Genomic DNA, 72,089 nt, shown 5'->3' with positions numbered 1-72,089 from the left:
TGCAGACCTCACATGCAATGGGCTGATGGACTGCAGGGGGGAAACACGAATTAAACTAGCCCGATGCTGGATTGGACTGTGCAGACATGGAAAGGAAATTCTGCACACTGGCTCTGATTTTAGCCATACTAAAGGCAATATGGGACTTACTCCTTGGAGAACTGAGGGAAATGAAACCTTGGAAACTCAAGGGTTTGAGTCCACAGAAATAAAAATCACTCGTTCTCTTGTATGAGTCTCAGAAATGTCTTTTTCTCAAAATATCACAAGAATACCACTCCCACGAGCAACAGCTGGGGATGAGGACCTCTTCCCTCCATTAACAAAACCTTGTATTCCATTATTAATCTAAAAATCTTCCTATGTTTCCTCTTAAAAACATCCTTGACTTTATTTTAGATGTGAAACCAACTGTTCGTGAAATGTTGCAGAATTAGGAGCCATGGTTATGGTATACTGAGATGAGTTTCAGAAAAAGATGCAGGTTGGGGTCCCAGCTCTGCCACTTACATATTACCTGCTGTCTCTGTGCCTTGTTATCTTTATCTAACCTATGCAACGGGGCTCCTCTCTGAAAGCTCATGGTCAACTAGGGCAGGGCACTGTTAGTAGCTGTACTGTTTCCTGGCACTCTAAGTCTGTCTTTTCCTGTTTGACTTCTAGGGCCTCTTAGTATTAAATGAGGTAAAACATAAAACCCTTAAAAGATGCTTGGCACAGGTAAGTGCACAATAAAAATTCATGATTATCAAGTTCCTCCTGCACCTCCTCCCACCTCCACTGCCCTAGTGTTTCTCCGTAAGTCACCCAGATATTGGAGCTTCCCATCCTGTTCGGGAATAATGCTCACTGGTCTTATGTCACAGTTGCTCAGATCCACCACATCTTAGTAACTATCACAAGGAAACCCATCTGTTTAGCTGATTCTCACCATAGCAGTGATGATTGATACTATTTTAAACGATTACTCCTTCCAAGAGTATTTACACTTTAGCATAGCATGAATCTTTAACCAAGAAATGAAGCTTTTCCTGGTAGAATATTAGGTAATATGTTAGGCAGGTCATCACAATGTGAATTGAATGGAGCTCAATCTTGATATATTTGAGATGACTGACATTTTCCATCACAAACAGGAAACTGAAGTGGAATGTTCCTTATTGGCCAATAATCATAATTATTCATATTCACATTTACTGTTTGTTTATACCATAGCCCTTTCCGAAAAAGACTTGAGTCAGTTTATAATAAAGTGTGTATGTATAAAGATTTTAATAAAATCAAAATACATACCACACCTAAAGCAAGAGAAACAAAGAAAAAAATGAACACATGGGACTACATCAAACTAAAAAGCTTCTGCACAGCAAAAGAAACAAACATCAAAATGGAAAGGGAACCCACTATATGGGAGAGCATAATTGCCAATGATACATCAGACAAGGAATTAATTTCCACATACAACTCAACAAAAGGAAGACAAAGAACCCACTTAAAAGATGGGCAGAGGACCGAAATGGACACCTCTCCAAACAGGACATACAAATGGCCAAGAGGCATATGAAGAAATGCTCAACATCACTAATCATCAGAGAGATGCAAATTAAAACAACTATGAGGTGTCACTTTACTACACCTGCCAGAATGGCTGCCATCAACAAATCATCAAACAAGAAGTGTTGGCGAGGGTATGGAGAAAAGGGGAATGCAGACTGGTGCAGCCATTATGGAAAACACTATGGTGTTACCTCAAAAAGTTAAAAATTGAACTGCCATTTGACCCAGTGATCCCACTTCTAGGTCTATACCCTAAGAAGTCTGAAACACCAATTAGAAAGAATATATGTACCCTTATATTCATAGCAGCACTATTTACAATAGCTAAGATCTGGAAACAACCCAAGTGTCCATCAGTAGATGAGTGGATAAAAAAGCTGTGGTACATGTACACAGTGGAATACTATGCAGTTGTAACAAATAAAGATCTCTTATCATTTGAGATGACATGGAGAGTATTATGCTAAGTAGAGAAAGACATATATCACATGATCTCACTTATTTGTGGAATATAATGAACTAAACAAACTGATGAACAAAATAGACCTAGAGACACAGAGGTAGGGTACAGACTGACAAACCCCAGAGGAGAGGGTGTTATGGAGGAAGACATAAACCACAAAACTTATATGCATGTATGCATAACCAGTGGACATAGGCAACAAAGCTGGGGAAGGGGTGGGGGGAATGGGGAGGAGTATGTCAATGGGGGAAAAAGGAGAAACATCTGTAACAAAAACAAATTAATAAAAATTATATATATATATATATACACATTATATATATATATATACACATTATATATATATATATATATATATATACACACACACACACACACACACACACACTGCCAGATACATACCTTTAAAATAACTCACCAAAATAGTTTTGTAGGTATTTGTGGTTATCAATATACTATAGCTGTGATTTAATTACCCATACTTATTTAAATAAATCAATGTTGCATGTTTATGCTTGTAACACTTAAAAAATATATATCAAAATACAAAATCAGATTGGAAAAAAGTACCCAGAAAATGTTTTTTTGTTTGTTTGTTTTTTATCCTCACCTGAGGACATTCCTGCATTTATGTTGAGATAGAGCAGGAGGGAGAGAGGCAGGAAGAGAGAGAGACGCATTGATGAGAGAGATGCATCGAGTGGCTGCCACCCACACAACCCCAACCGGGGCTGGGAACAAACAGCAACCGAGGTACATGCCCTTAGCGTGAACCAACTGGGACTCTCTGGTCTGCTGAGCCAAACCGGCCAGGGCAGTACCCAGAAAATGTTTAAACTGAATAGCTAAAGTTGAAATATGTACATAAATGCTAGAAATTTGACTTGAGCTTCCTGTTTGCCTGGACCAAAAAGAAAAAAGAAAAAAAAATTCAGTTCTGTAGTGGGAACTGTGGCTGTTCACCAATGTCTATTCTTTTCTAAAATTGTTTCACATTTTTCTTACAGATAACCCAGCAATGTGATGAACTTCTAGCCAATACGATACATAAGTGCAGCTCACAATACCCTTCAGTGTAAGGCCCAGGTGATGGAGTGCAGATGTGATAGTAGGAGGTGGGGTATAAACCCAGAAAGACTGTGTTCAGGACGGCAGAATCTCTGAACTAGCCCTGGACTGCTGACCTTTGGGCCATTATTTTGCTGAAACTACTACAATTTTGAATCTTTGTTTCATCAGCTTAGATCATAACCCTACCAATACAGAAGTTGGTATCTAGAAGTAGAATCTGTAGTGAAAATAGAAACCCTAAAATAGGTGATAATGCCTTAATGGTCAGGCACCAGGCATTGAAACAAAGAGGTAATCTGTAACGCTGTTGACCTTTGTCATGTCATGGCAAACATTTGGTAAAAATGATCACTGGTGATAGATGGCTGGTAACTGGCAACCTCAGCAAAGCCCTACAAAGGAGGCTTAGGTGATAACCAGCTTGCAAAGAGGGAGTCTCTCTGCTGCCTGCAGCCTGCAGTCTAAATCAAAGTAAAGCCTTTTAAATTCCTAAGTTTGAAAAATACAACTGCTTTTGTATAACCAGATGCACTGAGAGATGAACTGTAACATCAAGCCTTTCTCAGAGCCTAATACTGAGTTTCCCTCGTAGACAATGGGCCTGCACCCAAGATCAAATCTGTTGTTTCAGATGGCATCTAGGGAGTGTCTAGCAATAGAGAAGAGGTACGTTCATTATGAAGACCAGGAAATGAAAGAACAGAATCTTCTGGCTTAAGAATTATGGAGAGATGAGATCTCTGGCACTGGTTACTAGCATCTGGAATTGACAAAAACCAAGTAGACTATACATCTATTAGGTTTTACGGGAACTGAATTGCCAAAGAAACCCCATGCCTGGCCTGCAGAAGCCTGTGGCTCTCTGAAACTTAAGTAATCCCCAGTCTCCTAAACCTTCACCAGCAAGCAGCCAGCTATGTGCACTTGATATGTGGCCATCAAGGATAAAGGACAAGAAAACTCCAAAGAGCCAAGGAGGACACTCCACAGGGGAACTGCTCCCCGCATCCCAGTCTAATCCAGGGGCCCCTGCACAGGTAGCGCACAGTTTGCAATTGCTGTCGGTGGTGTTTGACAGTTGCTACAGGCTGGTGGCTGCTATATGTTCCTAATTGTTCGCTTTTCTGAAAGGCAATTGTTATTGTGGTTATCTACAGTAAAATCATCATACAGCTTTGTTTATTGTGGTGTTTTGGGCAGAAGGTAAGGCGGAAGATAACTTGTCAGTTAATTTCTAGGTCATCAGATCACAGGAATTAGATCTAAATCCAATGGAGAGGACTGTGCATTATGTAGATTCTGGACTTCAAGGCTAATGAAGAATGTTTCTATGTGTGGAAAACAGGGTACACATGAATATTTGGGTGGCCAGAGGGGCGAGTTCTAGCAGAAATTCTACTTGTCCTCTGATATCTATGTCCCCTTCTCCTTTAATGGTCAAGCTCTTCTTACCTTCCCTCAAAGACAGGCATGGCCATGAGACTAATTTCTGGACAACGGTGAGCACAAGCATGCCACTCTGAGTTCCTTTGTCCCTTGTCCCTGGGAGCAACCACTTTGAACACAAAGGCAGAAACTGTGTTTGGTAGTGACAGAGCCTCCTACCAGCTCTAAACCACCTATCTATAGAGCATTACACAAAATAATAATAAACTCCCCTCCTGTTTAAGGCACTGTATTTTGGGATATTTTTGTCATATCAGCTAGGCTAACACACTTTACTTATTACAAAGGAGAAAGTCCAGTTGTGTAAAAAAAGCCTTCTTTGTTTATACTAACTCTCAACCCCAAAAGAAAATATTCAAGTGTAGCCTTACATTGAGTGACTTGTGGGCAATATCCCTGACAACACTTTATAACAAATCAGAAGCAGTTTGTACGTGGTTATGCCACCTGCCCCCCACCACCTTTGTAAAGTGTTCAAACCGAAAGCATAACTTTAAAGAGCATCTCAGTGAAAGCAGCTCTTTAAGAGCTCCCATTAGAGTGCTTCAGACATGGAGTCTCGAGGGAGGGAAGGGGGAAAGAGGGAACAAGCTTGATTGAAGGATAGGTCTTAAAACCTTCTGGAGTAGCAGAATTATAGAGTGCTTTCCCAGCCTAAGTCATCCGAAAGCTCTCCAGCAAACTGTAGCGGTGATGATAAGGCTACGGAGGTTGTATATAGCATGTTGCTTTGGAGCTATGTGGAGTAGATGGGGGGTGGGGGTGGGGGTGGGGGTGGGGGGTTGACATTCACTCAAGAAACCAGAGAAGCATGATCGGTGTTCTCTAGTGCCCTACACGTCATCCTGTCTTCTCTTGAAGGAGATAAAAGGCCTTCTGGCATGTCAGAAGTTGGGGTTTTTCTCAGGATGGGCTCAAGCTCCCTTCCACTGCAGACTTCTTCTCACACAGAGACATTGCACCAGTCTGTGTGCCCACAAGCAACATCAGAAGTGGCCCTAAACTTCTTTCATCTTTTCAGAATAAAATCTCAACACCCGGGGCCACGGCACAGAAAACGAAACAGCTCCCCTTCGAAGCACTGGTGTCTGGCACTTGGCTAGCCAAAGGGACTTTCAAAAGCCAATCCTTTCTTCATTTCGCTGTCATGCAAAAGCTAGGCCCTCTCCTAGAACTCCGAGTATATTTTATAGTAAAATAACATAAAACACATTTGACTCCAGCTTCTTGATTGTTCTATTGAATGTATTGGTTTCTCAGCTGAATTGTTTTAACCTCAAGTAACGAAAATAAACTCGAGGCTTTGGGTAGACCTCTGCTCACAGGCACGCATAAATCTCTAGCTTCATACTATGGCAGGACATAGCTGATTCAGGCCTCGAGTATTCTCAAAACAAATTTTACTAGGACATCTGCTTTTCCCATAGAACATCTTCTGCAATATTTCTGTGGATTTTTCAACCCCATCGTCAAATATTGACTTTCTGGGTAACTGACCATGTCGGCTTGCTATATGGGGTTATTTGGTTTCTTATCATTTAAATATACAGATTATCAGATTGTCTGCCAATGATCCTGCCTTTGGATTCAGCATAATACTGAGCCACATTTTTGGTTGTGTATTTAATATCTGATCATTAGCTTCTTTGGACCACCAGAAGCTTGGGGGGGGGGGTGTGGGGGGGGGGGAGGCTGGATTCAAGGGCACATCTTAAAACCTTCCGGAGTAGCAGAATATACAGACTGTTTCCCAACCTGTCATCTAAAACCGCTCCAGTAAACCCTAGCAATGATGATGTGGGGCTAGAGGGTGCACATTTTATGTACTTTGGAGTCTATAGAGTAGATGAGGTGGTTGACATCCTATCAGGAAAGCAGAGAAACCTGGTGATCATAAGACCTCTGCCAAGGAGGCTCTTTGTCTCCTATTTGTTGCATTGAGCACAAGTACATCTAAACAGTTATCAGGTCATGTTAACTGGAAAAGCTGGACACACAATTGTACACAAAGTGAGAGAGAGAGATTTGGAGGGTATGAGTAGGATAATTTTTATATTCCTCTTAGAGCATATTTGTATTTTTGAAAGAAATACATATTACTTACATATTCAGAAAAACACTTTCAGAAATAAACCCCTTCTAATTCCCCAGAATGTTACAACGGAAGGACTGGACTGACATTACCTAAACCCACTGACCTGGCCAGTTTCAGCACCTTTAAAAGTGTGATAATCAGACCTTGTGTGCTTCTTGGTGTGAAGCAACAAGCCACACACAGCGTCACCCATGCAACATTCTTGCCACGCCCCCCCCCAAAAAAACATTTATTCTGAAAAACATCAAGCCTCAAGTTCTAATTGTAAATTTACAGAAATTACAGAGTTTAGAAAAACAAGTTAAAAGATACTAACAGCAAGCAATCCACCAAATCCGGAATATGAGGGTATTTCATATGATAAAGGACACATTTTTGTTTGTTTGTTTGTTTGTTTTTGCAATAGAAAAAATGGCATAAAAAAGGAGAATATTAAAAGTTCTCATCAAAGAAAAAAAATTTTGTAACTTTTTATCCTGACAGAGGGTAACTAGACTGTGGTAATCATTTTACAGTGTATATAAATATTGAATCACTATATTATGAATATTATACATCCAAAAGTAATACCTTATATGTCAATTATACCTCAATTAAAAGAATGATGTTTGAGCTTGAAAGAAACCTATGAGAGTTAACTATCGTATGCAATGTGTTGATCTTGTTTAGAACATAAATCAAACAAACCAACTGTAAAAGCCATTTCTGAAGAAACTGAGATCTGAATATCGCATGAAAACTGGATCTATATTAAGAAATGCATATAAAATGTGAACTGAGAAATAAATGAGTGCTGAGGAAAATAACTGTCAACCTAGAACTGTGTACCTGATTGAACTGTCTTTTGAGAAGAAGGGTGAAATACATAAAGTTATTTTCAGTCAAACAAACTCTCTGTCCCCAAATGCATTATAACATTAAGGAGAAAAGAGCATGAGAGGATGAAATACAGTTTTCTTTCATATCAGTTGAGGCTGTGATATCATCTGAGTTTCTGTCTTGCTATAATTCTTGCAGGGGAATTAAAATCTAATTTTTGTAGCAGCTGTCACCAACATTTGACATAAAGCACAAAAAACACGGTTTTTGCGATAATGACTCATGTCTAAACTACCATAGGGAAATAGCATAGATAAATATGATAATAAAATAATAAATAAAAGCTGAAAACAGACTCATGCTAGTTCCTTCAAATTAAAGAAAAACTTAAAAATATAACTTTAGTTCATATATCAATATGCCTGAATTCCAAGTGTTCCTTAATTAAGATTTTGAGCTAAGAGGTGCAAGCCTACATTTGGTAGGAGAATGCTAACTTGGAGCTCAGCCTTCTTTAATCTGTCCTTGTGGAGAGGCAGGAACCTCTGAGAAGCAGCTAGAAAGTTAGCCACACAATGGCAAAAATATTTTCATGGTTCACTGATGTGTCCCAAGCATCCAGAGCAGAAGCTGGCACATAGTAAGGGCTCAATATTTTTGGGTTGAATTTTAAAATTATACCATAAATAGGACATAGAAAAAGAGAGACCACAAAAGCCAGCCTAGGTCTTCCAGCCCTTACTTAGCAAAGAAGACATCGGAGGAGGAACGAGAGAGGGTTCCTCTGTGCATGTGCGCAGGCCTATTCTGGATAGCCCTTCGGATAAGAAACACAGGGATATAATTTAAACAATAAGGGCTTTTGTATTAATTGACTTGTTAGGTAGAGACTCTAGGCTGTCATAACAGTATCTTATTCTCCCTTCTGGAGATGAGGTCAAAGACTACAGGAGAAAGTTCTCAACTCACTCCACTGTCAGGATTTCTTGTAGGAAGCGGAGGTGAGTGGAGTGGTTAAGATTCCTGGTTTGTTGGAGATATGGAAATCTGGAGCATCCCAGTTAGATAATGAATATACTGTATTTTAAGTGAACAACCCAAATATGAACACCTATCTCTGCCTCACAAAAATCTATGTCCTAACCAGCATTGTCCCCATGGTGATAAAGGAAGGGCAGTTTTACATATGTGTTTTGATTAACATCATATGCACATTCAACCTGCATCTGCAGACTCTTAGCCCACATCTGTACTACATCCAAGTCCATTATTTATATTGAGATCTGCAGATTTCATAGGGAAATCCACAGATAGGTAGATCTCTCCTTAAATATTACCATCATATTCAATAAATTCAACTTGGAAAGCTTGGCATGAATACTGCCAGGGGCTTAGGAGAAGATCTAATTCTTGGCACAACTCAGCACCCCAACAGTTCCATTATTGGCTTATCCTGACACTTCAGCGATTTTAAGGTTCTCCCAATTTGTGAAGCATTTCAAAGATGTTGGAAAAAAACCAGTATGAACTTGTTAAACATAAACACTTTCTTCTCTATTAATGTGAAGGCTTTTGTACAAACATCATGACAATGGCTGTAAATGCCACTAATTTTCATATGCATTTAATAGCACAGTTTGTACTAATTTAAAGGGGGAAGACCCTTTATAGCTTGGTACAATCCAACTACTCATTCTACCTTGATTCGAGCTATGCCAAAAGGATTTTTCATTTTAATGGGTGTGGGATGAAAGATGAAGGAAGTACAGTGCTTGGAATGTTTTTGTCGTTAAGTTTCCATGAATGTCTTGATTGTACCATCATGTTAATAGTCTGCATGGAATTAGAAGAAAATTTTATTTCATAACACTTGTCACCAAAGACGAGCACATCTCACCACCCATCCATAACATGTATAAACATATGAAATCAAATCCAGGTGTATAGTTAAATCTGAGATCCTAAGGTGGAACAGGTTAGACTGGTAGAAGAAATTGCATAGGGCTTTGCTATTCCTATTTTGCAAAGATAAATAAGTGTCTGCCATTTGACATTCCATGTAATTTTTACATGTAAATTTGCAAGTATGGTCAAGCAACTTTTAACAAATAAGAAAAAAGTTGGGTGAGGGAAAATATATCCCATCAGATATTAAGACATATTATAAGACTATGGTAGTTAAATATGTATAACTATTTAGAGACAAAAAGATAAATCGGTTGAATGGAGAGCTTAGAAGGATATAAAAAATGTAGTTTGAAAAAAAGAGAGAAAATAAATGAGCCAGTTACATAAATTATGGCCTCCAAATAAGTGGATTATCAAAAATCTAAAATCACTCATTAATGTAGCTGTACCCAGCAATTTAAAAAATAATAATTTTTTTTATTGACTTTAGAGAGAGAGGAAAGGAGAGGGAAAGAAAAATAGAAACATCAGTGAGAGAGAACATTGACTGGCCGCCTCCTGCATGCCCCACACTGGGGATCGGGCCCTCAACCTGGGCATGTGCCCTTACTAGGAATCGAACTGGAGACCTCTTGGTGCATAGGCCGATGCTCAACCACTGAGCCACACCAACTGGGCTGTCCCCAATAATTTTTTACTGCACTCTCATGTGTTATTCAAGGATGACCTTTCTGAAAATGGGTTTATTAGAAGCAGTATCCGGAGCACTGATAATAATAGCAGAAGACTAGGGGCCAATGTAGATTCTTTTGATTATTTGACTTACACTTGGAGACTTGGAGCCTTTCAAGTATCCCAGGGCAATAAAAGCCATATTATATCTCACTCAAGCTGTGACACGTGGAAAACAAAGGGGTATTATAAATAATTACTCTGCGAGAACACAATAATACTGGACCATCTTTGGAAATTCAGGACATACAGTTATCCTACCCATGGTCATATGATGCAGGGACTTAATATTAATTCTAAAATCCTTGGGAATACTATAATTTCCAAAGTTGCCCATAGGGATACAGACCCAGCTTAGGGTGAATCTGGATATTCTGTTCTGGCTCAGAGAGTGTAAATCTATTTATTTGTTCCAGAATCACATCATTCTTTTCCTTTCCTCCATGCCACACTATCTTTAAGTTCTACCACTTTTGGATTCTGACATACAGGAAGCAGGAAATAGAGTGCATTTCTCAGGTAGACAAATGAACTCTTGATCCCCTTGTAGCCTTCCCAAAATGATGGGAAAGCCAACATTTTCCAGAATAAAACTTTTTCACCATGACTTGAACTAACCTGGTCAACAAGACAGTTATAAATTAAATTTCTACATATGGCTCCATCATTTTCAAGCCAATAAATTTCAAAGCTGCTAAGATGTTTGGAAGCATAATGAAGAAGGGAAGGGAGACCTGGCTCAGTGGCTGGGTGGGTTGGAGCATCATTGCCCTGTACACCGAGAAAGGTTGCGAGTTTGATTCCCCATCAGGGTACAAACCTAGGTGTCAAGTTTGATCTGAGGTCATGGGTGCATATGGGAGGCAACAAATCAATGTTTCTGGATCGTATTGATGTTTCTCTGTCTCTGTCTCTATCTCTCTCCCTCACTCTCTCTTCCTGTCTCTCTAAAATCAATAAATATAACCCAAGTGAGGATTTTAAAAGGGGGGAGGCAGCAGGTGGGGAATTAACATCCCCTGAACACCTAGCACATGTCAGGCACTGTGATTAAAGCATTATGTTTATTACATGTCCATCAGCCCAGACACTTTATGCAAGAGGTGTTTTATACTTAGTTTTTTTTTTTTTATCCTCACCCGAGGACATTTTTCCTTTTTTTTTTTTTTTTTTTTGTACAGATAGAGTGGGAGGGAGAGAGAGGAAGAGAGAGGGAAACATCGATGTGAAAGAGACACATCGAGTGGCTGCCACCCGCACAACCAACCAGGGCCGGGGACAAACTGCAACCAAGGTACGTGCCCTTAGCAGGAACCGAACCCGCGTCTCTCTGGACCGCAGGCGGACGCTCCAACCGCTGAGCCAAATTGGCCAGGACTATACTTAGTTTTAATATGAAAATATTAAGCTTCAAAGATGGTAGGTAGTTTGCCTGACATCCCACAGCTAGTAAGAGGTAGTTACAGAGACATTTGTTACTCTGTGCTTTCTCACTTCCACCTGAGTTTCTTCACTTCATGATTGGATTCATCCAACTCAATAGTCCAAGTCATAATGATGGAAACTTAGTTTAAGACACAACCTTTGAGGGAGCATCCAGTGGAGAGGAACGTGCCAAATCTCCCAGCACTGGGAAGGCAGAAACACCATCACACGGTCATTTACAAGCAAGATGCTACTTAAAGAAAGACTCATAGAATATAGCTTTATTTCCCAGATGACTACTGGACCTAAATGGGAGTTTTTCACAATGCCAACAACTTTTCTCTACCATGGCTTCAGCATATGTTCCAAGTTCTCAGACATCACCATTTTTTCTGTTCACTCTTGGAATCTGTCACCCCGGGGGTGAGTCCTGTGCTTAAAAAGCTGACGCTCCCCAGTGTCAGATGTGTTGTTTACATGTGACCACATTGGTCGCTTTGATTCTCAGTTTCCTGTACATCTGGCTGAAGAATGGCCGGATGAAACGTTGGGGGACACAGTTGTGCACCATGCCCTAACACGCAGTGGTTGCAACATGCTGAATTATATACCAGACGTTTACATCGCGGTCTAAAGATCATTTCACATTCTGGATCAACTCACCTTTGTTGTGTTTGGGGTGCTCCTGAGTCAGGCTGTACTTTTTTTTGTTCTTGTGCTTTTTTTCTGGTAGTTCATCTGCTTGCTTCTGACAGTTCATTTCTACTTTTGGTTTCTCTCTCTCTCTCTCAATTGGGTAGCTACATCTTTTGAAAAGTATACTGAACTTCAAACAAGTACTTATGGTTCAAAGCTCTAGAAAAAAATGCACATAGTTCATCTAGGTTTACAGCACAAACCTTCCCCCAACAAATTAGAAAGCAACTTGGGAAAAACTGGCTTGAAAGGTATAGGTTTGACTTTTGGGTACAGGTATACCTATATTTAAATTACAGGATTATTCACTGTGCTCAGAAATGACAATAAACTGGATCCTTGACAAACAAGGATAATGGAATCATAGAATTGCATCACTGTTCATTAGAGAAAACAATGACCCTTATGATGCTGTGAGTGTACAGAAGTACATTATCATTTATTCCAAGTGCAAGCACAAATATGGAACAGAAGAACTAATGAGTTGAGATGTCATCTGAATTTCCATGGATTACATTTATAGCTTAGAATTGTAGCTTTATTAAATGGTGCCAAAACATTCTTACTTGGATAATCCTATTTGTTTTAATTTATTTTAATGAGGTAGTCTGAGATGGTTACTTGTAGTGGAAATCTTGGGAGCAGGTGACAGGATGATTTAAAATGCCTATCGAATTGAAAGGTGGTTAAAACCTGAATGAAATGCTGAGATGCACGGTGGTTATCCGGCACTATATACAGATGCACGGTGGTTATCCAGCACTATATACCTGACTTTAAAAACAGTGAGACTAGAGTGCCAACTTTAAGAACCTAGGACTTTATTACCTTTTAAAACTTTCCTGCATGAATGAGTGGATAATAAGGACTCATTTATGGCATTTTTGTGTGTGTGAGGCCTGTTTCTACATGTTTGTATTTCCCAATGATGCTTACTTTATGGAAAAGAGAATGCTGGGCACAACACATCGTTTTTCCCATACAGTGATCACATGTCTATGATTCATTCAACCCTTCAGTATGTACACACAGCAGTGATGCGAGTGGCTAATGGGGATGGATAGACGCCAAGCCTTTAGGTGTCCCAGCTTATAAAAGGGGTTTCTAACATTGAGCACTTTAGTTATGTCACTTAAACCCATTCACCTTTTCCCCTTGCCTAATGCTATTAAATCTTTCAGATCTCTTCTTGCCATAACGTTCTATGCCTAGAGTAAAAAGAACCCCTCTGACATTTTAGTTCTCCGTAGACTTAGAATGAGCAAATGGAGCCTCTGTGCGTCGTCCTTATCAATTAAAAACGAATAGGCTTTCCTAATTCCATCCCTTGCAAAGTCTAACTCAGGTAGTAAGTAAGCCTCTCATATCTTTCTTGAGCCCAGGATAAGAACTCACAATTAACCCTGGTTTTTTAGACACAAGCATAAATAGCAACACGATATCTCCCCCCTCCCCCCAAAGAGTGATATTCTCAGATTGGCTCCAGGAATACCTTGTAAGATCTAGGTAAATGTGCAAGTGAGAAAACAGTGAAATAAAGGAAAGGACTCCTAGTTCAACAATTCACAGCCAGTGAATTGGCTGAGAAATTGCACCAATGGAGAGAATTTAACATGAAGGATGCAAAGAATTACTAGGTGCTAATTACTGAACACGCACAAAGGGAACACTAAATGATCATGGAAATAGAATACAGTTGCCACCTGTAGGGCCGGGGAACAGAAGGAAGAGATGAGAATTATTGAAAACAGAAGCTTAGAGAAAGGGACTCAGTGAGTCTGACACTCAGATGTCTGAGGAGGAAGCGCTGGCCCCAGGCCCTGGAGCTCGGCCCTCTGGAGGCCACACTCAGACCCCTGAGGGGAGGCAGCGGCTCCTAGTGCTGGTGTGCGGAAGACCAGTGAGGGGCCTGGGAGGTTGACCCAGACTTCGGAGGAGGGATGCTACCCACTGACAGTGTCTCTGAGGGGGCTCCATGAGACCGGTCCTGCAAGCTTTGGAAAGATGCAAACTAGAATCACGGCTGCTACTGGAACACACCGCCACTGTTTGGGTGGGGAAGTGTGGCTGGGAGATACGGAAAGGAATAGCCAGCAAAACTGGACTCAGGCAGCAGGAAGGAAAATGAACCTTCTCCTCCTCTGGGCTTGCAGTCTCCCTCTACCAGCCCCTCTGCAGAGCCTAACAGGAAACTAGTCGCAACCGAAGTCAATGTGTTTTGCAGACACCCAGCACCCACAGCAGAGTGGAGAAGGATGGGAGGAATGCAGAGACAATAGCTCATAATGCCACTCGGTAGCATTATACATTCAAAACTCCTGACCAGAGCGAGAGCATGACCAATTCTCAGTGGAATCCTTATGGGTGGCCTTACTCTTGACCTAGCACTTCCTTCCCATTCACCTCATTTTAGCTCCTCTGGCAAAGAACATTTATTGGTAATACTTGTGTTAAGACTTTTCTTTTTAATTTTAATGAGTTATTACATCAGAACCAGAGTGGAATACCTAGAGAAGGTCTTTTATAGATATTATCTAGATGACTTTTACTCCAGAGAGTTGTTTCTCACTTAGCACTACCAGAAAAAAAGGTTTTAAAGTTTATTTTTACTTCGGGAAGAAAAGCAAACTCTACTTGGAAATGATTTTCTGTGGCGGTCTTATTTCTGAGCAGAGGCAGCACAAAAACTGCATTCATCATGCCCTTGACTGTGTAACACCTGGTCAGGTAGCTCCTGTCACTGTTCCTGACTGGGGGACAGAACCTGCAATGCACATGGTCACCCTTTGCAAAATATCTAGGCTTCTCTATTGGCCCTCTTGTCAATTCCGAGTTGATTCAGATAACAGAATGAGAGAGCCCACTTGTTTGTCTTATTTTTTAAGTTTTACTTTTTAAACTATGGAACCCAACCCATTACTCACATAGATTTTTAAAAGTGGATAGAGGTCTACAGGTGTCTTCTAACAGGAAAGCAGACACCAGCTGGATTTTGCTGGTAATGTGAACTTCGGCTGCTATAAAGAATGATCAATAAGCCCTGGCCGGTTTGGCTCAGTGGTTAGAGCATCGACCTGTGGTCCAGAGAGACCTGGGTTCGGTTCCCGCTAAGGGCACGTACCTCGGTTGCAGTTTGTGCCCGGCCCTGGTTGGGTCGTGTGGGTGGCAACCGCTCGAGGTGTGCCCTTTACATCGATGTTTCTCTTTCTCTCTCTTCCTCGCTCTCCCTCCCACTCTATCTGAACAAAAAAACGAAAAAATGTCCTCGGGTGAGGATTAAAAAAAAAGAATAATCAATAAGCTGCCACTTGGTTAACAGAGTGCCTAGCAGATAGATCCCTGGAGGCTGGAAATGGGAGGGCCCCTCACAGGACAGCATAGAGAAGGCAGCAGAGTGCTGTATTCCAATGTTTCTCCTTGAGAGATTTGTTTGCTGTTGACCACAGAGAGATGTGCAAGGGTTCCTAGAATTAATAATCTACCTGTGTGCTTACTGGCATTTCCACACTAGAAGGAGGCCCTTTTGTGAAGGACAGGTATTCATTTCTGGCCTGTGTACCGGGGAGCTCCTCAAAGGAAAGAATTACTTATGTCTCAATCTATATCCTGAATCTGAGTTTGAACAAAGTGGAAAGTGACAATAGGTATTGCAAGCAGTGCTTCATTCATTAAACTAATTGGAAAAGATCACTGGACAAGATTTACTTGCATAAAAAAGATAACTAGGCATGGAAAATTTTCATCTGAAAATATCTGCAAATTAGATAAACAACATCAACCAGTGTTAGAGTGACAAAAACAATGAACCAAACTGGGCTAACATGACAATATGAGCACTATTGTATTTAATTTGAGATGGAGGAGTGTTAGAGATTGTTCATTTCAGATCCCACAAAACTCAGTTTTATTCATAGTAGTGTTGATCTAAAGTGCACATTTACTCTTGCATGGACACTGGATTCTCCTTAAAATTTGAAGAGTTCAGATGACCAGTCATCCCCAAGAATAAATCTGGGACAAAGATGCAGGTTCTAACATTGAAACAGAGGCCCTCTGTATTCCTACTGTCCCGTAAAAATGCCCTGGGGAAATCACAAAACACCCCGTGTCTTAGGTCACTCTTCAGGAATGGCGCTAGGTCACATTCAAAGACACCAGAGGATTTTCACATGGCCCCAAGACAGACAGAGAGGGGCTTGGTAAAGTCTCTCTTTTAGGGGTGCAGGGGGTGATTCGAATTTTGTCAACAACTGGACAGAGCTAGCCAGACCAATACAGTCCCAACAACAGAAGGTCCTAGGGGCCTATCTTAGACCCAGTGTGTTGATAAATGAAGAGACCTTTAATTACCCTTCCCACCAACAGTAACCACACCAAAAGCAAGCCAAACCCAGGCTTCTCATAATTGGTTCTTGTTTCGGCATAAGAGTGAGAAGAACCATTTGCTGAGGCCAACGGTTACTATCGCTCTCCTCCGTCGAAAGCCACTGTCCTCGAAGAGCTTACTAAAGGTCTCAACGAAGGAACAAAAAAACACGGGTAAGACTGGTTCCCTCTCAAGTTATGACTCAGCTTTGGTCACCACACTTCCACTTGGGCCTGTTAACATTTGGTGGCCAGAATGTCACTCTTCTTCGTCGGCTGCTCTAGCAAACAACAGCCTAGCTGCCTTTCAGTCATACAGAAAGCCACAAGAACATTTTCTTTTGACTGTCTCCTCTCCACATCAGACCCACAAGTCAAGCTAGTGCTGCGATCTATCTTCTCACCATCTACTAGAAAGTGGCCTGCCTCGACTTGCTTACCCTGCTAAAAGGAGAAGCAAGAAATAAACAGCTTAACGTGAATTATAATTAGAGAGTGCTGGTTATTGAGCTGCCCATAGCGTAAAAGAAATGCATGAAAGCTTTCTGCTCCATCTTTGCTTTAGTTGGAGCCATAATCCACTTGAGAGCAGTGCCTTCCCCCTCAGCACCCCGGGAAGCGACATGACACCAAGAAAAGGCGGGATCTGCGTGACCACTTAAGGAATCCTAGACTTGGGGGGAGGGTCAGAGGGAAAAAAAAGCTATTGCTTTCTTTTCTCTATCTTTCTTGGAGATCAGAAAACAATAGTAGGTTCCTTACAAATGACTTCCTCTGTGTTCGTGTATACATTAAGAATTCATGATGTTACTTGGCTTTGAAATTTTATTATTATTATTGTAGTTAGCGTTGTTTATGATTATATAAACATAAAAATAATAGTTAGGATTTATTGGGCCAAGTACTATGATAAACATAGTAAATATTTTATCTCTTTTAAACCTCACAACTAATAGATGAATTAGACTCTAATAGTATCCCCAATTAGAAACGAGGAGCCTGAGGCATAAAGAGGTGAACTTACTGGAAGCCATGCTGCTACAGAACGGCACACCCGGGGTTCAGCCCTCAGTGTGGTGTCCCCAGAGCCCATTCTCTTACCCACTTCAGGTCAGCCCACCCCTGTTTAAAATACTGAACTCTTTATATACTCAGCAAACCCAAATGTTTAGCTGCAAGAGATAAACAAAAATAATTTTTATAAATGGCACTGTTTGGTTTCTCAGATGATGCACCTCAGGGATCTTAAATTGAATCCCTGACCCTCTGCGGCACTAGCTTCTTTGCCCCTGGGGAAGGGCCCCCCTCATTTCTTCCCCCCATGTTTTCATGCTCCTCATCAGCACCCATCCTCACCCAGGCTGTCTGAATTCTACTCAGCCTTAAGGATGTAACTCAACTTCCACGTCTCCCAAAAGACTTCTCCAACTACTAGAGCTCCTACCTCTAAATTACTATAAAATTTAATATTTCTACTTACTTGGCATTTAATTTATGTTTTACTTCTATTTGAAAATAATCCATCTTCAGGCTGGATTTTTTTATGTCCTATTTTTTATTGATTACTTGCAATCCTTGAAGGCAAGGACAGTGCATTAAGATATATATATCTTAATATATATATCATTAAAATACATATATTTTAATCTACACACACACACCAAGCTCAGACACTCAATGAATGACCACTGAGAGCCGACTGGGAAAGCCCACTGCAACCTGAAATGTGAAACAGGCTGAGCTGGTGGAGGAGGAAGCTAGCTCGTCTTCTTAGAGTTGTCGTAAGTATATAGAAGACATTTCTCTCACATGGTCCACTCAAACTCCTGAATTTCGAACTAAAAGTATGTAGTATCAGACCCTGAAAAACAACACCAACTTTTACTTGCCCGGTTTCACTTACCTTCACACCTGTGGTTTTGAAGGTGTCAAATTTCCTCTGAAGTCTTTCTGCGAAAGCTTTATCTCTCCTCGTTTTTCCACCCTGCCAGTCATCCCTGTCAACAGTGACAATCTCCTTGTCAAACAGAAGTCACTGCCGCTATCAGTTTTCATTAGCATTTGAGTCGGGATAATCCCTGCTTCCCACACAACTGTTTCCTTCTAGGAACTGCTGGCTCTTTTTGCTTTAGGGCTCCCGAAACTTCTCAGACTGAAGCCCCTGGCTCAGAGACTCCTCAGGGTTTTCTGTAGCGTTTCTTCAGCTAAAAACATTTAGTAAAACTTTGTTCTCCATAGTTTGTGTTATGAAAAAGTTTGGTATGCTGTTAAAATTATTTTTTGTTTTTATTTTATTTTTTTTAATCCTCACCTGAGGACATTTTCCATTTTTTGTTCAGACAGAGTGGGAGGGAGAGAGAGGAAGAAACCTCGACGTGAAAGGGACACATCGAGTGGCTGCTACTCGCACGACCAACCAGGGCCGGGGACAAACTGCAACCGAGGTACGTGCCTTTAGCGGGAACTGAACCCGGGCCTCTCTGGACCACAGGTGGATGCTCTAACAGCTGAGCTAAACTGGACAGGGCTATTTTTTGTTTTCAATACGAGCTGCTTCTTTATCCTTCCATTTCCTATCTACAGCCCATCCTTGAGCTAAGTGAGAAAACTTTACCAACCTCAGAATTCTCTCATCTGTTTTCATGCATATTGTTAAATTCCTCCAGGTTAAGAGAAAAGCCATAGGTAGTAAATGTAACTATGCAAAAGAGTCCTCCTTCATCCAGCTTCGTGGGACTGCTCATTTCGGGGTCAAGTAAACCAGTGGGCAAACTTGTCTTACCTCAGTCCTCCATGACCATTTCTCCATTTTCAATCCACCAATGTTTTAGAGAGGTTGAGTTTTAGGAAGAGGGTAGCTCTTCATCTTCCCATGCAGGTGAGCTGTGCCCTAAACTTCTAGTCTTATTGTCTCCCCAACATCCACTCACTCTTAACATCACTGCTCACCATTCCCTTTCTGTTCCCATTTTCTACCCACTACTGAGAATGAGAGGTAACCATACAATTATACCCAAAAGAAGAGAAAGCCCAGGGTAAGCAGGGAGAGGAATGATACCCCACAGGTGACTTAAGACAATCCAATGAAGCTCTAAAAGCAGGTCCCTCTCCCACTGACCAAAATTAATGCAACCAAGTGACTAGAATAGCCAGATGTGTAGACCAATATATTTTCATTGACCAAGTACCTGTGGTATCCATATTAAAATAGAAAGATACCCATTCATCTTAAATCAAACTGTTAGATGTATTGCCTTTCTTCATCTTCTGATTTCCCTGATGCTAATGGCAAAACAGATGTTTTATCTTCCTTTCTAAAGCACGGAACAATTACTCCTAAGAATCAGAAGATACGTGTGCAAGTCACACTTCAACAAGGTACCAGCCATGCAGCCTTGGGCCGGCAAATTATTTAGCCTCCCCAAATGTCAGTTTCCTATACCTAAAAGACAGATTTTATCCCACTACCCGACAGGGAACTTGTGAGCATGGACTAAATTAATGTATAAAAATAGTTTATAAACTATAAATCTCTACATCTATATAAATTCCACATAACATTATTTAATTTTGATTTTTCTATTAATAATTCTTGATTTTCCAACATTTCTTAATTCACTCTTTTAATTTGCCAGTGATTTTAATATGCCAATGGAAAATTTTCTTTTTTTGTGTGTGGTTTGAACTCCATTTCTAATCCTCTGTAAAATAAAGTCATGTTATACATGAAACCCTATTATCATATTCAAAAGCAAAAATAATGGAAAAACAATGATGCCTTGATGAGAAGGGGAAGAGGAGCTTTAAATTTAAAAGCAAAGCCAAAGGGGGCAGTACATGTGACTAAAGTCATTATTCTCATTTCATGACATCTGAAAAATGTATAACTTTTACAGTGCATTTTTCTCACCTTTACCTGTGTATCAGTTTAGTAGAGTAGCCATTCCTGAAATAGCAAGAATAGCATAGTACCCTCTCAATCTTATCATTAATTATCTTTCATAAATTTTTTACATAATTAGGACTAATAGAACTCACCTAGTGCTGAAATAGATGATTTGCATTGTCTATACAGAGCATTTAATTTTGATAAAAGAAAAACAACAACAACAAAAATAACTCCAGACAACATGACCAAAGGTTTAACTTCTTGAACTCTTCAAATGATGACTGTGGCATCATGTAGATACAGTGCCATTTAGAACTCACCCAGGATATAATCATAAATCAACTCTACCATTAATAGTTGTTAACAATAATGACTCACTGGTCCCTAGCTGATGATAAACTTTTTACAGGGATGGAAACATTGTTAACTAGACCTTTAGGAATTCACAAAAAGAAAACCTTGGAATAGGCAATAGGTTCAGAGAGTGAGATGACTTGTAATACAATTATAATTTAGGGTAAAAGCTGAGGATTTGAAAATGCCAAGCAAGCCCTGGCTCAGCAGTTGGAGCATCGGCCTGCGGACCAGAGAGTCTCGGGTTCGGTTCCCGCTAGGGGCACATAACAAAAGAAAAAAAAAAATAAAGAAAGAAAATGCCAAGCAAAAGCTTTTCTAATAAATTGAATTGCCACTTAAAAGTATCAGGCTTTGTCCAACCGGTGTGGCTCAATGGTTGAACATCAACCCATGCACCAAGAGGTCACTTGTTCGATTCCCAGTCAGGACACAAGCCCAGGTTGTGGCCCCAATCCCCAGTAGGGGGCATGCAGGAGGGAGCCAATCAATGTTCTAACTCATCGATGTTTCTCTATCTCTCCCTCTAAAATCAATAAAAATAAATAAATATATAAATTAAAGTATCAGGCTTTTTTTTTTTTTTTTTTTTATCCTCACCTGAGGACATTTTTCGATATTTTGTTCAGATAGAGTGAGAGGGAGAGAGAGAGAGAGAAACATCGACGTGAAAGTGACACATCGAGTGGTTGCCACCCACACGACCCAACCAGGGCTGGGGACAAACTGCAACCGAGGTACGTGCCCTTAGCGGGAACCGAACCCGGGTCTCTCCAGACCACAGGCCGACGCTCTAACTGCTGAGCCAAACCGGCCAGGGCTTAAAGTATCAGGCTTTAATTAGGACTACAAAGCTGTCGGAATAGATGAAAATGTTAATGACAATGTGTTGTCTAATAAGCCAGCGACCCATGTGAGATGCACAGAAATATCAATTCATTTTCTTTTCTTATTCATTTTCTTATGATCAGACCACACCAAATATTAACTACAGGAAATTGTTCTGTCATGAGTAAAGTGGGGAATTTTCATAAAACATAAGTCACCAGGTGAAAACCATGTTTTCTTTTGTGAGACAAGGAAGAAACTACTCTCTAAAGTACCATAAGAAATGAAAACTGCAAAAGGAAGGAAGCAATGATTTAGAGCCTGAATTTATACGCTGGTTGTGCAAACCAGGTTTCATCTCGCTTGGCTTTCAGGCATCTTGACCAAAGAAAAGAGAGGTCAATGATTCAAAGTGCTTTTAAAAAGTAAAAATAAATAGGTGGAGTGCACCTCTTTCATTGAATGTAATCCTGAAGGCATCTGAATCATAGTTTATATATTTTAATTAGTCTGAATTAGAAAACATCCTTCATGGCCAATTATTTCTGACTCAGTTGTTTACTTACTTACTGTGTGGAGTCTTGGTTGAGCCAAGATAGATATTCTGAAAAGGTCTGCTTCATAAATAAATAAGTGTTAGGGGCATAGCATGGTGAAGTGTGGTTTCTTAGACAGCCTAATAATCTGCAGATAAGGAGTTCAATACATATTACCTAAATGGTCACTTAATATCTAGGTAGCTAACTTTTTCTCCTGTGAGGATTACTCATAAGGTGTTAATTCTGACATCACCTTTGAGAGGAAGGTAAGTATTATTAGTCATTAAGACTAAAGTTGGCTTCACCAATTCACTCTTCAAATACACAATACTGAAAGAGGGAAAAGACAAAGGGTCAACAACATTAGCAAGTAAATCCTTTTAGACTTCCTGGTTCTCCTTTGTTGAGAGACGAGAAGGAAGAAAGAAATTTGAATAGGAAGAATCCGGAAAATACATAGGTCTACTTAAGAAAAGGCAGGCCCTTAGCGGGAACCTAATGAGAATGAACAGATTTGTTTCAGTGGGAACTAGAATCTATAAGTTCTAATGGTATTCTAAATCTTTGATTCTGGTTTGTAATTTATGTAAGTCCCTGAAGGGAAATAGTTTTAGAAGAACTCGAGATATTGTGCCAACTTTAATTTTCCAAACATAAAGAAAACTTTTCTTTTTTACTACAGAAGCTCAAAATACCTGAATGTGCAGGATTATTTATTTCAGAGACTGTTATTCCTAGAAGCCAAAACAAAAGATAAGCATAGCCCTGGCTGGTTTGGCTCAGTGGTTAGAGCATCGGCCTGCAGTCCAGAGAGACCCGGGTTCAGTTCCCGCTAAGGGCACGTACCTCGGTTGCAGTTTGTCCCCGGCCCTGGTTGGTCGTGCGAGTGGCAGCCACTCGATGTGTCCCTTTCACGTTGATGTTTTTCTCTCTCTCTCTCTCTTCCTCTCTCTCCCTCCCACTCTATCTGAACAAAAAATGGAAAAATGTCCTCTGGTGAGAATTAAAAAAAAGACAACCATCTGCTCAGTGGGCTGGGACTTGCAGTGACTTTCATCTCCTTTCCACACAGCCATACCTGAGGGTACAAAAGGTTCCCCTTAGCAGCAGGTTTCCCATGGCCCTGTCCACGTGGTAGTGTGGGGAGAGGCTTCATCTGGCTGAACCGAGTGGCAGCATTCAAGCCAGACAGATACCGTTCTGGTGTCTGTGCTGGTAACAATGAGAGAAGGCAGCATTCACTCAGTTCCCTCCAGGACAGTCAACTGACCCAGATTCAAAGGAGGCCTCATCTTGCCCCACAAAAATGAGATCAGCTCATCACTTTGGAAAACAGTCTCTCCCTCTCAGTCCCTACACTGGACATGCTCCCAAAACACTGACACCAGTGGGCAAGGGAGTTGATATGTGAGTGGCTGACTGCACTCCTCAGCACAGGGCCCGGGCGTGAACCTTAGAGCCCTGCTTAGAGATGGGGGAGGGCGGGGGGAATAATGATTTGAATGGAGCGGGGCTTTGTATCTGAGGAGATGGCTTGAACACACCAGGAGCATCTTCGCGTGATTGCTCAATAACACAAGCACCAAGAAAGAGCATCATATGGCCACTTTCCACTCACTTTTCCTAGGATCTTATTAAGTCTTATTATATGGTTTTACCAATATAGGGAGTACTATATTTTTTAAATAGAGCTGTAATTCACATATTATAAAATATACCCTTTTAAAGTATATAACTGAGTGGGCATTTGTATATATATCTTCTTTGGAGAAATATGTATTCAAATACTTTGCCCATTTTAAAATTAGGTTATTTATCCTTTTGTTGTTGAATTACTAGTTTTTTATATATTCTGGATAATATATACTTGCTATATATATAATATAGGTATTCCTCCATCTCTCTGAGTTGTCTTTTCACTTTATTTATAGTGTCCCTTAATATACAAAGCTTGTTACTTTTTATAACATCCAATTTATTTATTTTTTCTTAGGTTACTTATGCTTTTGGTATTATATCGAAAATAACATGTCAAGTTCAAGGTCCTAACAATTTACACCTATGCTTTCTTTAAGACTTGCTTAGTCTTAGCACTTACATTTAGATTATTTTTGAGTTAATTTTTATATATAATGTGAGGCAGAAGTCCAAATTCATTATTTTGCATGTGGTTATTCAATTGTTCCAGCAGTATTTGCAAAAAAGACTGCTTTTTCCTCATTGAATGATCTTATCACCTTTGTTGAAGATTAATTGACCATAAATGTGTAGGTTTATTTCTGGACTCTTCATTATATTCCATTGACCTATACATCTATCCTTATACCAGAAACACAGTGTCTTAGTTACTTAACAAGCTTACAATGAGAAAGTATGAGTCCTCCAATTTTGTTTTCATTTTTCCAGGTTGTTTTGGCTATTCTGGGTCCCTTGCATTTTCATATGACTTTTAGGGTTCATTTGTCAACTTCTTCAAAAAATGCAGCCAGAATTTTTATAGAGATTGTATTGAATCAGTAGGTTAATTTTGAGAACATTGACATTTTAACAATATGGAGGCTTCCAATCCATAAACATGGGATATCTTCCCGTTTGTTTAGGTCCTTTTAAATTTCTTTCAATGAAGTTTTGTAGTTTTCAGACTACAAGTTTAAGATCCCTTTTGTTAAATTTATTCCTAAGTATCTTATCCTTTTTGATGATTGGAAATGTAATTGTTTCCTTGACTACATTTTCAGTTTATTCACTGCTACTTATAAACATATAATACATTTTTGTATGTTGATCTGTATCCTGTGTCCTTGTTAAATTTATTTGTTCTAATACTTTTTTAGTGAATGCTTGAGACTGCCTATGTACATGGCCATGTCATCTGCAAATAGAAATAGTTTTGCTTTTCCCTAATCTGGATTTTTTAAAATTTCATTTTCTTGCCTAATTGCCCTGGCTAGAACGTTCAGTACAAAGCTGAATACAAGTGGTGAGCTTAGACATCCTTCTTTTGGGGAAGCATATAGTCTTTTCACCAGTAACTATAAACTTCGCTATGAGCTGTTCATGGATGTCATCAGGTAAGGAAGTTCCTTTTTATTATTTGTTAAATTTTTTCGTCATGAAGGTGTGTTGATTTTGGCCAATTCTTTTTTTCCTCATCTATTAAGATGATCATGTGATTTTTGCCTTTTAGTCTATTGATGTGGTATATTACATTAATTGTGTTGGATGGTAAACCAACCTGCATTTCTGGGATAAATCTCAGTTGATCATTTATTAGTCTGCTCGGGCTACCATAACAAAACAACATAGCCTGGGTGGCTTAAGCAGCAGAAATGAATGTTCTCACAGTTCTGGAAGTCTGAAATCATGGCGCAAGCATGTTCAGGTTCGTGAGGTTTCTCTTCCTGGCTTGCAGATGGCCGGCTGCCCGTTCAGTGCGTCCTTACGTGGGCGGGGAGGAGGGGGGACAGGGGGAAGAGAGAGAAATGGGAATTGATTCATCTCCCTCCTTTCACAATTCATTATAAACAGTCAGGAGAAACCAAGCCCCTTCTTCAATGTTTTGCTTAGAAATCTCCTTGGCTAAACATCAGTTTCATCACTCTCCACTTTTCCTTCCACGAAACTAGAACATAGTTCAGCCAAGTTCCTTGCCACTTTATAACAGGAATCACCTTCCCTCCAATTTTTAATAACATGTTTCTGGTTTCCATCTGAGACCTCACCAGAATCACCTGTAACATACATATTTTTAACATGCACCTCAAAACCTTTTCACTCTACCAATTACCCGGTTCCAAATCTATTTCCACCTTTTCGGGTATTTGTTACAGCAGTACCTAACTCCTGGTATTAGAATTGGTCTTTGCTAGTCCAAGCTGCCATAACAAATTGCCATAGACTTAGTAGCTTAACAAACAAAATTTCTTCCCACAGTTCCAGAGGCTAGAAGTCCAAGTTTAGGGACAGTGTTGAGAGGAGCCCAGAATAAGTGAAGTGAAGGCTCTACAACAGGTCCAGGCTACTGCACGAGCTGCTTTGCCACTTAGGCCATATGACTCAAGACAGCCAATGGTGCTGGAAATGTCAGTGACAGGGATACTGTTTGGAGCCTTTGGCAGGCTCTGTGGGTGAACTGCAGTCAGGCCCTTAGGATTTTTGAGGAAAGTCCTGCCATTCTCTGTGGATAACTGCTCTCCTTTTGAGAAGCAGCTCTCTACCTACTACTTGGCCTTAGTATGCTTAACCACGGGCCACAGAGTTACCATGTGACCTGAACTGCCCATGATGAACTGGGTGCTATCTGACCCACAATGGGAGTGAAATATGAGTGACTTCCCTGAGCAGACCTTGAAGGCACAAGTAAGTTACATGAATAAGTGTCCCAAACGCATGTGGTCCCCACTCCTGCTACATTACCTTGTCTCCCCTAATCTATATCAATGGCCTCATGGAAAGTTCCCTAAGGTCAGTTGATAGAGAAAGAGAAAACTTGGACCTGGTTTTAGATGGTGCTACACAACATGCAGGTAACACTCAAGAGCATACAACTCTAGCACGGTTGCCCCTTTGGGGAACATCCCTGAAGGACAGTGAAGGGCTATCTTCCCAGTGGGCAGCATTTTAAGCAGTGCACCCAATTACTCACTTTGCTTAGAAGGAGAAATGATCAGACATGTAGTTTTATATTGGTTCATATGTTGTGCCCAGTGGTTTGGCTGGATGTTCAAGGATTTGGCAGGAACTTGATTAGAAAATCAGTGACAGGAAATTTGGAGAAGAGGTATATGGATTGACCTCTCTGTATGGGCAAAAATGTGAATATATTTGTGTTTCATGTAAATGCTCACCCAAGAGTGACCAGAGCAGAGAAGGATTTTAATAAACAAGCTGATAGGCTGACCCATTCTGTGGATCCAGTCAGCATTTTCCCCAGCCCGAGGGGCTTCTCCACAAAGTGGGCATGGTGCCCAGGATGAAGGCTGTACATGGGCTTATCAGCATGGACTTGCCCTCACCAGGCCCACCTTGCTATGGCCACTGCTGAATGTCCAGTCTGCCAGCAGCAAAGAGTAACACTGGCTCCCTGATACAGTACCATCTCCTGGAGTGACCAGCCAGCTACTTGATGAGCGATTTATTACACTGGGCCACTGTCATTAATGAAAAGGGCAGTGTTTTGTTCTTATGGAAATAGACGGCTGTTCGAGATATGGATTAGCTTTCCCTGTATGCAATGATTCTGCCCAAACTCTCTGTGGACTTCGTGCTTTGTCCATTGTCAAGGTGTTCTACACGGGTATTGTTTCTGATCAACAAACCCATTTCACAGCAAATGAAGCGCAGCAACGGGCCCGTGTTATTGGAACTAACCGCATTACCATGTTCTCACCTTCTTGAAGCAGCTGGTTTGACAGAATGCTGGAATCACCTTTTGAAGACTCAGATACAGCACCAGCTAGGTGGCAAATACCTTGCAGGGCGAGGGCACAATTCTCCAAAAGGCTCTGTATAGCCAGAATCACCAGCCCACATAGGGTGCTATTTCTTCCGTAGCCAGCATTCATGGGTTCAGGAATCAAGGGGCAGAACTGGGAATGGCACCGCACACTAGTGGCCGGTTAGCAAAACTTTTCTTCCTGTTCCCATGACCTTATGCTCTGCTGGGCTAGAGGTTTTAGTTTCAAAAAGAGGAATGCTTCCACTAGGAGACACAACAATGATTTCATTGAGCTGGAAGTTAATACTATCACACAGTCACTTTGGGTTCCTCATGTCTCTGAGTCAAGAAAGGAGTTACTGTGCTATCTAAAGTGATTGATCCTGACTACTGCGGGGAAATTGGACTACTGCTCCATCCTCCATGGTGAAGGGAAGGAGAAGGATGTCCAGAATACAGGAAATCCCTTAGGGTGGTATCTCTTAGTATTGCCAGGCCCTGTGTTTAAGGTCAAGGAAAATGACAACACCCCAATCTATGCAGGACCAATAATGGCCCAAGATCCTTGGGAACAGACTTTGGGTCACTCCACCAGGCAAAGGATCACAGCCAGCTAAGGTGCTTGCTTAAGGCAAAGGGAGTATAGAATGAGTAGGGAAAGACATAGCTATAAACACCAGCTATGATCACATGACCAGTTTTAGAAATAAGAACTATAATTTTCATAAGTATTTTCTCCTAATGTTTTAGGAATGCATTTATGATAATAATTAAGTTATATATTTAAGATTTGTATGAGTTTCTACATGTGTATTAGCTTCAATTTTGAAAGAGTAAAAATTACAAAAAGAGATACAGATATTTCCCATTTCAATATATTAGAATGAGTTGGTTTTTATAGTATCTTTATCCCAAATTAATTGATCAAGATGAAGGACATACAGGCCTTAGAGAAGAATAAAGAGATATGAGAAAAGACAAAAAAAAGTAAGAAAATAGGGGGAAAGGATTTGAAGCATCAATACTCATAAAATTGAAATCCCCCAAAAGGACAAACTGAATGAAACATTTGAAGAAATGATGGCCCAAAACTTACTAAAATTATACAAAAATATAGTATCTGAGATTGCAAATTCTCGTAGAATATCAACAAGCATAGACGAAGGAAAAGCCACACCTAGAAACATAAAGAGTAACATTTAAGAACATCAAAGAAAGAATATTTTAAAAGCTGCCAGAGAATGCACGATATCATCTACCCAAGGAGCAAGAATCAGGTTAACATAAAACTTCTCCATAGCCTCCCTGTTTGCAAGAAGACAGAGAAGAAATGGTCTCCGTGTTGAAAGAATAGAACTATAAAACTAGAATATTATAGTGAGATAAATGATTATTTACTTATAAAAGCAAATAAAGATGTTGTTATAGTTAGGAGACCCAAAGCTGTTTGTTACAATAAAACAGTCTGGAAACACGTGGAGGATACAGTCCAAGAAAAGGAGAACTAAATACTGGAGAAAACTGTGATATGGGAAATAAGTGTGAGTAAACAACTGGTATCTTTATAGTCAAGCACCAAAACACTAACAGAGAGAGAGAAAGAGAAGGAGAGAGGGAAAAAAGAACAAAAGTGAATATATAATAAATTGGAAGAAAAATCTAAACATTTCCCAAATGGTAGTTAGGAGATTATTGAGAGTAGGGGCAAAAGAGGAAAATGAGAGAAAGAAGAAAAACAAGATACAATTGTGGATAATAGAAACATAAAACAGCATAAATAAGTCCTAATAAAACTATAATTATAATAATTATAAATGCATATGGAAAGATCCTAAATACCTAATTGTGAGTTTAAAAGTAAATTAAAGAATGAAATTGATAGTGCAAAACATATTTGTTAATTAAAAACACATGCATACACCAACTTTTCTTAAAGTTTATATGCATATCCAAAGAGTGCTGCCGGTGGAAGGGGAATACAGGAATGATCTTGGTTTGCAGAGGTCTGGACTGGACTGATAGTGATAGTGGGTCTTGAGATGATTAGCTCAGAAACCTGCACGTAAAGCTCCTTCCCCCCAAACCCCTAAATAAAGGGGAGAGGGAGGCAAGGCATATAGGCAGAAGGCAATCGGGCTGGCTAGAAGATAGGGAAAAAATACAGAGTCGTGCCTACAAATTAGTCAATTCTTGTTAAATGGGGACAGTTAGAAAACTTAGGGCGAAAGAAACAGAACACTGTCCCACGACACCTTTGGTTTCGCAGGGTGTGAGCAGCTCTGTGGGGTTTGGGGTGAGCTTTCCTTTTTGTTGAGAAACACACGAAGTGGTTGGAAATGCTAAGCTCGGTTTGCCACAATGAATGCCCTATACTGTAATTAAACCGTTGAATTAGAGGCCTGCTTGCTTTGTTTAATATGCTTTGCAAAACTGGGCGTTTGCCTTTTGTTGTTGCTGAATCTTTCTGACAAGCCACTGGCAGAGGGGAAGTCTCAGTGTCTTTTCCTGAACGACACTTGGGCCAACGCCGTGTGTGCCGGCAGTTAGAAAGCAGCCATGCCTATTGGACCGCAGTCACCAGGGTTGGCAGGAGGTGCACAGGGGGCAACAGAGGTATTTAAGACCTGCGGTCCTTTGAGATACAAAATTATAAAGCGGCTGCAGAAATGAGTGCGCCTATTAAGGGAAACCATCACCACAGCCAGCTTGAGCGCTCAGGCTCCCAGTCAGGAGAGGCCCACGGCCCTGAGCACGCTCCCTTCCCCGTGTCCCCACTACTCTCGGGGCCACAGTCCTCCCACAAAGTGTCCGAAATGAACTTTGTTGATTCGCTGCTGCGCGCGTGCGCGAACACAAATCTGAATCTCAAGTCTGCATACCCAAATGTTATACTGTTTTGGAGTTCTAAAATTGTTGAGAAGACTTAGTGCGATATTCTTTGGGGTAGAAAACAGTCTGTAGAATATAGCACCTGATAAAACTTTTGTTGTTGTTGTTAATCCTCACCCAAGGATATTTTTTTCCATTGATTTTTAGAGAGTGGAAGGGAGGAAGGAAGGAAGGAAGGAAGGAAGGAAGGAAGGAAGGAAGGAAGGAAGGAAGGAAGGAAGGAAGGAAGGAAGGGAGAAAGACAGAGAGAGAGAGAGAGAGAGAGAGAGAGAGAGAGAGAGAGAGAGAGAGAGAGAGAAACATCAATGTGAGAAATGAATATAGATGCCCGGCTGGTGTGGCTCAGAGGTTGAGCATTGACCCATGCACCAAGTGGTCATCGGTTCAATTCCCGGTCAGGGCACATGCCCAGGTTGTGGGCCTGATCCCCAGTGGGGGGTGTGCAGGAGGCGGCCAGTCGATGTTCTCTCTCATCTATGTTTCTATCGCTCCCTCTCCCTTTCTCTCTCTCTCTCTCTAACATCAATAAAGGAAAAAAAAAAAAAAGAGAGAAAAAAAAATGAACATAGATAGTTTTCCTCCCACATGGACCCCCTGGGAATGTGCTCTGACCCCAAATCTGACCCCTTGATGCATGAGATGACGCTCCAGCTAACTCAGCCACATCAGCCAGGGCAAGGAAATTCAGCTTTTAACTGTATTCTAAGATGCTCTCCATCAAAACTTCTGTCTGCTACAGTTTCTCTGCTCCCCTTTGTAGTAAAACTCTACCAAAGACTTGTTTCTACTTACTATCCTTTCCATACTCTCTTAAAAACACTCATATCATACTTTTGTTCCCACCAGTCCATGGAATTGCTCTTAGCAAAGTCATTAATGAGTTTCACGTTGCCCAATTAAATTTTACTCAGCTCCAAGTCCTTTTATTAATTAAGTGACTTTTCAGAAGCATTTGTTTGCTCCTTCTCTTGAAACGGCTTTTAACTATTTTTTAATGTCTAATTTCAAATACTTTTAGACGCATACAGAAGCTGCAAACAGTTCACAGGGTACCTGTATATCCACACCCAGCTTCCTCTAAAAGTAGCACCTCTCATAACCATAGTACAATTATGCTCAAAATGTTTAAAAACCATTCCTTACTTCTTTTTTTTTAATTAAAAATATTTTTTTCTTTATTGATTTTAGAGAGAGGAAGGGAAAGGGAGAAGGAGAGATGGAAAGATTGATGAGAAAGAACATTGATTGGCCGCCTCCTGCATGCCCCCCACTGGGGATCTGGCCCACAACCCGGGCATGTGCCTTGACCAGGAATCGAACTAGTGACCTCTTGGTGCATGGGTCCACGCTCAACCACTGAGCCACACCGGCTGGGCCATTCCTCCTTTCTTTAAACTCTTTTCTCATTTGGCTTCTGTTATACCATCCTCCTTATTTTCCTTCCCGTCTCAGTCTCTTATGTGACTTCTTCTCCTCTTTCCTATTTCTAAATGTTGGCATTCTCAGGGCTCAATCCTTGTACTTCTTCTCTTATCAATCTACATTTATATCTCATGTGACCTTTTCTAGTCCAATAGCTTTAGATAGCATGTACATGCAGAAATTCTGGCCTTGAACCCTCCATTGAATCCCTGGCTTGTATATCAATCAAACTGCATACTCAACCTCTCCACCTTGGTATCTAATGGGTATCTCACTTTAACATGTCATAATTGAGCTCATTCAAGCCCTGTCATCCAACACTTCCTCCCATGTTCCTCTTCTCATGAAATGGTTCTACCATTCAGTCATGCACTTAGGCTGAAAACTGGAATTTTCCTGGATTATTCTGTTTCTCTCATAACGTCATTCAATCTAACAGCATAACCTATTGGCTCTAACCTTCAAAATATGACCTATATCTGAACGGTGCTCACCACCTCTTACTTATCTCTACCATCCCAGAACAAACTCCTTCACCTCTTTCCCAGTCTATTGCAATAGCCTCCTAACCAGTCTCCCAGCTCCCACAGTACTCCCTAAAGCATGTTCTTCACATGACAGTAAGAGATTCTTCTCAAATATGAATGATGTCACATCACTCTTCTATTCAATACCTTTCCATGTCTTTCCACACATAAAAAGATATAAATTCCTTCCTTCTATGGAATAAAGTCCATGACACTTGTTATGGCCTTCAAGATCTTATATGATTCACAACATCTTCTCATACCAACTCCCCAACGGTATTGGCTTCCTCAGTTTGTGCAGCCTTCTGAATTCCTTGCATACCTAACATGTTCCTAGTTGCAGGCATTTGCCCTTAGCATTGCTCTGCCAGGAACCCATTTCTCCAGCTATTCCCATTTAGGATTCTGCTCATTCCCTCAGAGAAATCTTCTGTGACCACATTATCTGAGGCAATATACCTTTCCTGTAGTTCTATCCCTATTCAGGCCTATTAGTCTTAGTAAGAGTCTGACCGCAGATGGCTGGCTGGTTGGTTGGCTTTCTGTTTGTCTTTCTGTCTCCTACACTAAAGTATACATTGCAAGAGAACCGGGACTGTCTGACTTTGGTACTGATACTCTGCATGACATATAGTAGACACTCAATGAATATGTGTTGAATAACTAGAGGAAAAAACACTAAATGTTCTCAGAGAACATATAATATTTAAATTGGCAATGATGAAAACTAAACTCCAGGTTAAAATTGACAAGATTTTTACAAAGACTAGTTAATATTTCCAGCACTTATGATGAAATGACATTGTCTCTGGCCATCTGGGCATTATTGTAGAGCAAATGTCATTAGTTATAAATACATTCTGAATCATCCATGAGTATTTATAACTATATCGAAATCAAACATTTCAGATATAAAACCATTTTAATTGGTTTAATTCAAATAATTTTTAGGCAATTTGAAATGATGTATAAAGTCCACCAATTCCTCACTAAATAAACTACAGAAACATGGCACATGGTTTAATCTCTGTCCATCTGACTTTCCTCCAGGGTCACTGCTATAACAATAAATAGACTCACTTGAGCAATAAATGTGTGCAGGTTTTAAATTATATCCTTGGTTAATTTAATGACATTATAAATATGTTCTTCTTTTAGCTTTAAAGATATGAACACATGAATTACGTATACAGACTCCATTCTTATAATCTGTATTTCTCATCCTTCCTAAGGCAGTATTCTATCCTTATATAATCTCTAAAGATAAGAACCAATGTCAGATATATCCAAAACCAAGTATTATCTACCTATCCTTTCTCATTTTCACTTTGCAAATCAGCATGTTATGTTACAACCTCTGAGAAAATGTTACTATAATATAATAGTATTTGGGGGTAAAAATGAGCTGAGTTCCCTGCATCAATATTGTATGCAAAAGATAACAGATTAATAACCCTTATAGATGCTCAAGAAATGAAAATGTGGTCCTAAGATCTCACAACCAGCAAGTATAAGAGATACGACAAATAGCTTTCAATAGGCAAGAGCTCAAGGAATAATTTTCTCATGTGTACTTTTTGAGAATACTATTAAAAATAAACCCACAAAAGGATGACCAGGCAAACTATTACTGTTGGACTGGAAGCAAACATTAATATATTTTACTGGTACAAAATAGAATGTAAATGTTTTGACAAAATAGGATTATAATAAAAATTGTGAGAGAAAAAGAAAGAAAAAAAATTGCTATAAAGATAATTAGTGGAAAAGAAAAATACAAACTTTCCTGAAAAACTATACATACATACATACAGCAAAAAAAAATAAACTATATATTTAAGTTTTCATTGTAAAAAATAAAAAGCATAAAATAGTATGCTGGAACTAAGACCAAATGTATCTGTCATAATGGTAACTGTGAAGGGGCTAATACATCTATTGTATTAGTTAGGGTTTAAGCTGCTACATCTAAGAGACTACAAAACCTGGTTGATTAAATAAAGTAAAATTTTCTCTTTCTTATAAAACTGTCCAGAAATGAACATTCCAGGATTGCAAGGCAAATCTATTTCATAAGACCAAGCAGAGATTCAGGTTCTGTTTACCTTGTGGCCTGGAAATTTGTAGTATGCTGCCCTAGCCAGTATTATCTATGTAGGCTCATCAGCCCCAAATACCCAGAAGAGGGACAAAGGAAGGCCAGAGCAAGTGGCTTCATCTTTATAAATAACATTGCACAATTTCCTTTCACTCATTTACTTTGTCATGTGGCTAAGTTTAACTGTAAGGGAGTCTGAAATAGTGCTCAAATTTTATTCTGTATTTCTTAGAAACTGTATGTTTTTCTGAATCCCAAGTCCCAAGAGAATTTGTCAAGAAATCAGAAAAAAATTAGGGAAATAAAAAATATTCTTACAGAAATCAAAATCTTGTAATAAGAAGCATTACTAATTTTTTTAAAAAAATCCACTGACATAAAGTTGAAAGAAGAACAGAAGTCACTGACTCTTGGAGTTGACAGTTAAGAGACATTTCAAGGGAAACTAATTAGTCTTGCTTTTAACTGATGCTGTATTATAGAGAGGAGATAACTAGAAACAGAGAGGAAGAACATGAGAGAATGAGAGAGAATCTGGAAATGTACTAAAATTTCCTCTCAAGTCTTTACCTGGGTAATGATCAGCACATGCATGTGAGAAAACTATTTAAAGCTGGATAAAGAACCACCCAAAAATATTGGAGGAAACATTCCTTGGAGCTCACGCAAGACCAGGAATTATTTCTGTTCCCATTATCCAGAGTGGGAAATCTCGTAATCTAAGGTCCATCAGATAGAGTTTTCAGAAGGCTATCGCTTTAATACCACTAAAAAATTAGTGGTAAGATAAATGCTGCCCTGGTCCCACCTAATAAAGCTTAAAAGCAAGATCTCCACTGCTTTCAGGTAACTTACCTGTGCTCCAGAAGAAAACTCAAGAGTATTTATAGGAATACAAATATATTCAGCACATAAGAAAGTAAGCTTCATGATGTCTAACACCCAATCAATAATTAGCAGGCATACTAAAAAGCAGGAAAGTATGACTCACAATGAGGAGAAAAATCAATTGAAATTGATGCAGAAATGACACCAATAATAAAATTAGAAGACAAAGATATTAAAACAGTTAATATAAATTATAAATTGTTCTTTGCATTTAAGAAGCTAGAGAAAAGATTGAGAAGGTTAAGTAGAACATAGATGACATGGAAAAGACCAAATCAAAATCCTAAAAGTTAAATATATATATTCTAAGATGAAAAATATACTGAATGGGATTAGTAGCAGATTAGATACTGCAGAAAGAAGACTAATGGCCTTGAAGTTATAATAATATAACTTATCTGAAATAAAACAAAGAGAAAAACTCTTAAAAAATAAAATAAAAGTAAATGAGGACCAGCCAAACATACATATAATTGGAGTCCTAGAAGAAGATTAATAGAAGAGCAGAAAAATAATTTGAATACATAACAATTCAACTTTTCAGAATTTGATGAAACTTTAAACCCACAAGTCCAAGAATCCCCATATGCAAGAAATATAGATAAAGCTGTAAAAGAGATGATAAGCAAATTGCGTCAAACCAGTGATAAAATAGAAAATTCTAAAAGCAGTCAGAGAAAAAAAGAAAAGCAGTGTTCTAAAAGAAAGAATGTTTCTACATACAAAAACCTATACAGGATCTTTATAGCAGCTTTATTTATAATTGTCCAAACTTGGAAGAAACCAAGATGTCCTCTAGTAGGTGAATGGATAAATAAACTGGTCCATCCAGACAATGGAATGTTACTCAGTGCAAAAAGAAATGAGCTTTGAGCATGAAAAGACATGGGTGGAACTTAAATGCCAATCTAAAATTTCCGAAGTGAAAGAAGCCACTCTGAAAGGCTCCATACTATGTGATTCCAACTGTATGACATTCTGAAAAACCAAAACTATGGAGATAGGGAAAAGATCAGTGGTTGACAGGGGTTGGGCTGGGGAGAGGGACAAATAGGTGAAACACAGAGGATTTTCAGGGCAGTGAAAATACTCTTTATCATACTATAATGATAGATATATGTCATTATATATTTTTTCAAAACCATAAGATGTACAGCAGTAAGCGTGAACACTTATGTAAACCATAGAGTTTGGGCAATTATGATGTATCAATGTAGGTTCATCCGTTGTAGCTAATGTATCACTGTGATGGGAGATGTTGATATGGGGGATCTATGCATGTGCGGGGATGAGGAGCACATGGAAAATCTCTGTACCTTCTAAACTTTGCTGTAAATCTAAAACTTCTCTAAAAAAAAGTCTTTAAAACTCTGGAAAAAAATTAAAAGTTGGCTAAACTATAGAAAGTTTTAAAAAAAAGAATGCAAGCCAGGAGATAGTAGAGCAACATTTTTAAAGTACTGAAAGAAAAAGTCAATCTAAAATTCTAAACCTAATGAAAATTTTTAATAACAAATGTAAAAAAAAAAAAAAAAAAGAATTTTTCAGACATACAAAAACAGACAGAATTAGCCACAAGACTTGTACTATAAGAAATGTTAAAAGCAAGTAATTATAGCAAAAGAAAAATAGTAAAATATGGGAGTCTGAGCCCACCCAAAAGAATGGTGAGTATTGAAAATGGTGTCCAGGTAACTAAACATAAAAGGCACTCATTACTTAAATGTCTTGGAAAAATATTTCTTTAGTGGTTAGAGTGTTGGCCTGAGGACGAGAGAGACCCGAGTTCAGTTCCTGCTAAGGGCACCTGCCTTGGTTGCAGTTTGTCCCAAGCCCTGGTTGGGGTCGTGTGAGTGGTAACCAGTCAATGTGTCTCTTTCACATCGATGCTTCAATCTCTCTCTTCCTCTCTCTCTCCTTCCCACTCTATCTGAAGATAAATGCAAAAATATCCTCAAATGAGGATAAAAAATAATAATAATAATAAAGCTAAATATCAATATTCTGTTGGATTCATAACATAACATATACTAAATATTTTTACATCTAAAAACAGAGGTTCAAAATATATGAAGCAAAATCAAAGAGGACTGCGAAATAGACCAATCTACAATTATAGCCAGAAATTTCTCCTGACCCCTCTCTCAATAATTGGTAGAACAAACTGGCAGAAAATCAGTAAGGACTGAAGACTTATACAACACTATAAACCAAACTGACATCTTTAGAACACTCTATTCATCAGCAACAGAATACACATTTTTTTTAAGTGCAAGCAGAATATTTATTGGTAGATCATATTCATGGCCCTGAACAAATCCTACTAAAGGGTTTAAATGATGCAAATTATGTTCTCTGATGACTATGGCATTGAATTAGAGATCTATAAAAGAAAGATATATAAAATACTCTCAAATATTTAGCCTCTAAATAATATATTCATGGAAGTGTACTGCTTACTCAAAACCTAATTAAATATAAGATTTTTCACAAAAGCAATGGGGTCAGTTTGCTTAAACAACTGATAAATAGCCATTAAGGTAAATTCAAAGAGATTTTAAAAAATATTCTGAGCTTTGTTTGAACAGATATACATTCTCACAACAGTACCATCATAAAGGATAGTAGCTATTTGGGTGTAAAAGTGTGGTTTGTTTGTTAGAAAATCAGACTTATTCCTATGTTGACACAAAGTATTTTTTAATCCTCAAAATTATTGAAGAAAATGAAATTAATACTCTAGCATCAGGTGTGCCACCAGAGCTGATATTGTTGTCCTCTCAGAAAAGGCAGTACGTTCTCACATTTATCCTTGCTTTTGCTGAATTATATATTCAGTGACTACTAACAAAGCACCCAGCATGTGCCAGGCACCTTTTTAACAGAGCAGAGAGGAAAACATCCCTGGCTTTCACGGAGATCACATTCTAAAGCTCTGAATGAGCCCAGTTTGACTCAGGGGTTAGAGCGTCAGCCTGTGGTTCAGAGAGATTCGGGTTCAGTTCCCGCTAAGGGCATGTACCTCGGTTGCAGTTTGTCTCCGGCCCTGGTTGGCCGTGCGGGTGGCAGCCACTTGATGTGTTCCTTTCACGTCGATGTTTCTCTCTCTCTTCCTTCCACTCTATCTGAACAAAAAATAATAAAAAATGTCCTCTGGTGAGGATAAAAAAATAATAATAATAAAGCTCTGAATGGGAGGGATATACAATTAACAAATAAACAAAAACAAACATGTCAGGTGAGAAATGACTTGACAAAATAACGCAGGCCAGGCAGCTAAAAACATTGATAGGGAGGACCAGAAGGAAGAATGTTTCCTAACACAAGAAAATACTAAATTTTTTTTTTAATTTTTAAAATTTAGGGTTAATTTTAGTTGCCTCTGAATGAAGTCATCATTGTATCAAATGTTCTAGACTTGTTCACATGGAAGTACAAAAGGGTAAGGGCACCCAAAAGGCAAAAATTTAAGCATTTTTAATGGCAGATGCCAATGAGAAGTCTCTAAACCAACAGCACAAAAAATGGAGAAAGTCAAAAGTCATGTGTGGTGTGTGTGTATGTGTGCATTTTACCTAGGATTTTCATTTATGAAAAACTAACACCGCTTACCCCACAAAACACACACACACACACACACACACACACACACAGAGTCCTTCGAAAATATTCTAGGGTCTTTGAGTTGAATAAGTAGCTTGGTGTTTGCCTAACTGGGCTTGAAGACACCCTTCTCGGGCCATTTGCCCCAGATCGCATTCCAGTAATTCCCGAATGTCTAGGTCAGTGTGGCAGGAGCATCCCTCAATCTATTTCTGGCCAGTTTTCCGCTGATGGTCTGTAGTCGCAGGAGACCTACATATGTTGTCTAGGTGGGATATGTAGCCATAACAAGAATTGGCCCAAAGTAGATTTGCCATTTTCAAATGAGAACTTATGAAATGCTATAATAACCTTGGATATTAGATGCTTCTTATAGTTTACTTTTTCTTTTTTGCTTTAATGGTTAACTTTTTTTTTTTTGCCAGAAGAAGATATGAATTGCATGAAAAAAGTTATAAATATAATCACTTAAAACCTCAGCTAATTACTAAAAATATATATTTTTAAATCTGATGTCAAAGGCATTGTCTCAGTTTGAAATTCTGGTGTATAAGCTTAACAAAACGAAGTCATTAACTCTTGGTGTATGGGGACTTTAGAACTCACTGGGTCCCCAAACTTCTTATGTGTTTTGATCCATTCTACAAAATGTCTCACTAAGGTTGTCCAGTTTCTTTCTTTCTTTTTTTTTTCATGCTCTATATTACATCCCATGACTTTTTATTTTATAACTGGAAGTTTGTACTTTTGACCATGTTCACCCATTTCACCCCACGCCACCTCCCATCTCTGACAACAACCAATCAATCCTCTGTATCTATGAGCTCAGTTTTTTTGGATTACACATTTGAGTGAGATCATACAATAATTTATCTTTCTCTGACTTATTTCAAACATAATGTCCTCAAGGTCCATCTACATTATTGCAAATGTCAAGATTTCCTTTATTTTATGGCTAAATAATATTCTATGTCTGTGTGTATATATGTATGTGAATATATGTATACATAATACATACCTATATATACACACATATGTATATATATATCATACCACATTTTATTTATCCATTTATCCAACTTAGCAACTTAGGTTCCTTCTATTCATTTTCCTTGATAAATAGATGTGTGTAATCTTAATCTCAAAAATTCTATTAAAATCTGAGGTCCTAAAAACTTATCATAAATGATTAGTATAATAGTATATTACAAATGTCTTTCTTGGGGGAAAAGTGAGCTTTTTGTTTTCATCATGATAGAAACCAGGAGAGTTTTCTAGCATGTGGTCTAGTAAGATTCAAAAAGTTTGAGAATCAGTAGACAAGGACATGGCACCTTCGGAATGGTTAGATTTCTTTTCAGGATTCGCTATAGCTGAAATGTCACATTGTTTTTCCCAGCACAATAGGGACGGCAAGAACTTGCTACCAGAGCTCGGACCTTTGCTTCCTCTCTGAAGCACGGGTGGGTCCAGCCGTCGGGTTGAGTTTGTATCCCATGTAGAAATGAGGAATCCGTTTGACAAAAATAGAAGCCAATCAGTCCCCGGAGCATCCACTAGCTCTGACCCAGTGCCTACGTTCCTCTTCTCCACGTGTTGTTTTGTTTTAACTCTGGCAAGAACAACTTATTTCATAAAGGGGTCAAAATGACAAGGAAGGGCCAGCTCGGAATCTGGGAGTTCCCTGCACCACACAGAGACGCTGCTGGCATGCCACAGGTGCACACCCTGGCAGCACAAAGGAAACAGGCGTTGCCAAGGGTGTGGGAGGGAAAAAACAAAGACAGACACAGTGGTTACGTTCAAGAAGAAACAAATATATTTTTTTTTTCTCCTTGAAAGGTGACTATGACTTACCCTAAACCTGAAAGTTTCTACACTCAATATTGTGGTGTAAGTCATTGGTATAGGGACCATTGAAAAGCAGAAGCTTTTGGTGTCTAATGTTCTTCATACTTCTTTAAAGTTCTGGGCACCTTATCCTGAATGGGTGAGTGGCAGATACACCACCTGATTTTAACCACAGAAACCTCTGGCACCGTAACATAAAAGGGCAATGAGAAGGGCTATGAAATCAAAGTGTGCTCATGACTTTGATGTGGGCAGAATTGCCTAGTGCCTGCGAGTGCCATCTTAATGGTACATTCCACCACCCGTGGCCATCAGTGACCACTGATCCTTATCTGCCCAGGTTGATTCAGTTGCAGGTGCATATAGTTAGGTCCAGCTTAAAATGCATAAATCTGCATTCACATACGCTATGCTTACCCCACCCCCAAACCATGCCAAAATAAATAATTCAGAGGTAAGTTTGAAAACCTGTATGTACCTCACTCACCCTAATATATTAAACTCAAGTCATGAATTTGCTTGATGTTTTATTTCCATGCATAACAGAAGTCCGTGCCTTCAAGTGTCAGTCCAATAGAGCCATTGGCTGATAATTTCCCGATTCGTAAGGCATCAATATAATTCCCCAATACAATTGTCTGAATATTACAATTCAAACCACAGTCTGCAACTGAAAACAGTCTTATTAAAATCAGAGTCTCAAAGTCAACATTTATTAAATTAATATTTTTCTGAAATTAAAAACAAAACTACTTTATGACTATTCTGTAACAGTTCTTTCTCATGGATATATAGGCAGATTGAGCCTAGCTGAAGACTTTTCTTCTGTTTCAGAGTATAGGAAAGGAGCAAGGAGAGATGCTTAGAAGAGAGGAGACTGAGTCTCAGTCAGAACACATGATTCAGGTCAGAGAGACCGGGTGGCCAGGCTAAGCCTGGATGCTGAGTCACCTCTCTCTCTAAAGGATGCTGCTCTCTCCACATATTTCTATAATTAAATCCCCTTTTCTTTATTATCCCCTGTTCAGTGCAAATTTCAAAGTGTTTTTTTTTTTTTTTTTAAAGAAAAATATTGCATTTTTAGAACCCAAAATAAAAATGCAGTCTAAAGAAGGACTTTAGTTTAAGGGTTTTATGAATCAGCTTAGGTATAAAGTTGTACCAAGCTAAAGAAATTAAGTTATATTTATCATATATTTAACAATTCTTCTCTAGTGCACAGAATAAAGTTTTTCAAAAAGAGTCCTCAGCGTTGACTTTGCTGAGAGTAATACACAAGAGAGGAAGGAGCAAGGGGTTTGGAATGAGTCCTGTTTAGGTCCAAGTCTTGGCTCTCATACTTATTAGCTGTGTGACCATGAGTAAGATTATTAATTACTCAGAGCTTTTGTGTCTGCACCTGTAGAATGAGGATAATAAAGTGTCTTACTGGGTCTTTGTGAATATTGAGGTTTTAATACATATAAATAAGCAAAGTTTCCAGCCCAGGGTCTGACATATAAGTGTTCAAAAATTATCTATTTCAGGTGTATAGTGTTAATTTTCCAAGGGTTGATAAAAATTAAAGAAATATTTAATTTATGTTTATATGAGAAACAAGAAAATGTACTTTCCTGGGAACTAAAGTTCTTAGGGAACCCATTTATAGTTGATTTATTCAAAGACTACTTCTAGGGTCAATTTTAAAAACTGTGTAGTATAGTCTCTATCTCTAACTTTTCCAATAAAAAACATTGAGTAGTTGCCAAAATATTTGGAAAATAAAGAGAATTTAGTCATATTATGAAAATTCTAGACTTTCTATAGCCCATAGACAGAGATGGTTTTGCGATTTTGCTTTATAGATCACTTTTCTCTATGGTGGGAGAAACAGCTTCCCTATGGAAAAGTAGTGTAGGAAATAGAAAATGGAAGTTTATTTGTAAGGGTTGTGGTTGGAAAACTGGTCACTATTCACTTGCTGAGGTTTGTGAAAAGTCCCTTCCCTACTACTTATTTCCACAACGGATGAAAAACAGATATCATGTGAATCGGGATGTACACAATCATATTATATTTTTCCAGTTAGAAAATATTAATTTGATTAGGATCATGACTGCTAGAATGTAATGTGTGTGTAAGTGTGTATACACATGTACAGGTGTGTTTGCACATGTATACATACGGCAGTATATGCACAAATATACTTGATTCATGTATACAGTGATACCTCGATTCTCGAACATAATTCGTTCCAGGAGGACGGTCGAGAACCGAATTGTTCGAGAACCAAAGCAATAGGAAAGCGTGACTCCACAAAGCGTGACTCTCTCTCTGCACTCACACTGATGACGCAAGCAAGGCGCGCTGGGCCGAATGAACGCCATTCGGCTCAACTCGGCTCATCTCGGAAGTTCGAGTTCCAAATATTTGTTCGGATTCCGAGACAAAAGTTTCTCGAATCCCGATTTGGTCGAAAACCGAGGTGTTCGAGAACCGAGGTATCACTGTATATGTTTCGGTTGGCATTTTTCTCTTTAACATGCTGTTCAGTTATTTCTTACTCAAATGGATGCCATTACTGACTTCCTTAGAGATATCATTGCCTAACAATGGACAGGAAGAAAAATGTATCTGGATTTGCTTCTTGAAATCATACAAGCAGAAGTGGGTATTTTTTTTTTTTTTAATCCTCACCCGAGGACATTTTTCCATTTTTTGTTCAGATAGAGCGGGAAGGAGAGAGAGGAAGAGAGAGAGAGAGAGAAACAGCGATGTGAAGGGACACATCGAGGGGCTGCCACCCGCACAACCAACCAGGGCCGGGGACAAACTGCAACCGAGGTACGCGCCCTTAGCAGGAACCGAACCTGGGTCTCTCTGTACTGCAGGCCGACGCTCCAACTGCTGAGCCAAACCGGCCAGGGCAGAAGTGGGTATTTTTAATTGACTGAAATTGTTCTGTGAAGTAACAGGGATTGGAAATGACTCCAGGGAACATCTGGAGAGCCAGACATAGGCGAATGAGCAGATGAGTGGCCTTCCTTAGGAGTCTTATCCTTAATTAGAATCTTTCCCAAACTACTGGCATGGTGGTGTGGGGCATGAAAATCTCCCAACTAGTGTGGCTCCAGGTACCTCGTTCACCCAACATAACTAGAACAGCTCAGTTTGAAGACTCTTGTGAAATTCAACCCCACCGTCTGGGAATTGTCATCCCAGGGGCTTTGTTCCTCACACTTGTAAGTATCAAGGGAAAACCTACCACCCTCACACAAAAGGACTATTCAGGGGGCCATGAGTCAACTGGAAAACATACATGGTACTTTCTCAACTTGTTCCTTTCCATTGCTGCAGAATAGCATGTCTTTTAATTTGGATTTCCACTCAACGAAAGAAGGGCACCACTTTGACAAGCATTTACGAGTGGGCCTTGAGGCTGGGCGGAGTCTAGTTCATTAAGAATTACCTTTTTAGTAAACACCTTGATGGGCAGATCTGGTTCATGAAAATCAGGCCCAGTTATTTCATGCCTATTTTATACCTAGCTCAACTCTTGAGCCCCTTGAAATCATGAAAGGCCCGTGGGGAAGACAGAGGGCACCTGGGGGTGGGGTCCTGCTCTCTTTGCAGTGGGTGGTCTCCTCGGCCACTTTTTTGCTCCTGTGAAGATGATTGCTCAATAGAAACTAATCCTGTGCTGCATGTCACACGTAACACGCACTGTGTCTTAGGAAGTCAGTGCAGCTGATTCAAAGAGCTCTGTGTAAATAGAAAGAAAAAAAAAATGCCCCTGGCAGATTGCAAAGGGAAATTCTGTTTCCAGTTTATTCTTTTATTGAGCTCTGTGTAAAGTACATGAAACCCTTCTCTCTCTCTCCAACTAATACTGTTTTCCAGTCTCTGAGCTGCCAATGTACCATGAGAAATCCACTCATGGACATGACAGAGAAGGCCGCCGTACAGCAGAAATGGTACGGTCCGTTGCAATAAATTACAGGTTTCCTTTTCATGTTCTCCACAAGAGGCGGCCCTCATGCAATTAGCTACAGCTGGTTAAAGAAAGAAACCGTGCATCTGTGGACAGATCAGACTGAGAACCAACTCTTATTTTCTGGCATATGTCACTATAGGAACAGAAAAGCGACCTGACTTTTGTTCCTGAACATAAGCCATTTTTAAAACTTGTACTTCCCCTTCTGAGTCACTAAGACAGCATACCATTTGGGGAAACAAATCCACAGTCACGTTTTTTCCGTTAAGGTCACTGGTTATGACAAATACCTGAGTGCCTTCCACTTGATTGTTGTCTTCTTAGGCCTCAAAAACTCTCTTCAGAGGATCTTAGCCTAATGCCTATTCTCAATTGCATGGTTGCCACTGTGTGCTAGTCCCTGTATGGCAGATTATATCTGGAGGCTACAGTCCTTCTAGAACAATGATTTGATATGTTTTATGTCTGCTCTTGTTGAATGATCAGTTTCAGAATAGAATTTGTAGTTGATTTCAGAAAAACTAAACATTGGAACCCTTGAGAACTGTTCTAATTGCACCTATATGAGGGGCTGGTTCATAAATATATTAATAATGTATTCATGTCACTCTGTTATATAGAAGATGTAAAAATACTTTAGTGTATAAATAAAATAAATAGTTTGTCCTCCAAGAGACAACCTAAGAAAATACTGTTTACTATTTGTTCAAGAAAGGCATTCATATAAGCCTATGAAATGCATGTATATTCTAATGATCCACTTAGTCATTGTCCATGTAAGACTAGTTGTATTTCTTTTGCAAATGAAGTCAGTCCTAGGAAGTCTGGGACTTTTTCACAGACCTCTGACTTTCAGATAATGCCATTTTCAGTTATTTCCATATTTGAAAATACCTGTATTCTTACCAATTCTGGTTGAAGAAAGTTACTTTAAAGTAAAGTACAGTACAGTACAGTACAGTACAGTAAAACAAAGTAAAGTAAAGTAAAGTAAAGAAAGAGGGTAAGTATCAAGAAATGAAGACAAATCACAAGATTAAAATTGTCTGCATTTATCTCCTGGAACTTTTAGGGACCACTATAAAGTTATTAACAATTTCTTTAGATGCATTCAAAACTCATGAAAGTAAAAAGAGGTTTTTCCTTGGTGTTTCTTTGTTTAACACAGAAAAGAGAAATTATAATGGAAATCAGATGTAATTACTGATTCCTGCCCCCCCCCCCCATTGGCTCTGTTTATTTCACAGAAAAGCAGTAAGCTACTGATGTTTCGAAGGGGGAATAAAGAGGGAAAAAATAACTTGACAGTCCAGCTGAAGATCACAGGGCATTTGTTGAGATGCCTCCAAACATTTGCCTGAAATTTTATTTTGAAAGCTCTGCTTAAAAGTAGTAAAAAGCTGGTTGCCAATTTCCCTCCCTTGTGTTGCAACCAACCTACTGTGCCATCAGAACAAAGAGAATGATTCCCATATTTTTGTTTCATTAGGTTTAAGAGGGACATGCACAGAGTAAATACCCTTCAAACAGCAAATCAACTTTACATGTTCTTAAAGAAGGAAAAGAAGCAGAGTGTGTGCCCAGACGACAAATTTCTCTCATCTCAAAACCTGTAATTTACTTGAAAATGTGCGGTTTCCTTGTACAGGGCTTCCAGACTCCTCATGTGATGAGCAACTTACGTGTGAACAGGTGGGGGGATGGGAATGATAACATCTGAATGAAAATATTTGCAAAATTGTGAGAATAAGCAATATTTTTTTAAACCTTTTCAAACTAGTTCTTTTTTTCCCTTCCAGAAAGACAAGTTTTGCCTTTAAAGAAGAGAGATCCCCAAACACTAAAATATTCTATTCAACTGGTATCTATTTAGTAAAAATCATCTTACAATAAAAGCAAAATCACTGTGGAATGATAATTTTTTTTTTTTAATGTAAATCACTATAAAGACCTACTGGGAATCGTGGCTATTGAACTTTGAAAGGAAATAACCAATTTTTTTTATGCCTGGTGACATTTCAAGCTAAAAAGGGCAAAACACTAAAATCTTTATCGATGCCTACAATATAGCATTGGTGTGATAAAAGATCTATCCTTCTCTTTATTTGGAGTCAAAAAACAATAAATATTTTTTATTGGCCCCTTTTAAAAGCATCACTTAGTCAAAGAAAGCTGACAAATTGTAAACTTTTTAAATAAATATTGCCTGACAATCACACTAATTACAAAGAGGATATTGCCTAAATGCATATTTTTTATTTATACCTGGAGAAGAATAACAGAGCTTCTTGGTAATGTTATTTTAGTTATTTCAAAAGTATTTTGGTAGTGCTTGAAATGAGGTCATAAAATACCAAAGAAATGGTCACCAAGCCCCCAAATTAGGAAGCTCAAACTACCTTTCAATAGATCTTGCAAAGTATGGTTTTGATAAGACGATTATTCCCTTTTAACAAACCTCTAAGGAGGACTCTGAGTTGCAGTAAGGACTGAAAGTTCATACCTCACCAAAGTCCCACTCCAAGTCTTTCACATTTAAGCATTCAGTTTATTTATGGAACAAAGGTATTGATGGCTTATTATGGCCAGCCACTCTTCTGGGCCACGCCAGTAAATGAGGCAGACAATTCTACCTGCTCTCCTAAAGTTTATAATCTAGCTGGGCAGACAGAAGATGTTAGGAAGAAAATTTTTTCTTCTACTTTTCTAATTTCTTGGAGGGTCTAATCAAATTAAAATCAGACAGATTAACAGGAGAAAACAGATTATATACATATGAGATCCCCCTTAAGAGTATGAGACCCAAGGACAAGGCAGACGAGGGAGGCTTATATGCTATTCCGAGCTGAGGAATGGGGCAGGGGCCCCGGCTTCAAAGGAGAGGAGGTAACTCACAGGATGATGAGAAGAGCAGACGTTTGGTAATTAGATGTTTGTCCTGCCACACAGGTAAGTCATCCCCATGAAAGTTGTTTCTGGTAACAATTCTCTTTCTGGACCAGTCCTCTTATCTAACTTCTTTTAGAAGTTAAGGGAGAGGTAAGAGTTTGTCTTAAATCTGCTGGATCTTGATCGCCTTCAGCACAAAATAATCCACACACCAAGGTGGCACATTTTGACATCACACATTCTGCTTTCCCTCAAAGATAATTAATAAACGTAAGTAAATCATATAGGATGTTAGTGAATGATAAGTGTTCTGAAAAAGGAAAGCACAGGAAAAAAAAAAAAGTAAGGGAGATCAGAAGTAGGTACATTTAAACAGGGTGATGGGGAAAAGCATCATTAAAAAAGTGACATTTGAGTCCCGAGCTGAAGGAGGTGAGGGAGTTAGAACGTAGATAATCCGGTTTCTCAACCTCAGTACTACTGACGTTATGAGCTGGGTAATTCTCTGTGTTGTGGTCCGTCCAGTGCCCTGAAGAACGCCCAGAGCCTCCCTGGCCTCTAGTCACTAGATTACAGCGGCACACACCCCAACCCAGTTGTAACAACAAAAGTGTCTCCCAACATTGTCAAAAGGTCAAAAGTCCCCTGGAGGGCAAAACAAAATCACAGCGGAGAGTCACCGGTCTGGCTGGAGCTGGCCTAGCAAGGTGAGGAAACAAAAGGAAGGCAAGACGTGGCCAGAGTGGAGCGATGAGGGGGAGGGGAAGTGGGACTGAGGGCAGAGAGGTGACAGGAAAGGCCTTTTAGGGCTTCCTAGGCTTGTGCAGATCCTCTCTCTTTTATTCTGAGTAATAGGAAGCCCCTGGGAAGTCTTAAAAAGATCACCGTGGCCACTGCGCGGAGACTGCACTAAGGTGAGCGGGCAAGTACAGAGGCAGGGGGATCAATTAAAAGGCTCTTATCACCCAAGCAAGGGATGATGGTGGCACCAGCAGGGTGGCAAGAAGGGATCAGGTGCAGGACATAGTTTTATCGTAATGAATGAGATGGCTTATCATATGGGAAAAGAACTTGAGAGAGAAAGGAGTTGAAGATCCCTACGCAACTGGAAGGATGAAGGCGCCATCGCTGCAACGAACTGCGGCCGAGACGGCAGGATTGGGAGCGCTGAGCAGGAAATGCGTTTAAAATCATTTCTTGGCAAGGAAGAGACGAGAGAAAACTTATTTTTGCACATGTCCTGATGTTTTAAATCAAAGCAGTGGCAGATTCTCACATGTGAATGTAATATTGGGTAAGAAGGGAGGAAAGGCTTTATCTCCATCCAGAGCCTGTTTAAATGCTTCTCCTTGGTGCTAAAGGACTTTTCATAATGAGGATTTTTTCCTACGTGAGAATCTCAATGGAGACATGCAGTGTGTGTGTCTGCCCATGAGCATAAGTAGCATTTCTTGGATTGAAAACTTTCAAGGGATATCTCAACAATGCTACAAGCTATTTTTTTAAACTAAAGGGAACTATAATTGTTCTAAAATAAAGAGTTTTTACTCTAAAATAAGTGTTATTACCAGTGGAGACCCTGAGTACGAGAACTGTGTTCCTTCAGGATTTTGTTCTTACGTTGTCACAGGAATGACCATGTTGAAGCACCATCTGTCTGGCGTCTTGTCTTATCCCCACTAGACCTTGATCGGTTCAAGGTCATGAACCAGAATTTATCTACCTCTGCATTCCCAAAGCCTTTCACATAACAGATAACAAATACGAACTATATGGATGAGTGAGTGAAAGAATGATTAGAAGGAAGCCAAACTTGGTGGTACACATTCACAGTACAGCATTAGCCACACAAACCAGTCCCATGAAGGCGGAAACCATGTCTCAGCTCCTGCCGTTCCTTTTCCCTTTCCTCTCCAGCTCCTCCTGCCTGGCATGATCAAATCTGGCAAACTTTGAAATCAGTAAGACCTGAGTTGGAATCCCAGCTTTCCCACTGACTAAATTATGTGAATCTAGAAAAATTGCCGTGGGACAAGGCAGATTACGTGGTAGGCAATCTAGTTCTGCTTAGACCTTTCCAGCAAAGCAACAGCTGTGTGTCCAAAATTTTATGGTCAGAAAATCTAAAACTCCAAAAGTAGTTTTTCAAAAAATATTTTTCTTAATTTTAGAGAGAGAGGAAGGGAGAGAGATAGAAACATGGATGTGAGAGAGAAACATCTATTGATTGCCTTCTGCACGCCCCCTACTGGAGATTGAGTCCACAACCATGTGCCCTGACTGGGAATCAAACCAGCAACCTCTTGCTACATGGGTCAACACTCAACCACTGAGCCCCACCGGCTGAGCCCAAAAGTAGTTCTTTTAATTTCTACACATCTGGATATTGTTTTGGCTTCAGTGATATAATCTGTGGGGGTTGGGGGCAGACCTCTAAATGTTTTATTGTTGACTGGCACTGTTTAGGTCCTCGGACACAGTGGATACAACAGGCCTGCCTCTGCCTTCATGAGGCATTCTGCCCAGTGGGGAAAGCAAACTTTAAACAAATAGCTATATAGATAGTTATTTATCTGTGGTTGTGTTAAGTGTTTGGGAAAGAAAAGAAGAACATGTTGTACAAGTGAAATTCAGCCAAGTTGGGGCAGGATGGGGGGCAGGCAGGAGGCTGTTCCTTGGAAGTCACATTTAAGCTGAAAACTGAATCCTGAGTTGGGTTCAACTGTGGCGTGCAGAGGTTGAAAGGGGATACCCTGGAGAACTAGAAAGCTGGAGAAAGAGAACTGAGAAAGAAGAGTGCTCCAAGCTTAAGGTACTTCAGGATACAGTAAGGATCTGGGCCTCTGCATCTCTTTGTCAATTAGATGGATATGATCTCCATAATAGGTACGCAGTTTATATTTGATGGATGAATGAATTCTTGGAACCCCTCATTCTGTTAGCTACACTTCACACACTTCATACACATAACTGTCATCTACCCCCTAAAATGCGGATGTCAAACTCTAAGTTCCCAATGAACTCAAGCTTCTTGAGTTTGTCAGTATTCCGATGGCTACTTTGTCTCTCCTCTTAGCTCTTCTGAATCACTCTTCAAACCACGAGGGATGTGACAGCATTTGTGTTGTAAATAAGATCCCATCTGTTACCTGCCAGTTGGCCTTAGCTGATCAATCTTTTCTAGTGTATGTCGTACCTGTGTGACAGATGAGGTCACCAAAGCATTGGGTGGTAATGGCTACTGTTGTCCATATGAAATTACAGTTGGTGTCTGCTTTTGTTTCTCTTTTAATGAAGCCCACAGATTAGAGATCTTTTTGAAAGCTTTCCATTTTTACTCTTTAGCTCAGAGGACTCTAAATCAAATAAGTTTTTCCTTTTCATTTAAAGTATCATTAGAGATAAGTGGACTCAACATAAGGAGGAAAATAAAACATGAAGACTGGTTTCAGCAGTAGTCCTCATTCTGATGCCTTCCCGAGAAACCCTGTGGTCCATGTGTTGATGTGAACTATCATAAAATGTGATGTTTGGGGTTTTAGCTCAGGGGCAAGTTTATTCCTACCCCAAATGCATTTGCAAACTGATTCTTTTTGAAAACCATTCGAACACTAAAATGAATGAGTTAAGACCAGCAACCTGCACCCTACTCAACTCTATTGCAGTCACTTCGGGACTGTTAAGAAAACAAAACAGAAGTCTGGCAAAGAATTTGCCCAACTCATCATCTGTTTTTCTCATCACTTCTGTAATTTTTTAAATGAAATTGCCAAGATACTTAGAAGTTTATGAATTGTCTGAATTCTTACAAGTTTCACACATTCTATTCATGTCATCAGAAAGACTTCAGACATCCCTATTACTATGGATAACCAACTAACTGTGCATTCACAAAAGTCCGCTTTTCTACATTTCTCTCTAAAATTCTCAAATCTAATTGAATCAACCCAGACACCAGGGAGGGAAAGTAGCATTTTATATTATAGAGCAAACTAAAATTAAATAGCAACTCTAAAAAATGCAGCCAGAGCCTATTGTTCATGCAATCAATGTTGATTGAGTGGGAACAATGCATATGCCTCACAGAGGAATACAAATATATATATATATATATTGCTCAGGAGCTTATGATCTAATGAAGAGATATGACATATAAAAATGCTATGTAGCATTCTGACACTTAATTTTCTCTGCTGAGGATGAAAAGTTAGAAGAGGCAGGTATTTCTCTGGGTCTAGAACATCTGAACATGTAAGGTGCACTACGATGGGTGCTCCGATGCCAGCTTCCCAACTCACCCTGTTGGCGTTACCCGTCTCAGCTCTGGAGAACACTCAGACTTGACGGTGTTGCAGGTTTCAGCAGCTCTGGCCATGGGCACTGCTGGGAATGAGCAGATTCCAGCTCCTCCCCCTGCGCCTCCTCATCGAGTAACCTTTATAGAACACCTTGAACAGCAGTAATAGAGTCTACCCAGATCCGAAGGGGCTGAGGAGCAAATGGAAAGGCCTAGATCAGTCATCTGAAGTGTCTGATGTCAGTGACTATGCTCAGGAGATGGAAGCACACGTAGGCATCCGAGATCATTCAAAACCCTCTGGGCAGCAGCAAGGTGTATGGCCTGACCCTTGACTACAGAAGAATCCCTGCTGCTGTCAAATTCTGTGTTTCTGAAACTATATCTCAACATGCCCCTAAAAACCAAGACAAAATTTTCACCCAGCTTAGAAACTTGTTCCTGCCAGTAAGATTCACCTATTACGTAACAGCGTCTGCTTCACTTCAAGATAAAATGACAAAGATGCAGAAAATGAAATGAAGAGAGCAGAGATGACCTTAGGAAACTGGTAGAGAATAGTGTTCATGACAGAGCATTTTTCAAACTGTAGGCTGAGTTTCTTCAGTGGGAGATGAAATCAGTCTGGTAAAACCAAATACTTAAAAAGAACAACAACAACAACAAAACAGAATAGGACAGGGAAGAAGAAAAGAGAAAATATCAGAGGATACCTTATAAGAGTATTCATTTTATAAAAACGTTTGTTTCAATTGTGTATGTATGACTGTATGTGCCAAATCATGGTGTCTTCCTGTGAGTTAGGTGAAAAACATTTAAAAAACACTATATGATATCACTGCTTCAAGATCCTCATCAAACACATTTCCTCGAAAAACAACCAAGTTTCTGTTGGAGGGACAGCAGGACCTGCGCCATGCAGCTCTGAGCCATGGCACTGGCTCCGGGCCATTTATTCCAGGGAATGGAACAAGAGAACAGACTCAGACAGAGACACCAAATCCCAGCCAGATCACTCTGCATGTCTGTTTTTGCTGCCTTTGGAGGGGAGGTATTGATGTATACATTCACTGAACAGGCTCTGCACTGACACTTGGCTTCATAATTCTATCATCACAGTCACCAATATGAACTGAGCACTTACTATGTTCTTTATATGCATTATCTCATTTAATTTTTCACATCGACTATCAAGAAGGTTCTAACAGTATCCCCATTTTTAGGTAGCAACATTGAGATTCAGAAGGTCAAGTGATTTCCTCAAGGTCCACAGGGTGGTGGAGCCAACACTCAAATCCTAGTCTATTGGAGACAAAACTGTCATCACTGATGGAATTTCCAACATTGAATAGTCTGCTCACTGGTTTAACATATCTTTTCTTTGTTTAGTAGGCCAATTGACCATAAAAACAAACATTAATAGATGTCTTCTTTATCTTTTACTGCCATTTTAAAGTTCTTTCAGGATTTTTGCACCCTAAAGGCCACTGACATTTTCCAATAAACTAAGAATCAATGGAGAAAACCAATTCATTGATAAATGGACTTGACTAATATAGTCACAGTGGTTATCTGTAAGCTGCAGTCACCTGAATACCATTCACCTAATATGACTGGAAAAAATAATTTCATTTGTGAGGAAAAGCAAAAAGATTTTAAAATCTGTTATTTTATTTCTCTTCTGCATTTCTTGAAATAAAAGTATTAGTAATAATCACACTTATTAATAATAATCATTCTTTTAGATCTAAACTTAGTAACTGTGGCTCTCTCTTTTAAACTTCTCTTTATACTTTGAATCTTATGCCTTGTTTATTTCTCCTCCTTTTCCTCCTTTTAGAAAGATCCCTTCAAGTTCTGATTTTGTTTTGTAGGTATTTGGAGATCTGGTTTACTTTGAAACAATGAGGCAGACAGAATCCCCTAAGGGCAACTCACTGAGAACAGGGAGGTCCTGGTGGCACAATAAACTGGCAACAAATCAATGGAAACAGAAGAGAAAAGGAAAGAAAACAATAATTAAAACATTCTGTCAAAAAAATAGAACAATAATTAAAAGAGGCAAACTATTGTTTTGCCCCACTAATTACATTTGAATTGTCAATAGATTGTTGAAGACCATAAAAAAGACTGCCTTTCACAATATTCTGGTGGTCCCTGTTAGGTTGATAACACTGACGGTGGCACACTGAGTCACAGGTGTCTTCACCAAGAGAGGATGGGGCAAAGAGTAGAATGTTGCCCTGCTTGTTATATAATGTGATTAAAACCCTTTATGATCAATCTAGTATGGTCCATCATTCATCATGGTAATTGTGTTTACATGTGCACATAAGATGATGTACGATTATGAGGGTGAGTACCATGTGACAGGCACTTTGCTAAGCATTTAACAGGTATTATCTGATTTAGTTCTCATAGCCAATTTAATACTTAGGCAACTGCATGATTATTCCCCTCTTTTATAGTTGAGTAAACTAAGAGAGTTAAAACAAACAAACAAACAAACAACCTTGCCCATGATCACACAGCTAATAATTGGATGTGAAGCCCCGCAGACCAGTACAGAGTTTCTCAAACTCACGCAAGGCCAGCAAAAGAAGCAGCTATAAGTCTGCTCTTCATTAGTCATTGCTAGACCCATGCAAGTGATTGTGAGATTTCATTTTATGGGTACTCTCATTTCAAAGCTGCTAAAAGTGTGCGGGGGTGGGAGAGTGTGCCTTATAACTCTTCCAAGGAGTTTTGGTGCAAAGGGAGAGATAAATGAGGTCTAGTTGGAAGGAAATGTATATCCAAGAGAAAGTTTAAAATTGTAAGAAAGCACAGCATGTGTAGATGTTGATGTAATGATTCAATGGAAGGGAAATATTGAATGATGTAAGAAAGAAAATGAATTTCTGGAGCAATATCCTTTGAGTGGGTAAGAGGTAATGGAAATCAGAGCAAACATGGGGGGATTGGATGTGAGGGGGAGTATGGTGGGGATTTGATGACAGCAACAGGCAGGAGGCGAGTCTATAGTGCAGATGGTGGGTTTGTGGGTGGGTAGAGCGAAGGGAGTCTGCAGAAATTCTGCATGATTGAGAAATTTGAAAAAATGAAATAACCAAAAATTGGAAACAATCAAAAAATCTTCATGAGTAGTTAATAATTTTTTTAAATTTAGAAATTTATCAGGTGAGATGCATATGACTGGTATTGCTTTAAAATACTCCAGAAAAATTTTAAAAATTCATCTCAGAGTTAATGAAATATGGTCATAATAATGTCAACTGACATTTATTGAGTACACAACATGAGCCACTGTATTAAATGCTTTACAACTGAGCATGAGTCCTGGCTCTCCTGGTTCTGTTTCCATTTGCTCCCAGTCTCTCAGGAGGTTGAAAGAGACTTGTCTTGACATTTCCCACCCTATTATGTAAACACCTTGCTCCTAGACCCAAAGCTTTTGGCTGTGCATTGGAAACCACCAATGAGTGTGGAGTAAGACCCTGCAAAACATTTCCCGGCCTGGAGCTGTGCTACCGTCCCAGGCTGACAACACTGCTTACACTAGAAACATCCAAGTCTGTCTAGCTTGGGCAATCCCAACCTTTAGTAATCCTCCTCCTTCCTTGTTTTTACTTCACTTTCTCTGAGGTGTAGAGGCAGGGAACACAGAGGCCCATTCTGGGGCAACTGCGTTGATAAATCCATGTCTACATTTAGGCAGCATAATAATGTTATTAAAACAGTAAAAAATAGTAATTAAGGGCTTTTTCCTGACCCTTTCTTTTATATCCTCATTCCTGAGTCCTATGATTTAGTCACCTAGGTTGGTGACTACATGGGTCTCTGTTTCCAAATTTCCCCTTTTTATAAGGACACCAGTCATGTTAGATTAGAGCTTACCCTATTGAACTCACTTTAACTTGATTACCTCTGTAAAGATCTTATCTCCAAATAAGGCCACATTCTGAGGCACTGAGGTTTTAGGACTTCAACATGTAAATTCTTTGGAGTGGAGGGACACAATTCAACCCGAGTTGAATATGAGAAGAGACCCTATGCACGTGCTTCACAATGACATCCATCTTCCCTGGGGAGCCTCCGTCCAGAGCCCTAGAGCCGTATGGGAGCTGGTTCCATCTCCACAGACAGCTCTGTTCATCTCATCCACTCCCTGGGCCACAGCTGCTGTCACCCTAATCATTGTCCAGTGACAGTTTCCCTTTGTCCAGCGGGACGACTGCAGTGGACAGCCAGCAGGAAGCATGCCCATCTCTGCTCTAGCACTTGGAGCTGCCTCATCCAACTATCTTTGCAGAGAAGCCTCTTGTATGAATTCACAAGAGACTCAGGCACCACATCGGGTTGGTAGGGTCCCGGCTATGTGGCAACATGGTGACAGTGTAAATGGAAAGCCCTTCTATCACCTCTATGGTGGAACATCAGAGCACTAGGCCGCAAAGCCATCAGTACTAGGGTGGTGCTGAAATCCATTCCTGGAATATGTAACCTGCAAGATACACATACGTTTATTACATGTCTTCTCACGTAGAAAGGCTTTCTTTTCATGGTTTGGTATGCAGCTTTAATAGTTAGGGGTTAAATAAAAAGTTGAGAGTCTGACTTCTAATTCCTAACTTGATTCCAAACTTTCAATGCACTTATTAAATCAAAGTATGAAAACAACACCAAACACAAGGATGGCATTACTAAAAATGCAGGTTTGCTCTCTAACTTTATAGGGGGAAATCTCATTAATCATCACACATCATATAAAATAACAAGTGCCCCATAATAACATGTAATCATATATAATAATAAGTAATATTCCGTTTTATGGTTTTTCTCCATGATTTCTAAGGTCATGGCTGGAAAACTCAAAAGGAAGTTTGAGTGTAATTTGCTTCCCCTCTTCCAATAATACTATTAGACACACTTTGAACACAAATTTGGCAAGCTCTACACATTAAACCACATTTTGCCCCTAATTCAAACCAAGTTAATACAAGTCTTACAGGGCAGGAAGTGAGTGGGGTGGAGCAAGTATCTGAAATCAGTTGAATGTAAGCATCAGTTCATCACCGCAGTGACGACGCCGATGGATCCCTGTCCACCTGGGAGTGAGGTCCAGAATCTCTGGCGACGCTCCTCAGAGGCACGAGCGCCGCTCTGGCCTTAGGGACACAGAAATGCTGAGCATTCCTCTACGGCACATTCCAGCAGGAGAGAACGTACAATCATTGCCTGGTACCCGAGTGGCTATGTCACTGTACCTCAATACAGACGAAGCAATTTGAGAGAGGACTGAACGAAGTAAAACTGAAATCACTGTGGAACCGGAGTGGCTCCTAAATTGAGATACATGAAAAGAATGAGAAATCTCAGATTTGGCAGATACAGTCACAGCGGTAATATGATTCAGCTCTAAAACGATGAACAGTGAATGGAATCATTCTGGAAAATGGAATTTATGTGCACCCCACCCCCTGCCCCAACCAAGAAAATACTGGCCACAGCCCAAAGGATCAGTTACTAATATTATGTTGGTCACAAGACTTACTCTGAAAACATCTCTTGGGTCCCTAAATACAGTCATTCATCATTCTTACCTTTTCCTTTGCATAATTTTCGATGGTGGTTGAGCACAGTCCTGTCCTGCGCTCTCCTCCTCCACCACAATGGCTTCACTCTTCTGAGACATCGGCCATCTACCTTCTCATTTGCCAGCTTTCCTCCAGCTGTCCTTGCACCTAGAGCCCACGGGGACTTCCTGTAAGGATGGCAGCCCCTGCTTCAGTCACACAAGGGTTTAGTTTTTTTCAAACTAGCTTTCTTTTCTGTCTTTGTACCATTGCCTTGTACAAAGCTTACATTCCCCCTATTCATACCAGCTTTCTTCTACCCTTCTTGACAAACTTCTTCTTCTTCTTTTTTTTAAAGCTCTTTTTATTTTTTATTTATTTATTTATTTTTATATGAATTTTTATTTTTATTTTTGTTACAGATATTTTACCTTTTTACCCCATTGGCACCCCCCCACCCCACCCCACCTCCGCCCCGTCCCCGGCTTAGTTGTCCATGTCCATTGGTCATGCATACATGCATATAAGTTCTGTGGTTTATCTCTTCCCACCCCCCCACCCCCTCTTCTGAGGGATTGACAAACTTCTTGAAAGACTAATTTATATAGATCACGCCCACCCATTCCATTTCTACAGCTCCCATTCCTGCCCCAATCTACTGCCAAGTGCTTTATTTCTCTAATACTCTCTTGCAATGTTACATATTAAGGTCATTAGTGACCTAATCACCAACCCTAATACCTATATTCACATGGTCCCCTTTCTTCTTGAACGTCTATTTGTAATGGCTTTCAAGATAAGATTCTTGCCTCAATTTTCAATGGTATTTTTAATGGTTCCCTTATGTTCTATCCTCAGTCCTCTTCTCTTCCCATTCTCTACATTCTCATAAATTCCTGTCTAAGGGAAATTAACACTCAAATCCCAAGTAGGGACTGGAAACATTGGGGGAATCCATTGCAAAGTACATGCCTGTCTAACCACTACGCTGTACACCTGAAACTAATACAAAATAATATTGAATATAAACTGTAATTTAAAAATAAAATCCAAGAAAGAAATGTACATTCAAATCTATATATCCTACTCCTACCATTTTTCTAAATTTAGAGTAATATATTTTCATTTCATCATGGCACTTATCACACTGCAGTTTAATCGTCTCTTAGTGGTCTGTGATGCTCCATAGAGTCTAACTCGCTGAAGACAGCAACCATGTCTTTCTTCCCCTCTGGATTTTTGTTTCCTTTGACCATTCCACAGGTCTTCAGAGTAAGACAGCTGCTCAGGGAAGTCTGATGGAGAAGGAGACATCTGACCAAATACTGGAAGGAGTTCATGGAATGAAGTTTATGAATATCTGGGGAACAACCAGGGTGAACGACCCAAGTCGGGAGTGTATTCCCAGGGAACGAGGAGACCAGGGTGCCTAGAGGAGAGTGTTTGGGTCAGAGATGAAGTCAGGGAGGTGACAGGGGCGGAGATCTTACAGGACTGCACAGGGGCTTTGGATATTTCTGAGTGAATGTGGGAGCCCTGGGCTGTTTGAGGCGTCAAGTACCATCTCTGATTTTTATTTATTTATTGTAATAATCATTCTGATGCTACATTGAGTATAGACTGTATTGGGACAAGAATGGCAGCAAAGAGATTCGTTAGGAAGACTTTGCAATGATCTAGGCAAGAAATGGTGGTGACAGTGACTGGGATCATAGTAATGATGGTGACATTAAATGGACAGATTCTGATTATATTTAGAAAGTTGAGTTAATTGGATATTCTGATAGAAAGGAGTCAAGAATGAGACAAAGGTGTTTGGCCCGGGAACTCTAAAGATGGGTTTTCATTAATTAAGATAACTTTGAGGCAGGAAATACAATAATCAGATTTATTGTTAGGTGGGCCACTATGGAGGCTGGATGGGGATTGTTCCAAGGAAGCAAAACTGGGGTCAGGTGGTGACAAATTATCCAGCTATTGTAGTCCAGGGAAAAGATATTTAGAATCTGCACCAGGCAAACATAGACAAGATGTAGATGATAGAACAGATTCAAGAAATATTTATCAGAGAAAAGTAAAGCATTTTTTATATTTATAGATAACTCTAGTAAAAAAGATTAATGTTGAAAAATATAAACTTGAAAATTTAATTATGAAAAAACAAAAACAACACTCTACCGCAATAGAATTTATAAATTTTGTCCGCTTGAGAGTTCAATGATAAACGTCTTTTTCCGTAATAATAGATAAATGCAATGCTTAGAATTGTTTTGCTTGTTTAGTTTTATATTATTTTATTTATTTAAATATATTTTTATTGATTTTTAAAGACAGAGGAAAGGAGAGGGAGAGAGAGAGAGATAAAAACATCGATGAGAGCCCTGACTGGTTTGCTCAGTGGTTAGAGTATCAGCCTGAGGACCAGAGAGGCCTGGGTTCGATTTCTAGTAAGGGCACATACCTCGGTTGCAGTTTGTCATGTGGGTGGCAACCACTCAGTGTGTCTCTCCCACATCAATGTTTCTCTCTCTCTCTTCCTCCCTTTCTCCCTCCCACTCTATCTGAAGATAAATGCAAAAAAAAATGTTTTTGGGTGAGGATAAAAAAAAAAAATTGATGAGAGAGAAATAGCAATTGGCTGCCTCCTGCAAGCCCCCTACTGGGGATCAAGACTGCCACCCAGGCATGTGCCCCAACCGGGAATCAAACCGGTGACCTCTTGATGCATGGGACAATGCTCAATCCACTGAGCAACACCAGACAGGCTTGTTTGTTTTTAAAAAGATCTTCCAACATATATTTGCTGAAAAATTATCCCCCAAGGAAAACGATAAAGGGCAAATTTTAATCACAGTGGCAGCATTCATCATTACCAAATATTCATCCAGAATCCACAGCTTATCAAAACAGTGAATTATGAACTCCAGGGAATAAAAATGCATTTTATTTTTGCTTTTTTTTTTTTTTTGGCATTTATCTTTTAGAGTGGGAGGGAGAGAGAGAGAAACATCGATGTGAGAGAGACACATCGACTGGTTGCCACCCACACAACCCCAGCCTGGGCCGGGGACAAACTGCAACCAAGGTACATGTCCTTAGTGGGAACCGAACCCGGGACACCCCAGTCCACGGGCCGACACTCTAACCACTTAGCCAAACCGGCCAGGGCTACTTTTGCTTTTTAAACTAAACTTTTCACTCAAATGTAATATCCATACAGATAAGTGAACAAATCTTAAGTATATATCTCAGTAAATTTTTATAAAGTAAATATATCCAGGTAACCCGCACCCAGATCATGACTAGACCACCCCCAAAACTCCCTCTTCCTCCCTTACAATCATTACACCCTCACCTACCCACGCTCGGGGTGGTCACTTTCCTGACTTCCATCCCCACATAAAAACTCTGTTTTAAAAATTATGTAAAAGAAGTAGTACAGGTAATACTCTTTGTATCTGGCTTCTTTAATTCAGCATAAGGTTTGTGAGTTTCAGTCATGTACTGCATGTACTCACTCATTTTCATTGTTGTATATATTTCGATTGTTTGAATATGCAACAATTCATTTATCCATTTTATTGTTGATAGACATTTGGATTATTTCTAGCTTTTTGCTATTGTGGATAGTACTGCTATGACCATTCTTGTTGTGCCTTTATGTCTATTTATGTCTCTCTCTCTCTCTCTCTCTCTCTCTCTCTCTCTCTGTTGGGTATAAGTAGAATTTCTAAGTGATAGGTTATGTGTCTTTTCAACTGTAATAGATGCTGCCAAACAATTTCCACATGTGCCTTTGTTTTTTTCTGTTTCAATGTTTAGAAAGTGCTCTGTTCAAAAACTGATTTTGACCTCTTCAGGAAATAATTAGATCATACACCAAAAATGTTGTCATTGCAAGCTGTGTATCAGAGTAAATTACAAACTATTCTGACTATATAAGGAAACTATTTTAGAAATTTAGTTCACATAAGACACCGTAAGGAAAATCAGGAAGTGAAGGGGAAGGTTAAGAACATAGAGCAGTAACGATAAAGAGTTTTTCTGAGACGCCATTGGCCCCCCTCATGAAGGGGAACAGAAGTTCCTACAGAAGAGAGATGTAGCTTCTTGCCCTCATTTCCCCAACATGGGTGTTCTTGTGTTTCTTTGGGCTAAATGCCCACATCCAAATTGAGCCAAATGACTAGCCATTCTGAAGGCTTGCGTGAGGTCAAACGATTCCAACTGGCACAGATATGCTATGTTCGCTGTGATGTTTAGTGACGCATCCTCAGCTCTTAGCACAATGTCTGGCACATAATAGGTGTTGCAGACAGACTTGTCAAATGCTCACATACATTCATTACTAGTGAAAGTAACTTCTGGGAAGAATATTGGAATGGGGAAGACGAACGTAAAGATTTATATTACTGACATATCCAGACCATAAAATTACTCTCTTTGTTCTTCAGTTGCCCTGAAAGAACAAGTGACCTGAAATCAACTAGGTCACCCTGCCCCGCAAGCTTTAAATAAGTTGGCTCAAACCATCATCACCTATGGCCTGGGAAACCCAATGTTTATCTCAGTCCCTCCTGTGAATCCTGAAGGAATCTCTATTTCTGTTCACTGATGGTTTCCTACCCCACATCTACTGGATTAGTTCATCTAGTGAGTCATCATGCCTAATTCTGTGTGCTCTCGTTTTCCCTCACTGGACATCAGCCTGATTCCTTTCTATCTTCAAAGGACCCCCAGTGCAGGACAGTATATGCAGCAAATTTTTATTAAGGCTTGGAATAGTAGAGGGGCTGACATCACTGAACCACAAACAACTTAAAATTGACTAGTAGACAGCCTTGTTCTGAAAGGTCTCAGACTGACTAGCTCCAGAAGTCTCACTAGTTAGTATTTCTCAGTAGATACTTTTCTCCATGAGTTCTTACTTCCTGATAATTGCTCAATCTTCCCTTTCTTGACTTATATTCTCCCCCTCCTCTTTTAAATGCTATAAACGTTACATGCAAAGAATTTAATTTTCTGGATTGATCTATTGTAAAGCTCCTAAATAAGGTACCTTAATAAAATAAGAATATGGAAATCTATATTAATATTTGTTATAGGTTGCCAGAGGTGGGGGTTGGGGAGTAGGGGAGGTGGGTGTGAAGCATGGGGCAATTAATTGGTGAAGTTGGTCAAAAGGTACAAACTTCCAATTATAAAATTAGTCCAGGGGATGTAATGTAGTGATAATACTGTATTATATATGTGAAAGCTGAGAGCGAGCTGAGAGTAAATCTTAAAAGTTTTCATCACACACAAAATTGTATCTGTGAGGTGATAGATGTTAATTAAACCTATTGTGGTAATTATTTTGCAACAGAGTATATATACCTCAAATTATTATGGTGTATACCTAGAACTTATACAATGTTATATGTGACTTGCATTTCAACAGAACTGGAAGAGAAAAGGAAAAGAAATAGGCTCAAAGATTAAGCAACATTCACAAGAAAGCCAACCATAATTAGCAGAGATAATAATCCAATCACACCTAAGGCTTCTAGACACCAAGCTGATACTCTTTCCTCTTATCATGCTTCCTTCACAGGGCCAAGCCATCCAAAAACAACAAGGTGAGAAAATAACTTTTAAAACTGAACTTTCTTCATCTGAGGTCTTGGGTGGGGGAAAATAAATACTTAAGGATGCAAACAAAGCAAGAATATTAGAATCATACAGAATTGAAATAAGATTGCTCGTCAGTAATTTTTTTTTTTAATCCATACACATCTTTGGAGAGGTAAATGTCTCTGAGAGTCAGTTTCCTTCCCTGTAAAATTGAAGTAATAATGTGTTTATTATTCTGATACTTAGCAGTATACTATGTGTAGATTAGTGGAGCCCCTTAACAAGTAGTTTAGTCTACTATATATTTTCACACTCCTGGTGAAGTAGAGTGTTCTCTGTTAAAGTAACCTTGGATAATGTGGGTTCAATAGGTTTCTTCACATCAGGATTTCTTAGTACCTTAATACACAATTTTCATTTTTTAATTTCCAGGAAGGAAAATATGCATGAGTCATTTCTCACACTTTTTTTTTTTTTTTACCACAAAATTACTTTTCCGTGTTGCATAAATTGCAAGACTCTGCCTTTTAAAAAACACAAATCCTTACTAAACTTTTGCCCAACTATTTCTAGCCTGTTTTTTTTTTTTGTTTGTTTGTTTGTTTGTTTGTTTGTTTTGAGTACTTAAACAATTAAAAGACATAGTTAAGGGTATGAGCTTCAAAGTCAAACCCAGGAGTCAAATTCCTATGCATCACTCCTAGCCACGGAACTTGGGCCCAGCATAACTCAGTTTTCTCACCTATGAAAGGAAGATAACCCTCATGTAAAGGGTTATTGTAAGGATTAAATGAGTTCATAAATTATAAGCATTTGGCACAGTGCTTCACACATCATAAGCACTTGATAATTATTAGTTATCACCCAGTTTTGGTGTTTTGAGATTTTTTTTAAAAGGCTGCTGTTCAAAGTAGCCACAGAAAACCTGAACTGATTAGTGCTATTCAAGTGAGCAATGGCTCTTCCCCTGAACACGTGGCTACCTGCCTTGGAAGCTCTTCTCATTTGCTGCATGCTGAAGGTATGCCGGGCAGGAGACCCAGAACATTCACAACTCCCTTAGGCATTGAGAATAAATGTCATGTCCCTGGAGCTACATGGTTGCCTTCTGGACAGGATGTGGACTCCATGATTTTCATGATGACTGATGTTATTGAAAGAGTTCACTCTCTAGCTAACTTAAACGAGGTCAGAGGAAGGCAACCAAAATAAGAAAAGGTTTGGAAATGAAACCCTTTGGGAGCAGATGAAAAATCTGGGCATGTTCAGTTTTGAACAGAAGCATCGGTGCACAAGGAGAAGACAGCTTCGTTCTTCTCAGCTACGAATGAGTTACCACAGATGCCTGAGGTCCAGATTTGCCCAGGAACATTTTGGAGAAAATGAGTACACTGCACAGTGAAGTATAAAGTAATATAGGAGAGGCCCAGGATGACCATTCAATTATTTTCAAGAGGAATGTTTAGGACCATAGCAATTGATCAAATGGTTTCTTGGAGTAAATCAAAGATAAATCAACCACACAAGAATAGAAAAGATTGACCAGATGTAGCAGGAAGGTTTCTTTGGTTGTAAACAACACTACGTCTGGCCAACATTTTGCAGAAGAGGATTTCAGTAGAAAAACATAAGGTAGTCAAAGTACCAAGTTTGGAAGAAGATAGCAATTGAGGCAGCTCTGGAGGTCCAGGAAGCACAAATCACTGGACACGTTTTTCACGGTGTCAATTAATTCAACAGTCATAGTCCCCAAAAGGGTCTAATTGGCTTAGCTGCTGCCAAGTGTCCAACCCTTGCTTAAGAGAGGCCAGAGAATTTTGATTGACAATTACAACAAAGAAGAGATAAGAAAATCAATATGGTGTTAGCAAAAGAAGAAAAAATGAATGCTGGGTAGAAAAACAAAAGAGCCCACTCCACCCTATCAATTCATATTAGAGGTAATAATGAAACTTTATTGAGTGCTTAATGTAAAATGTGAGAACAATGAGCAGAGAGTTTTAAGGAACTTGTCTAGGGTCATGTAGCTAGTTAGTGGAGAAAGAACTTGGAACCAGGGCTTTCTAATTTCTTCATTAATCTACCACACCGCTCCCTGCTCATCCTTTTTGTAATCTCAGCTATCACTGCCACTCCTTAAAGCAGCTTTAGCCCAGTCACCAACAATTAAGACAGAGGTCAAAACAGAGTTGCCATGACCCTCTTTCCCTCCAAGGTATTATGACCCAACACAAGACAGAGAGCTCATGTTCTCATCGTATCATTCACAAGTAGGCCCCAGATCTGGAGGACAATCTAGGAGTCTAAACGGCCTTGCAATGGGCAAGGTTTGGTTTTTTAACCTGTTAATCGAGTGGGACGTATAAATACGTCAAATATTGCATACAGTAAAAAGGGAATTCCCAGGGAATTCCCCGGTTAACAGGTTAAAGTTTTGGAATAAAGAATGACTGGGAACAACCCTTCCAGCATCAGACTCTCTATAACCTGCTGAAAATCACGAAGAGTAACTTGAAACACCACACCCAGCTATTGCAAAGATAAATAGTTTAGAAAGGAGTAATGTGAGGCCATATCTCTCTATAAAGACTGTCCTGCCCTGTGCAACCCACTGTTCGTCTCTTGTGGGACCATGTTCTCTTCTGCTTCTTCATAGCCACTACGAACAACAGGCATTTAACTCTGTGGATAAAAGCAAATATAATGAGGATAAAGGTGATGGCTTTGACTTTAATAGTTTTAGATCTAGGGTAAAGGTTCTATTTTCATGGCTTATAATCTTAAAGATTCAGATTTTATGGAGCCAAACAGAGTTCTCGAAAGTAAATAAAGAAAGAAAGAAAGGAGCCAAGAAATATTACAGTGTCATTGAACCTCAGCACTGGGGGAACTGGGAAAGGAAAAGTTTAATAATTAGGTCACAGACCTTGGGATTAATCAGACCTGGGCTCAAATCCCAGTTTAGCTACTTACTAGCTGTAATGACCTTTAGCTAATGACCCTCTATACTTCACTTTCTTCATCAGCAAATAAAAGGCCTACCAAATATATGGAGAAGATTAAACGCAAGTATGAATGTGAGCCCTTGGCTTGGTCTTCCCTTCTTGTAAGCCTTGCAAATATTAGTCATTATTTCAATACTTTAATATGTGTCTTTTTATTCCCACTACAATTATGTGCCTGGAGGCTGGAGCTGGGCTGTGCTTGATTTTCAAGTTACTGGCACCCTGGCCGGTTTGGCTCAGCAGTTAGAGCATAGGTCCGCGGACCAGAGAGACCCGGGTTCAATTCCCGCTAAGGGCACGTACCTCAGTTGCGGTTTGTCCCCGGCCCCGGTTGGGGTCGTGCGAGTGGCAATCAGTCAATGTGTTTCTCTCGCATGTCTCTCTCTCCCCCCCCCCCCTCCCGCTCTATCTGAAGGTAAATGCAAAAATGTCCTCGGGTGAGAATAAAAAAATAAATAAAGTTCCTGCACAAGCCTAAAGTTCCTGTACAATACCATGATTTCTGAAAAAACTTCATAGCCAATATAGTTTATATCAGTCATTTTACACCAAGATATACTTCTGGACACCATTAAAATTATTTACTAATAATGTTTTACTTTTTATATTTGAGTAATTGTATTGCAATATAATTCAATAAACTTTTATTTACCATTTTCTCTAAGCCAAGCACTGCACTGGGAACTGGAAATGTACAAATCTGAAACACAGTCTTGTCTTCAAGTTGCTTAAACCCCAAAAGTGGTAACAAATTACAAATAGCAAGAAAAAACAATTGTCAAAAAATTAGAAATAAAGTTACCCTATAACTCAATTATGCAGAGATTAATAATATGAAAAGAATTCAAGAAAAAATGTATATATTTAAGATGTTATAATATATAATAACTATATACTTTAAATTCCAGAAGAAAATAAAGCAAATGGACAAAAAGCTAACAAAACACCCTACAGAAAAATTTTGACCTGAACTATAAAAGAGTTAGATCCCTGGATCTAAAAAGTTCATAAAGTATGAGGCAAAATTAATGAAATGACGTAAGTGGGTCCAAATATTAAATTTCAAAGGAAAAGTAAAATCCCATAAGCCTCATGTAGGGAAATAAACCAGTTATCATTGTTTCCATGTCTTACAACAATAAGTCCCCAAATTCTGTATTCATCCTCAGTGTTTCCAAGATATAAAAACAACAGACTATATTGGGGTGTATAAAGGCCAGAAATCATTCATCTTTTCTTACCTTTTTCATTAAAAATATACACCAACTGAACTAGAGATGAACAAAAAGACAAACTAAATTGAAAATACTCATTAAATTTAAAGCAAAGGTCAAGAATAAACTTTGAAAGAGAGTACAAAAAAATGTAAAGAATTATTAGAATATAATAAAAATAAGAGCAGGAAGTCCACTGAGAAAGAGGAAATAGAAAAATGCTGAATTTTTATTTTATAAAGGGACATTAACAGTTTTACATAAAGGGTCTTAAAATATATAAAATATTAGTACATGATAAGTTAGTATCTCAAACCATCAAAGAAAAAAATGGATTACTCAAGTTCTGGTTAGGATTACCAGCTAACTATCTGGGAAAATATAAAGTTAAATTGCTACAACATTCAAGGCACCAAAATGAATCCCAGATGAATTAAAGATTGCAATGCAAAAAATAAAATCATATTTATTCTAGGATAAGATATAAGTTACTATATAGTCTTAATAGAGAAAACTCTTCAATGTGTGACATTAAAGACAAAAAATACAAATGAAAAGACTGAAAAATACAACTATAAAAATCATTTTTGTGTACTTAAAGGAAATAGCATATATAAAATTGAAAAACAATAAACTAGGGAAAAACATTTGCAGAGTAAATACCAGAGGTTAATGAATTTAACATATAGAATTCTTATAAATTAGTAAGAAAATGACAAATGCCTCCATTAAACACATATACGTACACACTAAGTACAGCCCTGACTGGTTTGGCTCAGCGGTTGGAGCCTTGGCATGTGGACCAGAGAGTCTCGGGTTCGGTTCCCGCTAGGGGCATGTACCAAAAATAAAAAAAACAAAACATACACATTATGTATGCTCCAGCAGCTAACAGAAAGAAGAAATACAAATGCTTAGTAAATATAGACAAAAATTTTCCAATCTGATAACATTTAAAAGTAAGGTAAATAAAAGTATGTTGACATGTTCAAAGTAAAAACAAATGAAATTTTAATGGTGTTTATTTAAAAAACTCAGGACAAAAACCAGATACTCAGCAAATATGTGCTCAATGTTTTTCTCTACCACCTTTTATTTCTCAATGTCTTTTCTGAAAATAAGTATCAGTTGGACAGTGTGGGCTACATTAAGATCAGACTATTGCTTCATTATTTTATTCTACTATTGATGTTTGCTTCTGTTCTTTGCTTGGTTCTCCTTAACAAGCAAAAGCTATCATCACTTTAGAAACCTTAAATTGTGATTCACTGTAACTCCTTTTTAACTAAAACTATAGATACTTAAAAGTCAATAGAATTAGAAAATGAGTGTATGTTTATGTTACATCTTTACAATTAGTGCTCTGACTTTACCAGTTTAGGGTAAATCAAACTGTGCTAAATGCTTGTGTTTTCCTTTAAAAAATTTTTTTGGGGGGGTCAAGACAACTCAAAATATTTTGCATATATTTTATTTCCCTTTTCCGGAAGAAGAAGGAAAAAAAAACACTCATTCTTCACTCCATCCTGCCCCTGCAAGCCCCCAGGCCATGGGTTGCGTAATATGAAGAAATTTACCAATTCCAGCCAGATTAATTAATTCCTTCTTTGCAGGATCCCAGAAGCTCCGGCTCAGCCTTGGCTCCTGGCCAAATGGAGGACACTGCAAAGGCAGGGTCAGAAGCAACATCAACCTAGTGAAACAGATGTACTCTGAAGTAGGCTCAGCATGACCTGGTCCCTTGGGTCACTTGAAAGTAACTAGGCTTCTCTGAGAATCCTGTAAACCTAAGATCATCTGAATATAATATATATAAGACCCACTTATTTGTAGATTTGTTCCTCAGAGGATTGGACGAGATTTAGAATGTCTCTAGAAAGTAAAAGGGAGAATTGAAAATTACTGAATACGTTAGCGTCGAGGTCAGTAGGGATGAAAGTCAGGGAAAACAGAACAGGTCCAGAGGAAGGTAGGTAACATTTAATCATAACAAACCCATGAAACATGACATTCTTGAGAAAGAAGAACAAAGTTTGATATATCGCATTAGGTATCAAACTATACTATAGGCCATTGTAATCAAGACAGCCTGGTACTGGCACAAGAACAGGCATCTAGTTCAATGGAACAGAGCAGAGAGCGCAGAAATCAATCCATGTCTCTATGGTCAGTTTATATTCGACAAAGAAGGCAAAAACACACAATGGAGCAAAGACAGTCTCTTCAATAAATGGTGTTGGGAAAATTGGACAGGTACAAGCAAAAAAAATGAAACTAGACCATCAACTTACATCATACATAAGAATAAATTCAAAATGATTAAAGACTTAAACATAAGTCACAAAACCATAGAAATCCTAAAAGCAACCATAGGCAGTGAAATCTTAGACATCTTTTGTAGCAATATTTTTGCCAATATATCTCCTCAGGCAAGGGAAACAAAGGAAAAAATAAACAAATGGGACACCATCAAACTAAAAAGTTTTGCACAACAAAAGAAACCATCAACAAAATGAAAAGGTAACCCACTGCATGGGAGAACATATTTACATCAATACACCTGATAAGGAGTTAATTTCCAAAATATATAAAAAACTCTAAAAAAGAAAGACAAACAATCCAATTAAAAAGTGGGCAAAGGACTTAATAGACACTTCTCCAAAGAGGACATTCAGATGGACAATAGACATATGAAAAGATGCTCAATGTCACTAATCATCAGACATGCAAATTAAAACCACAATAAAATATCACCTCATACCTGCCAGAATGGCTACCATCAATAAATCAACAAACAACAAGTGCTGTTGAGGATGTGGAGAAAGGGGAACCCTTGTACACTGTTGGCGGGAATGCAGACTGGTGCAGCCACTGTGGAAAACAGTACGGAGTTTCCTCAAAAAATGAAAAATGGAACTGCCTTTTGACCCAGCAACTCCACTTCTGGGAATATTTCTAAAAAACTTGAAACACCAATCAGAAAAAAAATACACACCCCTATATTCACTGTAATGTTGTTTACAATAGGCAAGATCTGGAAATAGCCCAAGTGCCCATCAATAGATGAGCAGAAAAAAAGCTGTGGCACATTTACACAAGGAATACTATGCAGCAGTGAAAGAAAAAAGAAGGAAGTCTTACCCTTTGCAACAGCATAGATAAACCTGGAGATTATTATGCTAAGTAAAATAAGCAGGTCAGAGAAGGGCAAATAATGCTCTTACTTACATATGGACTTGAATGAACAAAATAATCTAACAAACAAAATAGAAACAGAAGTATAGATGCATGGAACAGACTGACTGCTGTCTGAGGGAAAGGAGGTTGGAGAGCTGGATGTAGAAAAGGTGAAGGGAGTAAACAAAACAAAAAACAAATGTGTGTGTGTGTGTGCGCGTGTGCATGTGTCACATAGACACAGACAACAGGATGGTGACAGCCAGAGGGAAAGGGGTATGGAGGGAGGTGGAAGTGGACACAGGGGCTAAATGGGAATGGAAGGAAACTTGACGTCGGGCCATGAGTGCTCGATGCAGCGTGCAGATGATGTTTCATTGAGTCGTGCACTTGAAACCTACATGGTTTTATTAACCAATGTCACCCTAGTAACCTCAGTCACAGAATAAAAATGTGAACCTGACAAGTCATTTCATGAGAGGGTAATTTTATGATAATAGACACAGTGCAAGAAATAGGGTTCGCAGGCTCGTGGGCCTGGAGGAAAGTGGGAACCAGTGCCAGGAGGACACACAAAGCAGGAAACAAAGAGAGTTGAAGGGACAGTTACATTTCACCTTCTGACGGTTGCCCTGTTTTATTTTCCCTAACGCCACCCCCAGTCTTTTGGGGGGGGTTTGTGTATACACTGTTTTGTTTTAGATTTATCATCATCATCATCATCATCATCATCATCATCATCATCATATCCCTGTGGGGATGGTTAGAATGTTTGAGGTGGGAAAGGGGAAAGAAAGTTGAAAAGTTCTTCCTACTGTACTTAATGGCGGGACCTAAGGTCTGTTAAGTTCTATGTTGCAGTAAGTTTTTCGGTCTTTCTCCCCAGTGCCAACTGCCAACAATTAGTTAACATTATTACACAGAGTAACAGGAGCATGGAGGGAGACTAATAAAAATATTTGTTGAGTTTGTTATGAAGAAAATGCTCCAATTACTTTCCAAAAGCACTGCTATCAAGGACCAGTGTCTGTCAGGTCATTTAAATAACTTTACTATAAACAATGTTTTCTTTGAAATCAACCTGTTGTCATGGAACTTTATCTGTAAAACCATGTATTTATTGGTGATGAATATAAGATTGTGAAACTTGTAATTTGTTATCCAGAAGCAAGAATTAAATAGCTGTCTTCAAAAGTATTCATACAATAAGGTTAGTATCAGTAGAATAAAGGAAAATACACAAATGATCAATTTACAAGAATTTTTTTTTGTTAATCCTCACCCGAGAATACTTTTCCATTGATGTTTTAGCAAGAGTGAAAGGGGAGGAAGGTGGGGGAGAGAGAGAGAGAAACATTGATGTGAGAGGGACACATTGATTAGTTGCCTCCTGCATGACCCCAACCAGCCCCAGGACCAAACCTGCAACCCAGGTATGTGCCC

This window comes from Molossus molossus, unplaced genomic scaffold (genome assembly GCF_014108415.1).
Source record: "Molossus molossus isolate mMolMol1 unplaced genomic scaffold, mMolMol1.p scaffold_m16_p_8, whole genome shotgun sequence".
NCBI classification, from domain to species: domain Eukaryota; kingdom Metazoa; phylum Chordata; class Mammalia; order Chiroptera; family Molossidae; genus Molossus; species Molossus molossus.
This window is presented reverse-complemented; position numbering follows the sequence as displayed.